Source organism: Leucopleurus acutus (genome assembly GCF_964270905.1).
Source record: "Leucopleurus acutus genome assembly, chromosome: 5".
Classification (NCBI taxonomy): Eukaryota; Metazoa; Chordata; class Mammalia; order Artiodactyla; family Delphinidae; genus Leucopleurus; species Leucopleurus acutus.
Window position 1 is genome coordinate 71,830,237 of NC_139147.1, and position 72,089 is coordinate 71,902,325.

At 39.8% G+C, this 72,089-nt stretch overlaps 1 protein-coding gene across 1 annotated transcript; it reads right to left on the minus strand.

Moving 5' to 3' along the window:
* Window positions 1-22,771: 22,771 nt before the first annotated feature.
* On the minus strand, window positions 22,772-49,244 carry TFRC (transferrin receptor). Its single transcript, XM_082839179.1, has 19 exons — window positions 49,132-49,244; window positions 43,253-43,311; window positions 42,489-42,699; window positions 41,765-41,975; window positions 40,460-40,609; window positions 40,176-40,287; window positions 38,328-38,441; window positions 36,607-36,705; window positions 36,092-36,231; window positions 34,442-34,599; window positions 33,599-33,718; window positions 32,361-32,446; window positions 32,071-32,134; window positions 30,819-30,886; window positions 30,049-30,107; window positions 29,771-29,852; window positions 27,562-27,783; window positions 26,435-26,575; window positions 22,772-25,816 (listed from the first exon to the last, which is right to left on the minus strand). Exons 2-19 carry the CDS (start codon window positions 43,286-43,288, stop codon window positions 25,574-25,576), a joined length of 2,316 nt encoding a protein of 771 aa, XP_082695305.1. The 5' UTR covers window positions 43,289-43,311; window positions 49,132-49,244; the 3' UTR covers window positions 22,772-25,573.
* Window positions 49,245-72,089: the final 22,845 nt, after the last annotated feature.

The window sequence follows — 72,089 nt, forward strand, 5'->3', positions numbered from 1 at the left end:
GCAGGAAGTTGAATGCACCCCACCTGGGCCGAGACAGGGTCTAGGGCAGGCAATACTCCACAGGTGATAGAACTGAGGCGCTACACGATTAAGTAACAGCTGGTAGTAGTGAAGCCAGAATTCAAATCCACTTTTCTGACTCCCAAGTCTGCTCTGAACCAATAAGGGACAACGAAGCAACACCATACCCAGGAGCTTTGGGAAGCATCAGGTTTTAAAGTAGTAGATGGGCCCCTGGGCTGGACAGCTGGTGATTGTCAAGTGGAGCAAAACTGAAGTTTTGTCCTTAGCCAGACAAGAATGACGCCCATTTCCCTTCCTCCATTAATATGGACGGAATGAACTAGCACTGGGGAATTTGTTGTAACAAAAATAGAAATGAAGTTTTTCCTCTCCTGAGAACAAGGAAAGTAAAGGGAACAGTGAACAGGCTAGAGAAGAAACAAATGGGATGGAAAGGGTTAATCACTCCAAGCTTTATTTTAACTGTTGCTAATCTGTAGTGTCTGTAACTAGATTTGTCCTTCACAAAGCTAACCTATTACTCCCTGATGCTATGTGAATTACATCCTGCATGGTAATACCCCCTAACTCTATGTAAATTACATCATGCCCTACTACCCTGCACTCCCTTATAACAAATCACCCCTTGTAGCCTTTTGCATTTCAGAAAAAAAGATAAACCAGAGACAAACAGGCTCAAGTACTGGGCTGCTGGACCCAGTTACCCAGCTGCCTGACACCAGCTGTGACTGTTTTGAAATAATGCAAGAAGAATGCAAGACCTTCACAATTTTGATCCTTATCATATACCCTGGACTGTGAGCCCCACCTATAAGATCTTGTCTGATTCCCCGGGAAGGGGGGGGTACAGTTCTTGAGGTGCTAGCCTGCTGTGTTTTCCCCTTTGCCAGACAAAGATTAAAGCCATTTTTCTTGTTCCTCCAAAACTCTGTATTTCTGTTTGGCATTGGTGCACAGAGAGCCGAGATTTTTGGCATCAGTCTGACCAGATTTGGGGGATCAATAGATGCAAACAGCTGATTTGGAGCAAGTTTCTCTGCTGGTAAATCAAGCTCTAAATCAAACAAGGCAAAGGGTCAAAGCACCTACATGCTGGATTGTTCTGCTGGGTGATTCTCTTAGGGAAGCCCAGCTCCCCATTCTCCCATCTCCCTTCCAGTTGCTCTGAAGAGCCAGACCCATGCCTCCAACCTCCCTAGTGCAGGGTTATCTGGAGCTTTAGGCTCCCAGAAAAGAGGTCTCCTGCTCCCTTCCCCCATCCTGCCATCTCAGCTCCTGGACTGTCCCCACCACCACATTGAGCACTGGGGCTGTGATGGAAGTTGTCTTGGAGCATGTCTCCTTCTCTTCATTGTGTTTGACTCTGGTACTGGTAGCTGAGGAGACTGCTCTCTCCCAGGGGGACTGACAGCACAATGGAGGAAATGAGACACAGGCTAGAAACACAAGGCTTAGGAGATTTAGGAGGCTGGGGGGATAACCCCAACCCTCCAATGTGCCTGTGCCAGTCTCTTCCCAGATCTGAAACTTGAAAAGAGCTGCCCACAGGAGAGTGATTCTGCAGGGAGAAGGGCTTGTCAGGTCTAGTTCTAAGCAGAGGCAGCCCAAGCTGCTTGAGGGAGGCTTGTGGCAGTGCCTTGAAGAATCTCCACTGTGAAATGGTTGCATGTTTGGGGTAAGCAGGAGGGCAAGGAAGGCCGCAGCGGGTGATGAAGGCACCTGTAAGCAGGTGCTCGGCCAAGAGTGTTGATGCTGCGGAGTGGTTGGGCTGAAGGTTTTTTGGGTTCTGTTTTGTTTTTTAAAATAGAGCAATGTTTTTTAAACTACTCTTGCAAACTATTAGCTGGAGGTGCACTGAATTTAGTGAGTTTTAACTGGCTTTTTTTTTTGCTGTGTTGGGTCTTCATTGCTGCATGCGGGCTTTCTCTAGTTGCAGTGAATGGGCTTCTCTTTGCGGTGGCTTCTCTTGTTGCAGAGCATGGCCTCTAGGCACGTGGGCTTCAGTAGTTGTGGCACATGGGCTCAGTAGTTGTGGCTTGTGGGCTCTAGAGCACAGGCTCAGTAGTTGTGGCACATGGGCTTAGTTGCTCCACGGCATGTGGGATCTTCCCAGACTGGGCTTTAACCCATGTCCCCTGCATTAGCAGGTGGATTCTTTATCACTGCGCCACCAGGGAAGTCCCTTAACTGGCTTTTTTTTTTTTTTTTTTTTTTTTGTGGTACACGGGCCTGTCACTGCTGTGGCCCCTTCCACTGCGGAGCACAGGCTCCGGACGCGCAGGCTCAGCGGCCATGGCTCACGGGCCTAGCCACTCCGCGGCATGTGGGATCTTCCCAGACCGGGGCACGAACCCATGTCCCCTGCATTGGCAGGCGGACTCTCAGCTACTGCGCCACCAGGGAAGCCCTGGCTTTTTTTTTTTAATGAAAGAGGACAGTAATAGAAAATATCAGAATATAATTTTCTGAACTTTTCATTGAAGTATAACATGCATCCAGAGAAGTGCAAAGACTTGGGCATTTTACAAAGTGAATACACCCAGCACCGAGATCAAGAAACACCATAATCAGGAACCGGAAGTCCCCCCAAATGTAAGTTGTAAAAGAAACTATAATCTTCAAGCATGTCCTTCATATTTATGATTTACTTTTAACTTTCTGACAATCCTCCCTGGCCTCCGCCCACCAACATAAATTCCACAATAACAGGAAGTTTTGTCTGGGGATAAGACTGGCACAGGCACCTAGAACAATGCTAAGTATATAGTAGGTGCCAGCAATATCTATTGAATGGGTGAGATTGCATCACAGATAGTGTAACCAAGCAGGACCCTATGGGGCCTTCCCAGGACAGACCCTACCCCCCACCAAGTCCTCTGCCTCCCTCTTGTCTGTAGAAAAACTTTAGCCTCCTAGGCCTTCCCCAACTTCAAAGAATAAATTTAATCAGAGAAGTAAGAAAATGCAGAAAGAAAGGAAAACAGCCAAGCAAGACAGAATAATAATAGTTTAGTCATTAAACAAAGTCAAGGACTGTTAGTTCCTCCTCAAGGGCTATAGATAATATACTGGATCATATCCTTTGAGCTGTTTGACAGCTACTAAAACCCCCACGAAGTGGAAGAAGTTAACTGCATGCTGCCCACAAGCACGTAGACCCCAGACCAGTTGGAATCAGGAGGTTGATGATGTTGATTCCCAATTACTCACCAACAACCAATCAGAAGAATGTCCACGAGCTGATCATCCACCCTTTTCTCTCACCCTGTCTTTAAAAACCTTTCCCTGAAAGCCATCAGGGAGTTGGGTCTTTGGAGCACTAGCAGCCTGGACTCCTTGCTTGGTGCCCTGCAATAAACGCTGCACTTTCCTTCACCACAATCCGGTGTCAGCAGATTGGCTTTACTGTGCCCGAGTGAATGGACTGAAGTTTGGTTTGGTAACAATAGTAAAGGTATGGTTTCATGATATATACACAGGGGTGCTCTACATCTTGATATAAAATGTGTTTCTTTCTGCAGATCAGAGGCAAAGACTTCTGAAGGCCAGTGCTCCAACTTGAGAAAGCTGTGGAGGCTGTGGTTCAGGTCCGGGGAATGAGCGTGGACGAAGTAGAATAGTGTGCTGACTAGACCAGTGCTTCTCAAACTGCAGTGTGCCACTGAATGACCCAGGCATCTGGTTGAAAGGCAGGTTCTGATTCAGCAAGCTGGGAAGGGGATGCTGCGATGCTACATTCCTGTCAAGCTCCTACACTTGGTTAGCAAGGCCTTGAACCCAGAGATTCTCAATAATGCTGTACATAAGAATCACATGGGAGGCTTTTCAAAACACTGCTGCCCAGGTCCCACCCCAGAACAATTCAGTTGGAATCTCTGGGGTGGGGCTCAAAATACATAGGTTTTAAAAGCTCCCCTGGTGATTCCAGTGTGCAACCAGAAACAGTGGGTGCTGGTTCCCTGGAGTACCCCCAGTGCCTGAGCTGAGGTGGGAGGGAAGTGAGGTGTGGGGTCAGGTCTGGTGTCTGAGCAAACGATCCAGTATGACAAAGGGCAAGAGATTTCTTAGTCAGCAATGGACCATTTGCCCCTTAGTGGAGGTGAAGGGAGGGATTTCTGAAGGAATTCTTTGGCGTGGGGCTACCTGCTAACCCAGGTCACATCCTCCCAGGACCAAGAACAGACCTGTGCCTTCACCTTATCAAGCAAGTCAGAGCTCCCCAGAGCTGCTCCAGGGGCTGGGCTCACATGCCCCCAGGCAGTTCAAACATTTTCAAAACCTTACTAGGGCAGTGGGAGGAGGTGCTGCCAGCTGCTCCCACACCCTGCCCCCTCTGCCCTGCTAGAGAAAGAGCCAGATGAGTCCAGAGATTACAAGCCCTGGATCAACATGGGCTATTCAGGATGAAACGCCATAGTCCTGGGTTCTGACGCCCTCTGGTGGACACCTAGAGTTGAAGTTGGTAACCAACAGACTACCGTGTCCAGGTACTCTTTTATTTATTTATTTTTTAAACTTTTAATACAGTTTTTAAAGGTTACTTTCCATTTACAGTCATTACAAAATATTGGTTGTATTCCCCATGTTGTACAATACACCGTTGAACCTATCTTACAGCCAGTAGTTTGTACCTCCCATTCCCCCACCCCTACACCCTCCCCCTCACTGGTATTAGTTTGTTCTCTATATCTGCAAGTCTGCTTTTTTGTTTTAGTCATTCGTTTTTTGTATTTTTTAGATTCCACATATAAGTGATAGCATACAGTATTTGTCTTTCTCTGTCTGATTTATTCCACTTAGCATAATGCCCTCCAAGTCCATCCGTGTTGCTGCACATGGCAAAATTTTGTTCTCTTTTATGGCTGAGTAGTATTCCATTGCGCGTGTGTGTGTGTGTGTGTGTGTGTGTGTGTGTGTGTGTGTGTGTGTGTGTGTATTACAGCTTCTTTATCCATTCATCGGGGTTCTTTTGGTTGTTTTTGCCTCAAAAAATTTATTTCTTTAGATTGAAGTTTAGTTGATTTACAATGCTGTGTTAGTTTCTGGTATACAGCAAAGTGATTCAGCTATACATATATATATTCTTTTTCATATTCTTTTCCATTATAGTTTATTACAAGATATTGAATATAGTTCCTTTGGCTATACAGTAGGTCCTTGTTGTTTATGTATTTTATATATAGTAGTTTGTATCTGCTAGTTCCAAACTCCTAATTTATCCCTCCCCCCCCCCTTTCCCCTTTGGTAACCATAAGTTGGCTTTCTACATCTATGAGTCTGTTTCTGTTTGGTAAATAAGTTCATTTGTATCATTTTCTTTAGATTCCACATATAAGTGATATCATATGGTATTTGTCTTTCTCTGTCTGACTTACCCCACTTAGTATGATGATCTCCAGGTCCATCCATGTTGCTGCAAATGGCATTATTTCATTCTTTTTAATGGCTGAGTAATATTCCATTGTATATACACACCACATCTTCTTTATCCATTCATCTGTCAATAGACATTTAGGTTGCTTCCATGTCTTGGCTATTGTAAATAGTGCTGCTATGAACATTGGGGTGCAAGTATCTTATCGAATTAGAGTTTCTGTCTTTTCTGGATATATGCCCAGGAGTGGGATTGCTGGATAATACGGTAGTTCTTTTTTCAGTTTTTTAAGGAAAACTAAAACTGTTTAGTTTCCTTTTTTAAGGAAAACTAAACTCGACACTGTTCTCCATAGTGGCTGCACCAATTTACATTCCCACCAAAAGTGTAGGAGGGTTCCCTTTTCTCCACACCCTCTCCAGCATTTATTTATTGTTTGTAGACTTTTTAATGATGGCCATTCTGACTGGTGTAAAGTGATAGCTCATTGTAGTTTTGATTTGCATTTCTCTGATAATTAGCAATGTCAAGCCTCTTTTCATGTGCCTTTTGGCCATCTGTAGTCTTCTTTGGATAAATGTCTGTTTAGGTCTTCTGCCCATTTTTTGTTTGGGTTGTTTGGTTTTTTGTTATTGAGTTGTATGAGCTGTTTGTATATTTTGGAAATTAAGCCCTTGTTGGTTGCATCATTTGTAAGTATTTTCTCACATTCTGTAGGTTGTCTTTTCATTTTGTTCATGGTTTCCTTTGCTGTGCAAAAGCTTATAAGTTTGGTTAGGTCCCATTTGTTTATTTTTCCTTTTATTTCTATTGCTTTGAGAGATTGACCTAAGAAAACATTGCTACGATTTATGTCAGAGAATGTATTGCCTATGTTCTCTTCTAGGAGTTTTATGGTATCATGTCTTATACTTAAGTCTTTAAGCCATTTTGAGTTTATTTTTGTGTATGGTATGAGGGAGTGTTCTAATTTCACTGATTTATATATGGCTGTCCAGCATTCCCAGCAACACTTGAAGACCGTCTTTTCTCCATTGTATATTCTTTCCTCCTTTGTTGAAGATTAGTTGACCATAGGTGTGTTTATTTCTGGGCTCTCTATTCTGTTCCATTGGTCCATATGTCTGTTTTTGTGTCAAAACCATGCCATTTTGATTACTGTAGCTTTGTAGTATTGTCTGAAGTCTGGGAGGATCATGCCTCCTGCTTTATTGCTTTGACAATTCTAGGTCTTCCATGGTTTCATATAAATTTTAGGATTATTTGTTCTAGTTCTGTGAAAAATGTCATAGGTAATTTGATAGGGATCACATTAAATCTGTAGATTGCTTTGGGCAGTATGGCCATTTTAACAATATTAATTCTTTATCTCCCTTTCTGATGGAATGTAGTCTTGATCTGTCACGTACCCAAGCCAATGTCAGGCACAATCAAAGAAGACATGATCCATATGCGTAATCAAGAAACTGCTGGTTGGGGGAAGCAAGACTAAACAAAGAAAGGACTGGCTCCTTTTATTCTTCACCTACTCCTTCTTTACGTCCCCCAGATCTGGCTTTCCTTGGAACTCACTGTGCTAAGTTTAGAAATGAGGAACACTCAGGGCTACTGAGGTATTTTTTCACTTTTGGACCTCCCTGCTGTTCCTCTCTCCATCTTTGTTTAAATCTCCCCATTGGTAGTGTAGATACAGCACAATCCTTAGCTGACTGTTCTTCCTCTTTCTGCTCCAGTGATGACCATCCCAGGGAAGCTCATACCTGCTGCTTTTTTGGCCACCTCTGCAGCTTGGTCAGCTAATTTCCACTCATTGCCACCCCCACCTGCAAACACACACACATCTGAGCTAATTAGGCCCACAGGATAGAGCTCCCTGCATCTGTGGCTGCCCTCTTGAACCACGATGTTCATTGGTGACTACCAGACACTTCCTTTTGGTCATGCCAATCTGAGGAAGTGGCAACAGAACCCAAACTCTCAAATCCAGCCCTCTCTCCTCGACTCCCCTGGCTCTCTCATTTGCCCAGGAACCAGACTCAGGTCCTTGGCCGCCTCTTTCCACATCCCCTCCTTCGGCACTCTTGTGCAGACCCCAGACACTGCAGGGCTCCAGCCTGCCTCCTCCTCCCCAGACTCACTTCCTCTCAGCTACCACCTTAGTGCCGTTAGGGAGAACGTGGGTCCAAGACACCTCAATATCAACAGCCCCAAAGGAGGTGATCAGGTGGTTAAACCAATGGGAAACACTAGTTGGGGAGATCCAGGGCACCTGCATAAGTGCCTGAAGAATGTCTACAAGATAAGGACAGATTAACAATCTCATCGGTAGCACATCTGAGCTATTGGGATGGGTAAGAAAGGATTGTAAAGGTACCCTAAGAGGATAGAATCAAATCTGGGTTTGAGGGAGGAAACATACATTCCCAGTGGGAGAGGGATTTTTTGTTTGAGCTAGAAAGGATCTTAGAGAACAGCAGGCCTAACCCCCTCATTTAGAAGTGAGGAAACGGAGGTCTTGAGATGTACAGCAGATTACCCAAGGACGTCCCGCAATTTAAGGATGGTGATTGAATTGGATTAGAATCTCCATGACCCAGATACAAATTCAGGGCTCCTACTCTACTAATTCTTTTTCCCAACTTTCCCTCTAGCAAATGCATATATACCATGCCAAAGCTGAGCTGCAAAAACAGAAGGGAGTAAGAATATCTTAGTGAGTTCTGATGATTTACGTATAGAAATTATATATGGGCCAGTCTCTATATGCTTGGTTGGGGGTGATGAGAAAGCACCTTATGGAATTAGTTGAGGGGAATAGCTGGATATCAAGGAAGGCTGGGGCTGAGTTCTAGCATGGGAACAGGTTAGGCCATCAGGCCTCCTTACCTTCCAGTTCATACATGCATGAATGCACTCGCACATAGTTTTTTCCTAAACACTGGTAGCCTGCGTGGATAATAGTCAGACACACTTTGAGCTGATGAGGTTCCTGGTCCTTGGTGTGAGCACTTACATAGGATAGACATTTTCAGCAGGGAGAGGAGCAGGAAACAGGGCAAAAAATACAGAAAAGAGAAGGGGCCACAGGAATGATGCTACATCAGAAAGGTGTTATAGGATCTCTTTAGGCATTAAGGAAGCCTTTTATGTATGGAGAAAACATTTTTTATTAGTTTGTCAATTATCTTATGATTTGGTTTATGCTATGTTTTTTTTTTTGCAATGCTACAATTTGTATGAAATCAGTGTATCAATCTTTTCCCACATGGCACTTGGGTTTCTTTTAATTTAATTTTTATTTTATATTAGAGTATAGTTGATTTACAATGTGCTAATTTCAGGTGTACAGCAAAGTGATTCAGTTATACATATACATATATCCATTCTTTTTCAGATTCTTTTCTCATATAGGTTATTACAGACTATTGAATAGAGTTTCCTGTGCTGTGCAGTAGGTCCTTGTTGATTATTTTATATATAGTAGTGTGTATGTGTTAATCCCAAACTCCCGATTTATCTCTTCTCCTCACTTTTTGTTTTTGAAGTCTGTAAGTCTGTTTCTGTTTTGTAAATAAGTTCATTTGTATCAAATTTTTTTAGATTCCACATATGATTGATATCACATGATATTTGTCTTTCTCTGTCTGACTTACTTCACTTGGTATGATGATCTCCAGGTCCATCCATGTCGCTGCAGATGACATTATTTCTTTCTTTTTTAATGGCTGAGTAATAGTCCATTATATACATGTACCACATCTTCCTTATCCATTCCTCTGTCAATGGACATTTAGGTTGTTTCCATGTCTTGGCAGTTGTAAATAGTGCTGGTATGAACATTGGGGTGCATGTATCTTTTCGAATTATGGTTTTCTCTGGATTTATGCCCAGGAGAGGAATTGCTGGATCATATGGTACTTCTATTTTTAGTTTTTTCAGGAACCTCCATACTGTTCTCTGTAATGGTTGTACCAGTTTACAGTCCCATGAACAGTGTAGGAGGGTTCCTTTTTCTTCACACCCTCTCCAGCATTTATTGTTTGTAGACATTTTGATGATGGCTATTCTGACCAGTGTGAGGTGATACCTCAATGAACTGTTTTAAAATTTTTATTTTATTTATTTATTTTTGGCTACGTTGGGTCTTTGTTGCTGCACACGGGCTTTCTCTAGTTGCAGAGGCTACTCTTTGTTGTGGCGCGCGGGTTTCTCATTGCAGTGGCTTCTCTTGTTGCACATCACGGGCTCTAGGTGCATGGGCTTCAGTAATTGTGGCGCATGGGCTTAGTTGCTCCATGGCATGTGGGATCTTCCCAGACCAGGGATTGAACCCGTGTCCCCTGCCTTGGCAGGCAGATTCTTAACCTTTGCACCACCAGGGAAGTCCCCTCATTGTACTTTTCATTTGCGTTTCTCTAATAATTAGTGACGTTGAACATCTTTTCATGTGCCTCTTGGCCATCTATATATCTTCTTTGGAGAAATGTCTATTTAGATCGTCCCATTTTTTGATTGGGTTGTTTGTATTTTTTGATATTGAACTGCATGAGCTGTTTGTATATTTTGGAGATTAATCCCTCGTTGATTGCTTCATTTGCAAATATTTTCTCCTATTCTATGGGTTGTCTTTTCATTTTGTTTATGGTTTCCTTTGCTGTGCAAAAGCTTTTAAGTTTAATTAGGTCCCATTTATTTTTGTTTTTATTTTCATTACTCTAGGAGGTGGATCCAAAAAGATATTGCTGCAGTATGTCAGAGAGTGTTCTGCCTATGCTGTCCTCTAAGAGTTTTATAGTATCCAGTCTTACATTTAGGTCTTTAGTCCATTTTGAGTTTACTTGTGTGTATGGTGTTAGAGAATGTTCTAGTTTTATTCTTTTACATGTAGCTGTCCAGTTTTCCCAGCACCACTTATTGAAGAGACTGTCTTTTCTCCATTGTATATTCTTGCCTCCTTTGTCATAGCTTAGGTGAACATAGGTGCATGGGTTTATCTCTGGAATTCCCATCCTGTTCCGTTGATCTATATTTCTGTTTTTGTGCCAGTACCATACTGTTTTGATTACTGTAGCTTTGTAGTATAGTCTGAAGGCTGGGAACCTGATTCCTCCAGCTCCCTTTTTCTTTCTCAAGATTGCTTTGGTTATTTGGGGTCTTTTGTGTTGCCATACAAATTGTAAAATTTTTTGTTCTAATTCTGTGAAAAATGCTATTGGTAATTTGATAGGGATTGCATTGAGTCTGTAAATTACTTTGGTAGTATAGTCATCTGACAATACTGATTCTTCCAATCCAGAAACATGGTATATCTTTCCATCTGTTTGTGTCATCTTTGATTTCTTTCATTAGCATCTTATAGTTTTTCAGAGAACAGGTCTTTTGTCTCCTTAGGTAGGTTTATTCCTAGGTATTTTAGTCTTTCTGATGTGGTGGTAAATGGGATTGTTTCCTATAATTTCCCTTTCTGATCCCTTGTTATAAGTGTATAGAAATGCAACAGATTTCTGTATATTAATTTTGTATCCTACAACTTTACTGAATTCATTGAGCTCTGGTTGTTTTCTGGTAGCATCTTTAGGATTTTATATGTAGAGCATCATGTCATCTGCAAACGGTGACAGTTTTACTTCTTTTCCAATTTGGATCCCTTTTATTTCTTTTTCTTCTCAAATTGCTGTGGCTAGAACTTCCAAGACTATGTTGAATAAAAGTGGCAAGAGTGGACATCCTTGTCTTGTTCCTGATCTTAGAAGAATTGTTCACCATTGAGTATGATGTTAGCTGTGGGTTTGTCATATATGACTTTTATTATGTTGAGGTATGTTTCCTCTCTGCCCACTTTCTGAAGAGTTTTTATCATAAATGGAAGTTGAATTCTATCAGAAGTTTTTCTGCATTGATTAAAATGATCATTTGGTTTTTATTCTTCAGTTTGCTGTGTGGTATCACACTGATTGATTTGTGGGTATTGAAGAATCCTTACAAACCTGGGTTAAATCCCACTTGATCATGGTGTATGATCCTTTTCATGTATTGTTTGATTCAGTTTGCTAGTATTTTGTCAAGGATTTTTGCGTCTATGTTCATCTGTGTTATTGGCCTGTAACTTTCTATTTTTGTGGTATCCTTGTTGGGTTTTGGTATCAGGGTGATGGTGGCCTCAGAATGAGTTTGGGAGTGTTCTTTCTTCTGCAATTTTTTGGAATAATTTCAGAAGGATAGGTGTTAACTCTTCTCTAAATGTTTGATAGATTTTACCTGTGAAGCTGTCTGGTCCTGGACTTTTGTATGTTGGGAAGTTTTTTAATCACAAATTCAATTCCAGGACTTGTGATTAATCTGTTCATTTTTGTATTTCTTCCTGGTTCAATCTTGGAAGATTGCACCTTTCTAAGAAGTTGTCCATTTCTTTTAGGTTGTCCGTTTTATTGGCATGTAGTTGCCTGTAGTAGGGTCTTATGGTGCTTTGTATTTCTGTGGCATCAGTTGTAACTTCTTTCTCATTTCTAATTTTATTGATTTGGGCCCTCTCTGTATTTTTCTTGATGAGTCTGGCTAAAGGTTTATCAATTTTATCTTTTCTTTTTTTTTTGGCAGCACTGCATGGCTTGTGGGATCTTAGCTCCCCGACCAGGGACTGAACCCAGGCCTCGGCAGTGAAAGCGCCCAGTCCTGACCACTGGACAAGCAGGGAATTCCCAATTTTGTTTATTTTTTCAAAGACCCAACTTTTAGTTTCATTGATTTTTTCTATAGTTTTCTTCATCTCTATTTCACTTATTTCTGCTCCGATCTTTATGATTTCTTTCCCTCTACTAAGTTTGTGTTTTGTTTGTTCTTCTTTTTTAGTTGCTTTAGGTGTAAGGTTAGGTTGTTTATTTGAGATTTTTCTTGTTTCCTGAGGTAAGCTTGTATCACTATAAACTTACCTCTTAGAACTGCTTTTGCTGTGTCCCAAAGGCTTTGGATTGTCATGTTTTCATTTTCATTTGTCTCTAGGCATATTTTGCTTTCCTCTTTGATTTCTTCAGTGATCTGTTGGCTGTTTAGTAACATATTGTTTAGCCTTTACAGTTTTTTTCTTGTAGTTGATTTCTAATCTCATAGCATGGTCAGAAGTGGTGCTTGATATGATTTCAATTTTCTTAAATTTACTGAGGCTTGCCTTATGGCCCAGCATGCGATCTATCCTGGAGAATGTTCCATGTGCACTTGAAAAGAATGTGTATTCTGCTTTCAGATGGAATGTTCTATAAATATCAATGAAATCCCTTTTGGTCTAATGTCTTATTTAAGCCTGTGTTTCTTTACTGATTTTTCTGTCTGGACGATCTATTCATTGATGTAAGTGGGCTGTTAAAGTCCCCTACTATATTGAGTTAACATTTGCCTTATATATTGAGGTGCTCCTATGTTGGGGGCATATATATTTACAATTGTTATATCTTCTTGGATTGATCTCTTGATCATTATGTAGTGTCCTTCTTTGTCTCCTGTAACAGTCTTTATTTTAAAGTCTACTTTGTCTGGTATAAGTATTGCTACTCCAGCTTTCTTTTGATTTCCATTTGCATTGAATACCTTTTTTTCATCCCCTCACTTTCAGTCTGTATGTGTCTCTAGTTCTGAAGTGAGTCTCTTGTAGGCAACATATACATGGGTCTTGTTTTTGTATCCATTCAGCCAGTTTATGTCTTTTGGCTGGAGCATTTAGTCTGTTTACATTTAAAGTAATTATTGATATGTGTGTTCCTGTTGACATTTTGTTAATTGTTTTGGATTTGTTTTTGTAGATCTTTTTTCCCCTTTCTTCTTTTGTTCTCTTCTTTTGTGATTTGATGGCTATCTTTAGCTTTGTGTTTAGATTCCTTTTTCTTTTTTTGTGTATATCTGTTATAGATTTTTGATTTGTGGTTACTGTGAGATTTTTATATAGCAATATATATATATATGTGTGTGTGTGTGTGTATACACACACACACACACATATATACACATACTTGTTTTAAGTTGTTGATCCCTTAATTTCAAATACATTTTAGATACCTTCCATTTGTACTCTCTCCTCTCACAATTACTGTTTTTGATGTCATGTTTTACATCTAATTGTTTTGTTTAACCCTTAACTACTTAGGGCAGATACAGATGATTTTGCTACTTTTGTTTTTAACCTCCGTACTAGCTTTGTGTGTGGATTCATTCTTGTCTTTACTGTATGTTTTCTCTTACTGATGAGCTCTTTCATTTCATAATTTTCTTGTTTCTAGTTGTGGCCTTTTCTTTTTCACCTAGAGAAGTTCCTTTATCATTTATTGTAATGCTGGTTTGGAATTCTTTTAGCTTTTGCTTGTCTGTAAAGCTTTTGATTTCTCCATCAAATCTGAATGAGAGCCTCCCTGGGTAGAGGATTCTTGGTTGTAGTTTCTTCCTTTTCATCACTTTAAACATATTGTGCCACTTCCTTCTGGTCTGCAGAATTTCTGCAGAAAAATCAGCTGATAGCCTTATGGGAGTTCCCTTGTATGTTATTTGTTGCTTTTCCCTTGCTGCTTTTAATATTCTCTATCTTTAATTTTTATCATTTTTATTACAACATGTCTTTTGGTTAATCCTGTATGGGACTCTATGCACTTCCTGGACTTGGGTGACTGCTTCCTTTACCATGTTAAGGAAGTTTTCATCTATTATCTCTTCAAATATTATATTTCCTCAGCCCTCAGGCTTTCTTCTCCTGGGATTCCTATAATACGAATACTAGTGCATTTGATGTTGTTCCAGAAGTCTCAAGCTGTCCTCATTTTTTAAATTCTTTTTTCTTTTTTCTGTTCAGCAGCAGTGATTTCCACTACTCTGTCTTCCAGCTCACTGATCTGTTCCTCTGTATCATTTAATCTACTATTGATTCCTCCTTGTGTATTTTTCATTTCAGTTTTTGTATTCTTCATCTTTGTTTGGTTTTTCTTTATATTTTCTAACTCTTTGTTAAAAACATAACTTCTCACTCTGTGCATCCCTTCTTCTCCTCAATGCTTTGATCATCTTTACAATCATTGCTCTGAACTGTTTCTCAGGGAGATTGCCTATCTCTACTTCACTTAGTTCTTCTTGGGTTTTATTTTGTTCCTTCATCTGGAACATACTCCTCTGCCACCTCATTTTGTCTAAGTTGCTATCTGTATTTTTATGTATGTGGTATGTTAGTTAAATTTCTCGACCTTGGAAAAGTGACCTTCGTATGCAAGTGACGTCGTATGCATCCCAGCGGTGCACTCCCCTCTCATCACCTAAGCTATATGCTTTAGGGAGTCCCCCCTAAGAGGTCTGCAGGGGTTCTTCTGCTGTGCTGGGCTGACTCTGGGGCCGTGTGGTAGGCTTTTTGGCCCCTAGTCTCGTTGGTTGCCTGACCCTTCCGTGTGTGGATGCTGCTGGCTGCTGCTGTTTAGCAGGGCTTGGTCACAAGGTGGCTATTGGTAGAAGCCTAGGGGGCGCCAGGGCTAGTGGTAGCTCACTGGTGGGCAGTGTCAGGGTCCTGAAGACGCTGGGTCTGTTGCCCACCCACTGGCAGGTGAAGCCAGGTCCTGGGGTTAATGCTGTGCTACTGGCAGGCAGAGCTGGTTCCTGGAGTCTGGCAGCAGGGCCCAGGGATCCCAGAGCTTGTTTCAGATCATTTGGGGCAGATGGGTTCTTGACACTGTTGGGTATGGGGGCCAGGGTGTCCCACAGGTTACATTGGCCTGCTAGTGGGCAGGGCCACGGCCCAGCTGGTCCCAGGGTAGGGTCTGACCTGCTGGTGGTGGTCTGCAGGGTACAGGATCATAGTTTTCTTGCTTCTGGCCTGCCCACTGGTGGGTGGAGCTGGGTCTTGGCACTCTGGTGCACAGGGCCATGTCTAGAGGCGTATCTAGAGGTGGCTGTGGGCTCAGGAAGTCTTTAGGAATTCTGTTTGCTGATGGGTGGGGCTGTCTCCCTGCCCAGTTAGTTGTTTGGCCTGAGGTGTCCTAACACTGGCACCTACAGGCTGTTGGGTGGGGCCAGCAGCCACCAGTAGCAGTGCTCATGCAGCTGAATGCCCCCCAAAATGTCTGCATGCAGCCAGTGTCCATGTCCCCAGGGTGAGTTTCAGCCATCTCCCCCCAACCCCCGCCACCTCTCCAGGAGGCTCTCTAAGACCAGCAGGTAAGTCTGGCCCAGGCTCCTATCAAATTCCTCTTTTTGCCATGTGTCCTGGTGCACATGAGATTTTATGTGTGCCCTTTAAGAGTGAAGTCTCTATTTTCCCCAGTCTGATGGGGTTCCTGTAATTAACCCTGCTGGCCTTAAAGCCAAGTGCTCTGGGGGCTTGTCTTCTCTGTGCTGGACCCCTGGGCTGGGGAGCCTGATGTGGAGGTCAGAACTCTCACTCCTGTGGGAGGACCTCTGCAGTATATTTATTTTCTAATTTGTGGGCCACCCACCTGGGGCATATGAAATTTGATTATATTGCAAGTCTGCTCTTTCTACCCATCTCATTGTGGTTGCTTCTTTATGTCTTTAGTTGTAGAAGGTCTTTTCTTGTAGTTTCCAGTCTTTCTCACTGATGGTTGTTCTGCAGATAGTTGTGATTTTGGTGTGCTTGTGAGAGGAGGTGAGCCTCAGATCTTTCTGCTTTCCCATCTTGGCTGCTCTCCTCTTCATTCTTTTTTCTTTCTGCTCTTCAGACTGGATAATTCCAATTGCTTTATCTTTAAGTTCACTAAACTTTCTTCTGTCTACTCAAATTTGCTTTTGAATAACTCTAGTGAGTTTCTCATTTCTGTTATTTTACTTTTAAGCTCCAACATTTATTTGGTCCTTTTTATAATTTCTGTTTTTACTGATATTTTCATTTGTTCTACATAGTTTTCCTGATTTCCTTTACTTCCTTGCCCATGGCTTCCTTTAGCTCCTTGAGCATGTTAAGTCAACTGTCTTAAATATCTTTAATAATTCCAGTGTCTGGGCTTCCTCAGGGATGGTTTCTGTCGAAATCTTTTTTCCCCTGTGATTGGGCTATACTTTCCTGTTTCTGTTTCCTGTAACTCTTTTATTGAGAACCAGATATATTGAGCATTATGTTGTTTTAACTCTGAAATCTAATTCTCCCTCTCCCCAGGAATTGGTAAATCTTATTGGTAAACTATTTTTGCAAAGTGTGTATTCCTTGTTTTGTGTGGTCACTGAAGTTTCTGTTTGATATCTCTACAGTCAGCCAGTAAGGTGACAAATATTTCCTCAAATGTCTGGCTCCCAAAGGGAAATACTGTCTCTAATCCCCTGTAAACCACTTTAGTTCATGGGGGTTGAAACAATGGCCAACCTTTGTGCTGGCCCCTCAGTGATCAAAAGCAGCAATTATCAATCAAAACACACAATCCTAATATTTGGAGGACAAGTTTCTTATTGTCCAGGAAGCTGCACCAGGAATATGGGCCACCACCTCTCCTTTCTGCTCCCTGCTTCAGAGGATGGTAGTGGAGGAATGGTAGCCACTATGTGAAAGACCAACATTCCCAAGAATTTACTGATTTACCAGTCTCTTCATCAAGCTCTACCCTGAACATTGCAAGTATTTAACTAGACTCCAGAATTCCAAAATAGTTGCTTTGGACAGTTCTTGCCAGCTCAGTAGTTGTTTAGGTGGAGAAATGGCTTCCTTCCCTGACATCATTCCATTTCTTTTTATTGCCAAATAATATCACATTGTAGGCTTATACCACATTTTGTTTATTCATTCATCAGGTAATGGACATTTGGGTTGTTTTCAATTTTTAACTATTATGAATAATGCTTCTATGAACAATCACTTATAAATTTTTGTGTGGACTTGTGTTTTTATTTCTCTTGGGTGTATACATAGGCATGAAATACCTGGGTGTAATGATTACTATTATTAACAATTATTACTATTATTAACCTTGCATTCCTAGAATAAACCCTACATGGTCATAATATATTATCCTTTTATATATTGTTGGATTCAATTTGCTAGTCTTTTGTTAAGAGTTTTTGCATCTACATTCATGATAATATTGGTCTGTAAATTTTGTTTTTGTAATGTCTTTGTCAGGTTTTGGTATGTTATACTGACATCAATAGTTTCCTCTGCCTCTATTTTCTGAAAAAGTTTGTGTAAGGTTAGTGATAGTCCTTCCTTGAATGTCTGATAGACTTCACCAGTGAAACTGAGTCTAGAGTTTTCTTTATGGAAAGTTATGATAAATTCTGTTTATTTGATAGAGGGCCATTCAGATTTCCTGATTTTTTCTTGTATTAATTTTGATAATTAAATTTGTTGGTACATTTGTCTACTTCATGTAAGTGGTCTAATTTGTTGGCATAAAATTGTTTGTGATATATATACCTTTACTATCCTTTAATGTCATAGGATCTGTAGTGATAACCTTTTTCATTCTTGATACTGGTAATTGTTTTCCATCATTTTTTTTCCTTCATTGCTCTAGCTAGGGGTTTTTCTATTTCATTTTTCATTCCAAAGAATCAGATTTTGGCTTTGTTAATTTTATCTATTGTATGATTTTCATGTCATTGATTTTTGTTCTTAATTGTATTTCCTTTCTTCTATTTCATGTGAGCTTACTTTGCTTTTCTTTCTCTAACTTATTAAGATGGAAACTTAGGTCATTGATTTTAGATGTTTTTCTAATATAATTATTTAAAACTATAAGCTTCCCTCTAAGCCATGACTATTCAATAGCACTTTCTGCAGTGATGGAAGTATTCTGTTTTCTGCTGTCCAGTACAGTAGCCACTAGCCATATGTAACTATTGAGCACTTGATATGTGGCCAGTGTGTCTGAAGAATTGAACTTTTGTATTAATTTAAATTTAGTCACATGTATCCAGTGGCTTCTGTAATGAGCAGTGCATCTCCAAGCACTGCTTTACCTGCATCCACAATTTTATGTTGTAATTATCATTAAATTTAAAATATTTTCTAATTTCCCTTGTGACTTCATCTTTTTGATGAATAAATTATTTACAACTGTGCTGTTTAATTTCCTGAGGTTTTGGGGGTTTCTGGATATGTTGTTACTGATTTTAAATTTTTAATTTAATTCCTTTGTGATCAGAGAACACACCAGGTATAATTTCAATACTTTTTAATCTGAGCCTTGTAGAGCCCAGCATATGGTCTATCTTGAATTTACCATGCATACCTCAAAAAAAAATAGTATTTTGCACTTGTTGGATGTAGTGTCCTATAAACATCAGTTAGATTGAGGTGGCTGATAAAGTGGTTCAGATCTTTGTCCTGATTTGTCTAATTGTTCTAATGACTTCTAAGAAGTGGGTGTTAAATCTACTATGGCAGAATTATGTTTCTCCCCACAATGCTATAAACTTTTAATTCATGTATTTAAGGCTATCAGGCATCCTACATACATATTTATAATTGTACTATCTTCCCAATGAATTGTCCTGTTTATCATGAAACGTTCCTATTTTTATCTACGATAATCTTTGTCTTAAAGTCTATTTTTATCTGGTGTTTATATAGCCATTCTAGTCTTATTATGCTAATTTACATGTTCTTTGTTTTCCATCCTTTAACTTTCAACTTATCTGTGTTTTTAAAGTGTTTCTTGTAGGCAGCATTTAAATGAACTTTTTGATTAGAATGTTAATGTGTCACTGATGTAATTATTGATATAGTTGGACCTTGGCATATTTTATTAGTTTTTTGTTTGTCCTCTCTTTTTGTCCTTACCAACTCACGTTTTTTTTTTAAGGTCACTTCTCCCAGCTTTACTCCCATCCACAGTCTGTTTGCCTGTGTTTACTTTTTAAGTCGTCAGGTGGGTTTCTTTTCCTTTCTTTTTTTTCTATTTTACTCAGAGTTTATCATCGTAAGCAGTGGAGGGATGGGTTATAGGGGCTTACATTGTGATACTGGAACCAAAACTCCTTTCATGAAGGTTTCACGGCTACTCTCACTTATGCATAGACTACTTTGAAAGCAGACGCAAGAAATTGGTGATTGTGGATATTTAGAGGGAGAAATTGTGGAGGCCAAGAGGAAAAACTTTTCAATACAGACCCTTCTGCACTTTGACCATTAGTATGTAAACATTTTTCAAAAAAGGCATTAACAACTAGTCAAAATAATCAATCTGGGATGGATTAAACATTAGGTAGTTTGAAGGACAGATGTAGCCAACTACAAAGGCTTTAACTCAAGCACCTAAGAAGGTAAGCCCATTGATAGCTACAAGGAAGATAATGGTATTTGATGTGTTCAATTCCAAGTGAAGGTATATGTTGCAGATAACCAACCATATGTCTCTTCAAATACTTGTTTAGGGCTGCCTCCTGGCCCATCACCTTTCACAAGGCACATTTTCCTTAGAATACAGTCATCTATTGTCTTGATTTTTTTCCAGGCTGTGCACGTGGCTACTAATTCTGACAGGGGAAAGCTTGGACATAGGTGAGGCAATTAAAAGGCTTCCCAATTCTAGTGGCTGCAATTCCTGCAAGCGTACTGAAGAATTCTGGCTGGCACTTGTAGCTACGAGATTCAGTTGTATCATGGTTTTTTTGTTAATTGCTTAGTAGAAAGCCTGTAAAATAAAACCCTTACCAATTATGCCTTTTACTATAGAGCAGCAGTGTCCACTAAACCATTAGCTATTGAGCACTCGAAATAGGGGTAGCCCAAATTGTGATGTGATAAGCACAATGGATTTTGAAGACTCAGTATGGAAAAAGGAATATAAAATGTCTTGGCAATAATTTTTAATGTGTACCTGTTAAAATAATAGCATTTTGAATATACTGATTTCAAATATACTAAAATTTCATGTTTCTTTTTAGGTTTTTAATGTGGCTAAAAATTAAAATTAGATAGGTAACTCACCTATTTTGGAGGGGGAGGGGAGACAAAATAGGTCCTGCTAGAGTTTTCTTTTTTTTTTAATTGAAGAATAGTTGATTTACAATGTTGTTAGCTTCAGGTGTACAGCAGTGATTCAGTTTTATATATATATTCTTTTTCAGATTCTTTTTCCTTATAAGTTATTATAAAATATTGAGCATAGTTCCCTGTGCTATACAGTAGGTCCTTGTTGGTTATCTATTTTATACATAGTATTGTGTTTATGTTAATCCCAAACTCCTAATTTATCCTTTTCCCTCCCCCCTTTCCCCTTTGTTAACCATAAGTTTGTTTTCCATGTCTGTGGGTCTGTTTATGTTTCGTACATAGGCTCATTTGTATCTTTTGTTTTTTGGGTTTTTTTAGATTCCACATGTAAGTGATAGATATTTGTCTTTCTCTGTCTAGCTTACTTCACTTACCATGATAATCTCTAGGTCCATCCATGTTGCTGCAAATGGCGTTATTTCATTCTTTTGTATGACTGAGTAGTATTCCACTGTATATATATACCACATCTTCTTTATCCATTCATCTGTCCATGGGCATTTAGGTTGCTTCTGTCTCAGCTATTGTAGATAGTGCTGGCTATGAACATTGGGGTACACATATCTTTTCGAATTATGGTTTCCTCCAGATATATGCCCAGGAGTGGGATTGCTGGGTCATGTGGTAGCTCTATTTTTAGTTTTCTAATGAACCTCCATACTGTTTTCCATAGTAGCTGCACCAATTTACATTCCCACCAACAGTGTAGGAGGATTCCCTTTTCTCCACACCCTCTCCAGCATTTATTGTTTATAGATTTTTTTGATGGCCATTCTGACTGGTGTGAGGTGGTACCTCATTGTCATTTTGATTGGCATTTCTCTAATAATTAGTGATGTTGAGCATCTTTTCATGTGCCTTTTGGCCATCTGAATGTCTTCTTTGGAGAAACATCTATTTAGATCTTCTGCCCATTTCTTTATTGGGTTGTTTTTTTGATACTGAGCTGTATGAGCTGTTTGTATATTTTGGAAATTAATCCAAAACAAAAAGACAACCTACAGAATGGGAGAAAATATTTGCAAATGATGTGACCTGCTAGAGTATTCTTACTGAAAACCAATGACCAATTGGACAACCACATGCAAAAAAAATGAACCATATACCCTTTAGAAAAATTACCTGAAAATAGCTCAGACCTAAATGTTAAATGGAAAACTAAAACTCCTAGAAGATGACACAGGGAAAAACCTAGATGGGTTTGGTGATCCATGAAAGAAATAAGTGATAAGCTGGACTTCTTTAAAATTAAAAAATTCTGCTCTGCAAAAGACACTTTCAAGAGAATGAGAAGACAAACCACAAACTGGGGAAAAATACTTGTAAAACACATATCTAATAAAGGACTGTTATCTAAAATATACAAAAAAATTCTTAAAACTCAACAATAAGAAAACAAACAACTGCTTAAAATAGGAGCAAAAGATCTGAACAGACACTTCACCAAAGATATACACTTGGTAAATAAGAATATAAAACATCTTGTCATTAGGGAAACGCAAATTAAAATGAGATACCACTACACACCTACTAGAATGGCCAAAATCCAAAACACCGACTCCACCAAACGCTGACAAGGACGTGGAGCAACAGGAACTCTCATTCACTGCTGGTGGGAATGCGAAATGGTATAGTTACCTTGGAAGACAGTTTGGAAGTTTCTTACAAAACTAAAGATACTCTTCCCATATAATCCAGCAATTGCACTCCTTGGTATTTACCCAAATGAACTAAAACTTATGTCCGCAAAAAACCTGTACACGTTTATGGTAGCTTTACTCGTAATTGCCAAAATTTGGAAGCAACAAAGATGTTCTTTGGTAGGTGAATGGAGAAATAAACTGTTACATCCAGACAATGGAATATTATCCAGCACTAAAAAGAAATGACCTATCAAGCCATGAAAAGACACAGAGGAATCTTAAACGCATATTACTAAGCGAAAAAAGCCAATCTGAATAAGCTAGATTGAATGAATTATATGATTCTAACTACATGACATTCTGGAAAAGGCAAAACTATGGAGACAGTAAAAATATCAAGGGTTGCCAGGGGTTCCTGGGAAGGGAAGATGAAGAGGCAGAGCACAGAGGATTTTCAGGGCAGTAAAAGTATTCTGTGTCATACCATAATAGTAAAAATGTCATTATACATTTGTCCAAACCCATAGGATGTACATACACCACCAATAGTGAATCGTAATGTCAACTATGGACGATAATGATGTGTCAAGTGAGGTTCATTGATTGTGACAAAGGTACTTCTTGGGGGTGGGGCTCTCAGGATGTCAATAGTGGGGGAAACTGGGGTGGGAGCAGTGTGCAGGCAGGGAGTATATGGGACCTCTCTACTTTCTGCTCAGTTTTCCTGGGAACCTAAAACTGATCTAAAAAGTCTATTAAAAATGACAACAGTGTTCAAGCATTTTATTAAATCAGATAAGGAATCTCCACATTGTTGCACGTACCAGATTGTATACAATTATAAGGGCATATCACTTGTTTACGAAGACACAGCTGAGCAGTAAGTTGACAAGTCTAATAAACCATGTTTAGCCAACTAAAATTTCAAGAACATTCAAAAGGAAACACAATAAAGGTCATGCAAGTTCTAGAATAGTGAATCATGACAAAGCTCATTCATTATATGCTTTACCTTCAATATGCACATGACATCTAAAACAAAAAAAATCTGAAGACCAGTTGTTTGTCACTAGTCAGATACACATTTCATTCAGGAATATTAAGCCCCTTACCACTACTGACTTGTTTGATTGTAAATAACTTAGTCCTAACTACAGAAAAGTTTTCTGAAGAGATTTACTGTTGTAAAATATATGCCCATTGTTCATAATATGCCTTGAAGCCACTGAACTTTCATTAAAATACGATAAAGAATGATACTCAAACCAGGAATCCCAGCTATGACCTTTTCACTTACCACTAAATATCAGTTCAAGATAAAACACCGTAAAGACTAAAATAGACTGTGAATGGTCAAATCAGTGAGACCGTATTAATCTACATCTATTTTAACTTACATAAAGGACACTAAGTTTAAGAACCTGAAGAGACCCTATGGAGTTTTTCTTAGGCGACAGTATTGAACTGCCTTAGAACAAACAGCTGATTATCAGGTTTATAATGATGGCTGAGTAGAAGAGAAAGTCCTAACTGATGTAGCCTCAAACTTATTTGTTCAAATCTATGTTTAACTTATAACCACCAAATCCTAATGGTTGGGGAGACATGATCAAATACCTTTCTGCAAGCTTCATCTCCCCACACCCTCCACTCCTCCCTCCCCCCCAAACTCCTATATAAGTTTCCCCTGCTTTAAGCTAGAAGGTCAATTCTGGATTCAAACTTGTATGAACTAAGTTTATAGGAGATAACATGCAAATAAGGGGATAAAGTTAAATTCATTTGACAACAGCAAACATTATAAATGTATGCCACTATCCCGCTAAACAGAAGACCTGGGGAAACCACAAATATAACAAAACACAACGTTAGGTTTAAAAACAAAGACTCTTGAAGGAAGTAATTTTATTTTACAGTGGTTGAAGTTATCCACCAAATGCTTAATGACCTCCATGTTTCTGCAACTAAAACTAAAAGAGAATTATAGGGAGCTGGGAATACATGTTAGATACTAACGATCTTCAAGCTTTGAAGACGTCATTGCATGAAGAAAATTATGGGAAACACTGTTCCCGATAATTACGTACACCCTTAGTGTAACATATGGAGATCACTGTCTCCGATATAGACACTGTGGTAGGCAAAAACTACCTTGTTCTTTATACATTATGGAAGACACTGCTCCCGATAATGTGAGTTAGGTTTGTGACAAAGGTACTGGAAATTTTGCAAAATTCGAATTAAAGTTACACCTTGGATAAATTGAGCTGTAAAATTTTGCATGTATGAGTACGATCACAGCTTTTAAGTGACATTAATTTATAACTTGGTCACAATTCACTGCATTCAGGGGAACTGCTGTTTTTATCTGATTAGCTAAATAGAAATTTAACTTGATTAGCAACCACTAATTAAATTTAATTCTTCTCCAAGACTTAGCTTTATAATTTTATTTGGCTTGCGGTTGTTTTCTAACACCCGTAAGTGTCGACCACAAATGCAAAACTTCCAGTATCTGTTGGGTTTTATTAGCAGATGCTGCTATTATTTAAAAAAAAAACGACAGTATAACTGTCATAATTATGGAAGGCACTGCTTCCGATAATTATCTTCTATAAAAAAAACACCATTTATAGTGAACTCTGTCACTGATAAATAAACAATAAATATCTCAGTGCCAAAATGACAGGAAGCTTTTCCAAAAAATTAACACTTTGGCCAAAATTTGGCAGTGTGTTCTTTAAAGTCTGACGAACTGAGTTTGAAATTAAACACCTAAAACTTGGTTCTCTTTCAAAATACCTCGGAAAAAACGAAAACAAAAAACTAACAAAGGTTTATGGGACAAGGGACAGAGGAAGAGAAAATATACTAGGTCTTTGGCTTCTGGTCTCCTCTTTTCATACATAATCTTGAGGTTAACACATTAAGGCCTTACTCCTGTGATAAACAGTTGAGCCTCCTTTTATGCAGCTGAAGGACCTCTATTTCAGACCTCACTGGCAAGAAAACAAGTCCCATCTCTTCTGAAAGTGAACTGTTTCACTTTCAGATGTGGAAACGAGCTAAATCCTTAAAGAAGGCAGAGATCTCATGTGGAGAGTAAAGCCTTACAGCCTGGGATCTCCTATATAGCATCCAGTGAAGGTGGAGAATCACATTAAGCTACCACTTTCCACCTTCAGCTGATATCACTTTCCTCCTCCAATTCAAAAGATACCAGTTCACGTACTTAGGATTTAGAGCAATAGTTCACATAAATGGTTCTGACTTTTTCATAACTGTAACAGGAAAGAGGCAGTTACCATTACAAAGCACTTAAAACCCTAGAGATAATCAGAGAAAATATTCTATCGTGAACATTTTTTTAAGTGGTTAGTCACTTTAACTTGAAGTGCAGGTACCTACCCTGTATTAAAAGCTGCTGCCTAAAGACATCTATTAGTACCAAGATTGGGTAGAATTTTAACAATATTAGGTTTTGTAGCCCTACTGAAAATTTAGCACAACCAACACAAGTCTAGGAACCACACTACCCTGATGTTCTTATATAAGTTATAGGTATCACATTTAAAATTCATTGTCAATGTCCCAGATGTCACCAGAGAGGGCATTTGCAGCTCCCTGAATAGTCCAAGTTGCTAGAGCCAACTGGTTTTTCAACAGTGTTTCATTAAAAGCACCGTTATTTTTCTGCCGCAGCTTTAAGTGCTCTAGTAAAGCTGACAGAGTGTGAGAGCCAGAGCCCCAGAAGATATGTCGGAAAGGAGACTCTCTTGGAGATACGTAGGGTGACAGGAAGTGATATTCCACCTACGAAAACAAAACATACAAGGGAGCTTACACAGAGCTGTGACTTTTGTTGTGAGGGAAGGACCTGATAGCGTAAAACAACTGTCATTCTCTCACTTCAAATGTTAAAATTTCCCTGAACTTAAGAATGTTGAGAACAGGCTACTAATCTTCTAATGTTAAAATTGTAAAGCAACTTGTCAATTCCTTTGTAAACTCTAACTGCATTGGGTATTTTTTTTTTTTTTTTTTGGTCAGAGCCTATATAGGGAAGGTTTACAAGTTTCCACTGTAATGCAGTCTTCTGCTTCTTACAAGCAGACTAGGCTAAAAGCAGCTAAGGGCTAAATTAAACAGAAATACAGAGAAAATGACAGCTAAAAACCATTAATGATCCCTTCTTTAAAATGTTTTTAAAGCCTAAAAAAGTTAATATGACGTCAAATGTCTTTTGTATTTCCAGTTTAGATATGTTGGCTTTATACCTTGCTAATAAGTAAAAGTTAAAATTTGTGCTGAATTCTAAAGCAGCAAAGGATTTTAGGCTCCTGGAATTATTACTCTACTTGTTAGAAACACAAGATTTACCAATTAAAAATGCACATACTTGAATTCCTCCTTTTCTAAGGGTTTACGTACTTTCATGATACGGTCATTGATCTCCCTCATGACAAATCTGTTTGTCCTCTCAGCATTCTTATAATCTGTTGTTAGTCTAGACGTAGCACGGAAGAAGTCTCCACGAGCAGAATACAACCACTGTAGATTCAGACCCATCTCCTGAAGCAGAAAGACATTAAACTCACTATTTATTAGACGTTATATTTCTAAGGATGTTATTCTATATACCTTTCTAAATTTAGGTGTACTAACTGAAATGATTCTGATAGAAGGGGGTGAGACTCACAGACAGGCTCAAGCCAGCAAAAGCTAGACTTAACCATCTTGTACAGGAGGTTCCAAGCTTTATAAACTCGTAACACACTCATATTTCAGCTCAGCAGATAGTACAGTTATCCATTCTTAGTCTCATAAGAAAACCATCCTCATCAAGAAATGTAACATAATGTACTTAGTAAAAGTATATAATCCTGTGTAGTATATTCTTTCCGGTTCAATTTCCCTTTGGTGGCAAACTTCAAACATTTTGGTTCAGTGAACTTCAAAATCTAGTTATTTCCATCTGGTAAGTCCCAGTTTCTGATCAGTTACAATTAGTTTCAAGTAAGCCAATCCTAATAATTAGGATTCGGTTATCAATGATTTACTTCATTTAAGGGATCTGTTAAATTGCCTTCTAGTACCATAAAAGCCACTTATTAATTAATTTGGTTTTATCAAATGTTTGAATATTAGACACAAAGGATCAACACTAAATAACACTTGAACCACTGGCTATGTTCTCTCTCCATCCATGTCATCTCTGCAAGGCACATGTGGACCAAACTCATAGGTTCAGAGTCATAGTTGAGATCTTTATATTCTCTAGGCCCAACTTCTTTATGGGTTGCTTGGAATACATGAATGAGAGAAAGCTTAACACCATTTTAGATTCTGAAAGACTTGCTGTGGTCTATCCTATATCTATAACCTTCATCCTGCCAACTTCCCTTTCAAATGAGTTATGGATTCTAAGCAAAATTATACTTCAGTTCACTTTAAAACATACTTTGGCTACCAATCATGCTGCCCAGGAACAGCTAAACATTGTTCTTCAAACTGCTTGATACTTCAGCAGTAAGAACCTGATTTTAGTTACTGCTCACCTTTATGTCTGCTCTGAACTGGTTCATTTCTCTCACAAACCAAAGTATTTTGTCATTATACATCTCATAGTTCAGGTTCAATTCAACATCATGGGTAAGTTTAATCACAAGCAGACCGGCTACTTCTGCTGCTGCACGTGCCATTTTGTTCAACTGAGGAACATTCTGATTCAGTACCTCATAGGTATCCATGGGAGTACCCAAATAAGGGTAATCTGTGTCCTGGAAGACAAAGGTAGGTTAATGTACTCAGGTGGGTTGTAAGACTAGGAACCTCACGTTCTAGTTTCCCCATCAAAGTAATAGGAACTGTAATTCTTCCTTTGCTTCTAATATATTCCTACTCCAACTTTGTCTCATATCCACTACTTTAAGAAGATACGGCTTTTGCTAGTTCTTCTGAACCTAGCCTACTCCTGGAATGATTAGTTTCTTCTAGGTTCCACAGAATCCCTGTTCTATCACATCACAGACCCTAAACAGATTTCTAGCCAAATTCCTTGAGGCTATATCCTTATTCCCTTCTCTCTGGGAAGTTTGGCCCATATTAATGAGGAAAGAGGAGAGCACACGTGAAATGTACTTTCAATATAAAGTGTTACTTTTAGACAAAAATTTACCTCCTTCTTCATGCAGCATTCATCCATTCATACATGTTACCTTTCTAACAAGACCGTTTGATGCTCACAAGAACTCCTCTCCACTTTCACTGGACAACTTTAGTAGCTCTTTTTTTTTTTTTTTTTTGCGGTACGCAGGCCTCTCACTGTTGTGGCCTCTCCCGTTGCAGAGCACAGGCTCCGGACGTGCAGGCTCAGCGGCCATGGGTCACGGGCCCAGCCGCTCCGCGGCATGTGGGATCTTCCCGGACTGGGGCACGAACCCGTGTCCCCTGCACCGGCAGGCAGACTCTCAACCACTGCGCCACCAGGGAAGCCCCTAGTAGCTATTTCTTCAACTCTATTCCCTACCACTGTCCCCGGTGATAATCTCATTGCCAAACCTTTGGTTTGACCTCAATTCTTTACTTTCAGACTGTATATATCTGTATTACCTATACCTCTGAACCAGCACTGCTAGGAATCATTAAGAAGTTTTTTAAAAAAAACATGACTTCTGAAGGTCAACAGAAATCATCCATAAGTTTTCTCAACCCTAGGACCTGACACTCAGTTCTTCCTAAAGTACATAATGACCAGATATTTCAATACCATTCATACTGTTGCTCTAGCAGAAAGTCAGGGGAATTCCAGCTATGTTAATCTCCAAATCCAGATCTTTCATCACTCCCTCACTTCACACCTTTCCGTCCTAGTTCCAGGCTAAAACACCCAGTGGTAAGAAGTCTATTAAGGACCTGGCCTCTACTGCATCATCAATTTGATGCTGAAGTCAACAGCTTCCACCCTGACCCCTTAGACTAACTCTGGGATCTCTTCACACCTCCGAAGAGCCTGCTACGGAGCTGGTTTTCCAACTCTAGCCTTCAGCACAGAAGCCTTCATCATGCTTTTTACTCTGCCTGGTTTTTAGTGCCTTCTAACTGGCTCTTGTACCAAGTCAATTTTGTTTTCCAACTTGGTCAGTTCAAAGTTCTGTCTCTTAAAAATCTTACCTCTGTTTGGTTTTTCTGCTTTTATCTATAATCCCTGCTTAAGAGACTAACATTTCAGGATGAACATCTACAACCATATTTCAACAGGCATCAAGAACAGTATTATCCTGTAGAACTTTGTTTGAAGGAAATATTCTATACTGCACTGTTCAATACACGGCCTTATTATTAAAACTCATCATGGGGCTTCCCTGGTGGCGCAGTGGTTGAGAGCCCGCCTGCCGATGCAGGGGACACGGGTTCGTGCCCAGGTCCGGGAAGATCCCACGTGCCGTGGAGAGGCTAGGCCCGTGAGCCATGGCCGCTGAGCCTGTGCGTCCGGAGCCTGTGCTCCGCAATGGGAGAGGCCACAACAGTGAGAGGCCCGCACCACAAAACAAAAACAAAAACAAAAAAGCTCATCATGCATAACTGAAGAAGTTTAGCAAATAAACTCAAATGCTAACTAAGCTGAGATTAAAATTCTGTCTTAAGACTGATAATAAGGGACATTACAATAACTGCACGTATCTAACTTCTCAAAACATACTAAGCACTCTAGGAAACTTGGCCTCAAAACTGACGATATAATGCCGTAGCGTTTTTCAGACTTACCTCACAAAAACAGAAAGAGACTGCTGGGATTCCAGAATATGCAAGGAAAGGGAAAGCAGCATTATCAAAAGAAAGTTTCTCGCTGCAAGAAAAGCAGGAATGTGTTTTTAGAAAGTTATCTAAAGAAAAAGACTGTGCTACACGCAACCCTACCCTACCCCCAAGTAAATTTTAACTCACTGCAAGGTTATGTTTAAACCTCTAACTAACACAGTAGGCGCTACTTACTGAGTGACTCTGCTTTTCTATTAGCTATTCATTCACTTATCTCAACTTACACTTTGTTGATCCAGTTGCTGTCCCGATATAGAGAGAGCCCAGTAACTGGATGTTTCACCTGTAAAATAAGGCATTATTTTATCATTACAGTGAACCTTTCTGGACTTATTCATTCAGGCTAGTCACTAACATTTTTCTCTATAAACATTTATTAAAAATATTAAATTTTTTATTATATCTTCTTGAAAAAAATTGAAGACAGTTAAAACAATCCCAAATTTCTGAAGTTACTTCTACTAGGCTCGTGCTGTTAGTTCCTCTAGTTATGGTGGGAAAAAAAAAGTTTTCCTTCTTAACATTTTAAAGGTGACTTCCCCACAGTTTTAAAAGCCCTCTCTAGTCTTTATGATCTGCCTCTCTTCTTTCTGGTTTCTTCCTTCCAGCACATTTTATACTACTGCCAGCCTAACCTGCAAGCACATTACTGCCCTGTTGGAGACCCTATAGCAATCCCTAGTTTCCCATGGGATCAAGGTCAAGTTCCCTGACCCTTATTTCTCTCCAGCTTCAGTCACTCCAATATATTGTCTCTAATCCCATCAGGGAAACTTTGTTCCTCACTCATTCACATGTCTGTTTTTATTCAATGACTATCTCATCTGGCCTTCTTATTTAAGTCTCAGGTATGGTTCAAGTTCATTTAAACCTTCCTTAACATTCTGACTCTATAGATAACCTCTGTGGGCACCTACAGTTTAAATATCAGTGTTTTTCAACTTAATTTTTTGTCTAATTTATATTACACTTTCATAAGTAGGTATACACTCACATCTTGCATCATCTTCTCAATAAGCGAATACAACAGTGGGCTGGAAGAAACTTTGAACTTGCTGGTACCTGCAAAGAGATTATTTTAACATTGCTCTTTCTTTAGTCAAGCAATTTGCACAGTGCTACTTCTATAAAACTACTTGGCAAACAGGAAGACAATAACCTAGATCAGTGGCATATACAACAACTATCCTCTTAATGAAGTAGATAAAAAAAAATGGTTGGGTCAAGCTCTTTCGTGACTGATAACCCTAATTTCACTCAACTGAAGCTCTTACTCCTTGAGTTTGCATATTTAATGTTAATGACTTGTTTTTCTGGTATCTTTTTGGTTCACCCACGTTAGGGTAGGCATCTATTAGCTACAGTAAGCTTGCTATATTCAGTACATTCTGCTGCAAAGGTAAAATGGCAATAATGACTAACCTAATAAATTTTAGTTTAATTGTAACGCCTTTTTATTCCCAAAGTAGACATTTCATTACTCTCCAGTTCATCCACTAGCTACATCTGTACGTTAAATAACACCGAACTCTTTCAGAAGTTTGATTACCTTGTATTTCTATCCATGATGCCACAATCTAGCAAGTTGTGAATTAGTCTCTAGAAATAATACCATTCTATTGATATGGTTTAGTTCCTTCTGGTCCAAAGTAGAGAACTAGTGGTTCTCAAACTTTAGTGCAACTGAATCACCTAAAGCACTTGTTAGAACACAGTTTGCTGGACACTATGCTCCAGATTCTGATTCAAAAGGTCTGGAGTAGGGCCTGAAATTTTGCATTTCTAACAGCTCCCAGGTGATCCTGATGCTGCTGATCTGGGACCACATTAAGACCATTGCTCTAGACAAGGCAGTCTGTACCCATTCTATAACTTAATCCACTATTTAAAAGGAAGCTAGGGCTTCCCAGGTGGCACAGTGGTTGAGTCCGCCTGTTGATGCAGGGGACACGGGTTCGTGCCCCAGTCCAGGAAGATCCCACATGCCGCGGAGCGGCTGGGCCCGTGAGCCATGGCCGCTGAGCCTGCGCGTCCAGAGCCTGTGCTCCAAAACGGGAGAGGCCACAACAGTGAGAGGCCCGCGTACCGCAAAAAAAAAAAAAAAAAAAGGAAACTAAGTTAATCTTTTGATCTGGTTATATCCAATGTAAATTGTAAAAAATAACAAGTGCTGCTTTAGAAAGCTTTCTTCTACTATTCTGTAAGTAGTTTATAAATTTATAAACAGCTAATGAAAGGATACTTGCCAAGAACAGCTTTATCCAGGTTAATGTAAGTGAAAGCCTTTAAATGCAAGGAGGCAAGGTATCCCTAGAAGAGAAGGAAAAATACAAATGTACTAATATGTATTAACTTAATTATCACAGACAGTAGCTATTATTAGGGATTTCTGTTTAGGTTTGGATTCTATTGAAACTAAATATACAAAGGTAAAAGTGATATAATCACATTTAAAAGAGCATGGTTTCTGGAGGACGGCTTAAGCCAATACAAGTTCGAGTGCCCATTCTGGGTATGGATGATATATAGATAATACCTCTAGCCATTCAGTGGCACCAATAGCTCCAAAGTCTCCACCACTCCAGCTGGCAAAGACAATGCTCCTGCTGGGTTTAAACTGACCTAAAAGACAACAGAAAGTTAGTTTTGTCTTGGTAAAGGTTATAGGTAGGTAACTGACTTAAGATGAAATCAGAAACTTCTAATTCAAGCCTGCAGATTCAGAAATATTTCTTTTCCTTTTGAGGCCCCAGGTGAAAGAACCAAAAAAAGAAATAGAAATAAAATTTTAAAGTAATATAGCAAAGAACAGGATAGGAGATCATTTGAAAATAAGATCTTAAGTACATAGTAGGGACCAGCTTCCTAGACCTCACTCTTTTACCCTCCATTCTTTGAGTCCCTTATAACTTCCAGACCAAGAGATATTTGAAATCACAGCCAAAGTATCTTCTTTGAAAACAATTTGCCTAGAGGTAAGTCACTTAAAACACTAGATTACTTTAAAAACAACTGTTTGAAATAAAATTAAAACTCACAAATTCAAGTTTAGGAAAAGAGTGAGTTTTCAGAAAAATTACATTAATGACAGCTCTTTTGGGGGTTTTATGTGCCACTACCCTCCATCCCTCCCCCTCTCCTGGGTATATACTTTTCTGCATTAATGTACTTTTGTATTCAAGTTAAGCACTGCAACTTACCCTATGACGCAAAGATTCATGAATGTGGTGGGGGTCTGCATGTGGGTGGGTACAAAAGAGTGGCAAGTACTATGGGAGAAAGGCTTGAAAGGAAGCCTTTCTTACATAAACAAATTATATACTATATAATATTATATATTTATAAATCAAATATATAAATACATATTCTATGTTGTATTTATAAATATTTAAGTTATATATTATCATTTTATAACAAAACTATAGAACATTAGTGCAAAGGTATGACACTGCTTGCTTTCAAATAGATTCCTTAGGGACCATGTTAGATTTTGCCGTATCATTCTGGATATGTCAAACTAAGAATTTAGGGCCCAATATAATGCTTTCCAGCATCTCAAAGAAACTCGTGATTCCCAGTACAATGAAGGCACTGCACAGAAAGCTGTTTCAAAGTCAAAGGCAGATACAACAAAAGGCAACCTGCTTTGTACTTAAGAATTCAGGGTCTAACACAAGTGAACCATAAGAGTATAGGCAAAAGTGAGCAAAGCATATTATAACATTAAGGAATACAGTACATAGATGTTCAAGTTCTCAAAAATTTGTACTCTACCTTTTAAGACCATATCGGAAAGTATCTGGGCAAGTTTCAATAGGAGACTTGTTCCTACACTGGACTTTGCAGCTCCAGGACCCCAGGCATCCCTCTGGGCCCCTACTATAACATAGCGATCTTAATTAAAAAAAAAAAAAAAAAAAAGATAAATTATACAATCAGCTTTTAAATTGTTTTCTAATATTGAAGTCTAGAGTAAGCACATTAGTGGAAGGGTAACAATGTAGTATACGTATTAAGGGTAAGAGAGCCTTCCTTCAGATCTGACTTAGGACTCTAGGGATTAAAAAATTCACATGACAATACTGATCTCTTTTCCCTTATTCATACTGCTACTCTTTTTTCTACATTACCAATAAGGTTACTCACTGACTACTTATTTGTGCTAGTTGTCTAATAAGCACTGAAGTCCAAGGGCTTTCCTTACCAAATATTATTATTTGATGGCATTCAGATACATTGGCAGACTACAGCCTGCATGCCCATATTGTCCATGGCTATTTTTATGCTACAATGGCAGAGTTGAAGAGTTGCAGTGGAGACTGTATGGCCTGCAACATGTTTATTATTTGCCCCCTTAAGAAGAAATTTGCTTACCTCTGGTCTATTTAATAACTTACAAGAGATTTTCTAGTCATAATGGTCAGTTTTTGACAAGTTAATTTCCTAGGGCCTTATTACCTCCCACTAAAACTGACACCTGAACAGTTCCTTTAGGACAGATAAGATTTAGCATTTCAGGAAACCAAGCCAAGTCAGCCTTCCTGCACTCCCTCCCTCTGGCCACATCCTTAAGAGTAAGGAAAACAAAACAAACGAAAACCCCCCAAGGATCTTTACCTGGTTCTTCAAAGCCCTTAATAACTCCAAAGATGTTAAAAATTCTTATCTCTTTCAGCACATTGTTCACAGTGAGCTTCACATTCTTGTTCTGTGAGGATACCAGCTTACATGAAGAGTCTAATCCCCAAATAGGAGGACAGTCTCCTTCCATATGTCTAGAAGTAGAAAACAGAGATCAGAGTTCTGAGTTATTGTTAACCTCCCCCCAGTTTACAAAGTCAGTCCTTCCTACTGTCCAGTAAAGTTCTAGGTTAAGAGGACATATAAACAGAACATACAAAATTATTCACTAGTGGCCAAACATTTGTGTTTTTACTCTGATCTGTAGGCGGTCATTTGAAAATCATGAGTTACTTCCTAATTTAACCAATGTTTTCTAAAAGTATTACCTATCCCATCTGATGTGTGCCTTTCTGCCAGAGACATAGCTACAATTTACATTTGAAATAGATTCCAAGATGGACTCGGAAGGAAGTTCTTATACATAAAAGTCCATTAATACATTCTCCTGTTTCCTAACTCTCCACTAACAAGGGTAGTATACATTCTTATTTCAGTTAAGAAAGAATACTCTCATGCTGCTGGTAGTTAGGTTAGATATCTTCCCCTACCTGATTCCTCCTGTGTTATTCAAACACTGACTACTCTAAAACGGCTTACTTACATAAATATGTCAAAACATCATTACTCCCCACTACACAAGAAGATAAGGGGCTGGCTTCATAGGTTAGGAAAGACTTGTAGATGGTAGGAAGAATTAACTGATTCTCAGTTTGATTTTAGTCAAAAAGAATCATCCATTACAAAAACCTCTTAAACAGCATTATTAATAGCCATATAGGATATTTGAAAGTCCTTATATGTAGATGGCTCTTCATTTGATACCAGTAACCCTGCTAAGTAGAATATACTTTATAGCTATCCGATTAAGTCAAAGAAACATGATCAATGGGGTTAAGAGTGACTTGTTCTATGTCACATAGCAAATAAATGCTCACATGAGTTTTGAAACTAGACTGACATCCCATGCCAATACCAGGTGGGGAATATATCCAGATCAAGATAAAAATTAATGACATGTACTCTAATCAGACTGAGTTCTATTTCTAAAGAGGGTACTAATACACTAGGGAGATATCCAGAAGGACTAATCATGACTATAAAGCATCTGGAAACTGTCATGAGAACTGAGGATATTCAATCTATAGACAAAGAAACTTGAATCATTCTGTTGCTTCAAAAGAAAATCCAGAACTAATGAGTGTTCCAGGGAATACGATTTCAGCTCAATACAAATTCTTATAGATCTCCAATAATTGGACGGGTTGCCATAGGTAACAAAATGCTTTACCACAGGAAGTACTTAAGCAGAAGCTATGCCAGGAATATTACACAAGAAATTCACTGGGTGGATTGAACAAGGACTCCTTGAGTTTATAAATCCAATGTCTATTATTAAGATCACTTTATGGAGGAAAAATTTCATTTTTATCTACACCAAGTTAACAGCTAACCATCCTCAAAATGTCCAAAATGTGGAAAATTATAGCCAATTGTTTTAAGATTTTATCAAATCAACAAATTATTATTATTTCTCCCTAATCATAAAACCTGACCCTGCATTACAGTTTTCAAATGAGAACTTACTGAAATAGCTTTTCTGCACCAGCTCTGGAAATTGTTTGGACAGGGATGTTAGGCAATCCTGATGACTGAGATGGTGGAAACTGAGTGTGATTGAAAGAAGGGAATCCAGGTGTGTAAGGGTCACCTGTTCCCAGATGAGCCTAGTAAAACAAAAGAATAATTAGCTCAGGCATTTATTCAAGAAATCCCTATAAGATTCAAATTCAGTATGGGGCTATAACCTGAGTTTGGTTTAGCACCTTGAAGTTTGAAAGTCTGAGTGGTTCTATAATATGTGACTCTTATATGGCATATGTCAAATTCTCAATTCAAGATACGACTGATAAAGTACTTTTAGCAATAAGTAATAATTAGGTCTCAAAGTCATGTAATTCATCTTCTCACTTACTGCTAAAACTCTCCAAGGGAAAAAGAGTATTTAAGGATGGCACAGTTCTCTTTCTATTAATGTAGATGGAATCCAGCAACAATTTGGAGAACCCAGTAACTCATTTACTCAAGAAATAAAAACTCACATGTCCAAAAACTGGAAGATCTGCATTAACAATGGGAAATTTAGTCTGGTCCATGTATATCAAGACGCCGATTGCATTTAAACTTTCAGCATTTGCAGCCTAAAGAAAAACAGGTAAAGCTCAGAAAATGAAGATCTAATCAACCAAAATTAGAAGAATACATACTGAACTTATACTGAAAGACAAAGGGTTACAGCAGACTACACCAGTACTCCCAATGTTTCAAATAGCTTATATGTTTAGAAAAAAATACTTGCCTTAAAATTTAACTCTTTTTTAAAAAATTTAACTGAAATTTTTAATGAGATAATTGTAGATTCATTTGCAGTTTTAAGAAGTAATAGAGATCCATTGTAAACTTTGCCCAGTTTCTTTGCAAAACTATAATGTAAGAGCCTGAATATTAACATTGATACAATACAATCCACTAATATTATTCAGATTTCCCCAGTTTTACTTGTACTCATTTATGTGTTTGTGTGTATTAAGTTCTAAACAATCAAAATATTGAACAATTAGTTTTAATACCACAAAGATCCTTCCCATTGCCATTTGATATCCACACCCACTTCCTTTCCACCCTCAACTCCTGGCAACCACTAACCTAACCTCTCCTCCATTTCTAAAATGTTGTCATTTCAAAAATATTATATACTCAAAAAGCTAAACAGAGTTACCATATGACCCAGCAATCCCACTCCTAGGTAGATACACAAGAGAATTAGAAATATCTATTCACATAGAAACACGTAAATGAATGTTTATTGTAACATTATTAATAAAGCCAGAAAGTGGACACAGCCCGAATGTCCATCAATTGACAAGTAGCCAAGCAAAATGTGGTATATCCGCACAGTAGAATTCTATTCAGCAAAAAAAAGAAATGAAGTACTGATTAATGCTACAACATGGATGAACCTTGAAAACATTATTATGCTAAGTGAAAAGAAGCCAGTCAAAAGACGCAAAATATTGTATGAGTCCCTTCATATAAAATGTCCAGAAGAGGCAAATCCATAGAAACAGAGAGTAGATTAGTGATTGCCAGGGACTAGGAGCGGGGAATGGGGAGTGACTGCTGCTGGTATGGGGTTTTTTTAGGGGACGATAAAAATATTCTGGAATTAGATCATGGTGATTGTTGCACAACCTGTGAATATACTAAAAACTGAACTATACACTTTAAAGAGTGAATTTTATGGTATGTGGATTAAACTCAATTTAAAAAGTAAAAAAGAAACAATTCAATGTGGCTGCACAACAAAGTTTAACTAACTCTTAAGGAGTGTTCAGAAGATAAGAGAAATAATAAAAACCCATCCAAAACAGCCACTGTCTTTCCATTCTAAGCCCTGTGTAGGTGACTTTTAATTTTCCTTTTTAGAAAACATAGTTATAACTGAATCTTATATATATAATATATTTTATATATAACTCAGTTACATAGACACAATTTAAACTTCTTTCACTTAAGCATTTCTGATTATTGCATTTTTATTGAAAGACAACTACTGCAAAATACTCCAAGTGGATATGCCAGTTTTGGAAGTATCCTATAACTTTAGATAACTGGAACTTATTTGATTTGTAGAGTACTTTAATAAATTATATTATCAGGTATGAGAGTGTAAGACAGATGGTTTTCAGAATGTAAGAAAATTAACAATACCATTTAGCTGAAGAATGTTATGATACCAATGTATTTAATAACTCATACTCACCTTTTCAGCAAAAGTAATTTTCCCTGCTCTAACAATCACTAAAGATCCATTCACAGGCATATTTAAATCCTCAAAGTCTTTTTTAGTGCCAAAATTAGCATGGACCAGTTTACCCTAGAATAAAGACATTAGATTCAATGAGCATTATGGTATTAGAATAGCGACAGAGTCTGCCACCAAATATTTTACAGGTCAAACCCAAGAGAGAAAACCAAGAGAGAAAAAAAAGAAGGCCGAGGCCAGGAAAGAATATATGAGAGTTCTAAAGTCGAAACTGGTCAGGGTTAACAGGAGTGAAGTCAAGATTTCTGGTCTCTAGGGAGGGTGAGAGGGAGGGAGACGCAAGAGGGAAGACATATGGGAACATATGTTTATGTATGACTGATTCACTTTGTTATAAAGCAGAAACTAACACACCATTGTAAAGCAATTATACCCCAATAAAGATGTTAAAAAAAAAATTAAAAAAAAAAAGATTTCTGGTCTCCTATATTCATGCCATTTATTATCTTATGATGCCTTTAATTAACATTGATTATTTACATCAATTAATTTACATTGCTTCAGATATCTGGGGGGAAGAGAAAGGATAATAAGATATCCTTAAGCAAAGAGACATCTATCAATATAAATATGGTAGGCTAGCCAAGGCAGTACCAATTACATAATGTTCCCACACTTGAACTCCAGACAATTGAGGACATAAGAAGTAACTAAAAGTTCTGATAATAAATCTGTCTGAAAATTGTTTTATAATAAAATGACTTGCATAGATCAACTTTTAGATGTTTTTATAAGCTGTTATCATAATGCTCCTAGTTCAGACATACAGCTATAAACTGACATTAACAACCAAATATCTAAATATAGAAAGCTCACAGGTGAACCAAAACTCTCCACGTTCTTTAACAGAACAATCTACCCGCCTCCAAACCACTGGCTTGTGGGAAAGTAATACAGCACAGGTAAAGCAGGAAGGCAGAGAACAACCCTAAAACTTCATTTGGCTCAGAAGGCAGTTTTTAGATAGACCCCAGCATATAAATATGTGGTTTTTAACCTAAAAAACCTAGATAGATCTATCTAGCTGTTTTTTAATTTCTATAGTAGTTTGGCCATATTTGCCTAAATTTTAAAAGATCAAGCATTAAAGAACCAAACTAAGATTAGACTCCAGCTGAGACGGTTATTTATATCTGTCCCCACATAAGGGGGTACCTGATACATGAATTCATTTAGTAAATACTACCATGTGTCAGGCACTGTCCAAGACTCTGGGACATAGCAGAACATGAAACCAACCCCTAGCCCTTCATGTAGTTTACATTCTAGTGTGGAAACAAGTAAATAAAGTCAGGTGCTATAAGTACCAGGAAGAAAAATAAAGCAGGATAAGGAGAAGTGATTAGAGGAAGGACATTTTTGATCAGATAATCAAGGAAGACTTCCCTAGGGAGGTAATGCTGGGAAGAGACGTGCACAGAGTGAGGGAAGAAGCCATGCTAATATTTAAGGGAAGAGTGGGTCAGGCAAAGGGAAAGGCGATTTCTATAAAGGCCGTGAGGTGGGAGCATGCTTGAGTTTGAGGGTTTGAGGAACAGCAGGGAGGTTAGAGTGGCCACAGCAGAGTGAGCAAAGAGGGGAGCAGGAGAATTACTGAGGGCCTTGCTAACCAAGATGAGGACTTGGGATTTTATTTTAACTGTGGCTTAGGAGGGTTGAGAACAAAAAATATCCCAAGGTCAGTTACATTTTGTAAGTAAATTTATACTAAGGACAGTAAAGACAATGAGTTTTTGAGCTATTCAACAGGGAAAAATGTCTCACGCACGGTTTTGCCTTACTCACAGTAACTGTCGTAGCCTTACTATACGCCACATAACCCTCGGGATTCTCCACCAGGTACACCGTACTGCTGCTGCCGCTCTCACTCACTATGGTCACCGAGTTGTGAGCATTGCTAAAAAAAGATTAAGTTAAAATGAAGCTAAGGCATTCCTGAGAAACAAATTAAATGGATTTAATACATTTAGCGTTTGACTTGCATTATTTATTTTGAAGGTCTTCGCTATAATTAGCACACCTGAGAATAGCTACTTCTTATAAAATAAGGTTACCATCTTTCAACATACCTGCCTTTGACCTGAATCTTAACAAAATGTTCATCATGCCAGGCTTTGCTGAGTTTAAGTTCACGGAACTGATTTTCAATGTAAAAAGCAAGGCTTTCATCTTTTTGAGATCCAGCCTCACGAGGGACATAAGAATTTCCATTCAGCATCCTGGAGGAAAAAACGTCACTGTTAAATGAACTAAAGTTTAACCTAAAATAAACATTGAACTCAAGTATCAAGCAAATCGTTTTAAAAGCGTAAGTCAAAAAAATAAATTAACTGTGACCCAAAATCCTGGATTAACCAGATAAGAGACAAGCTTAGAAGAAAAAAACTGTGTGCCTATATTTTAGGGAATTTGTGACTTCAAACTTGTTAAAACCTCTTTATCTGATGTATCTGCTTAGGGTAATTTTAGGGGAAATGAGTAGCTTCCAGAAGATCTGCTGTAAGCAAAATGAAAGATAGTATTGCTAGTGGTGAACTCAAGATTTACAGCTTCAACTTTCACTCTTTTGAAGCATTCTGAATACCCCGGAAGCAAAACTCCTCTTCGTTCCGCTTTCTTTCCCATGACTCTTTGTAAGTATCCACATCATATTAGTTATATGATCTTTTTTTTGATAGACCTTATCCTCACTTTATCCATAATGCCTAATATACAGTATCCACAGAAGTATTCACCAGATGAAGTAAAAAATGCCAAGATTTCTAATTTAAGACAAAAAGAATTACTGTACCATTGAAATTATAGGGGGCTAACAAAAGGTAAAAGTTGATTTGTTCTTTATACGGAGTTAGATATGTGTCCAAAGAAGACCTTAAAAATCTAAGGACAGGAGCCTTAAGGACACTTCTTAGGGTATAGATTGAGTGAGAACCAGAAGAAATCAAGAAATACTAGAGACATATCAAGCTGGGCAGTCAAGTTAGTTCTGAACTAGAGGATGAAAAAGGCTACCGATGCCCTTATGGATAGTAGCAGGGCTCAGCATGACTTACAAGGGGTTGAGACGGAAAATCGGAGCAGAAGAAAGTCTGACAGCAAGCAACAGGCTACAAAGAACCAGACGACAAAAAGATCAAGAGCCTGTGAATTTTCTTAAAAAAAAAGGAGAGTTCCCACAGAAATTCTAACATTTTTTCCTAACAACATAGTTTGAGTTCTTTACTGACTCTTTACGCTCTAACTGAACATGGGAAGTCTCGCCTATTGTATAAAGCGTTTCCTCCAGGCTATCACCTTTGTTTTGTTCCACTGCACCTAATAATCAATATTTGTGTAGGCACTGAGGTTGAACTTGTAAAGCAGCTCAAGCTTACTTGATGGCACCGGTGAAGTCTATGGTATCCAGTCTCTTGGACAACATTGATTTGAGGTCTGCCCAAAATATGCGACGTGTTTCGGGGAGCTGCTCTTCTGTTTCGAAAGGTTCTGTCTCCTCTGTGCACGAAGGCTCTCTTCCTGCCGGTCTCTCACAATCGGCTTTTGGTTCTACACGTTTACAATAGCCCAAGTAGCCAATCATAAATCCTAAGGATAAAAAGTTTCAGAGCTGAACTCATAGAATTTCATTTATAATCTATTCCTATAAGAATTGTTAATATTTTCAGCTAACCCTTGAAAATACTGGTTTTAATCAAATTGTAAGCCATTTGAAAGTAAGTAATGCATCTCCATTTTGTCTATTTTAAACCAATCTATTGTATAATAATTTTACTTTAAACAGTTACCTTTTCAAAGCAAAGGTACCTTTTCTTCCCCCGAAGCCTTCCTTGAATCCTCAGGTCCAGGGTCTATGCTACAAATATCCTGTGCATATTTCTAGTATAACATTTGCACATTACACTGAAATGATTCATGTGTCTCTCTTCTCCCACCAGGTTAACCTCAAAGGCAGGTACAGAGTCTTAGCCATCATTGTATTCCTAGTGCCTTGCACAATGGCACATAAAAAGGTACGAAATAAATGTTTGCTGAGCTGGATGGACAGAATTCCTAGAGTTGGTGACAAGGAACATTTAAGTTTTGAATGGCCATTCTTACCAATCAAGAAAAAGACGATTACAGCAATAGTCCCATAGCAGATATATCCATTTAACCTTTTTGGTTTTGTGACATTGGTGTGGTTACCCCTCATGTTATTGTCAACATTTTCTTCTTCATCTACAGCTAGTTTCATCTCCACATGACTGTTATCGCCATCTACTTGCCGAGCCAGACTAAACCGGGTATATGACAATGGTTCTCCACCAAACTGAGATTTAAAAAAGAAAAAAGGACAGAGAGAAAGCATTATGAGAGAAGAAAGGGAATAGGGACAGTTAAAGTTTGGTGAGGTGTTCTACATATTATTGGGCCATTACTATGACTTGCTATACATTCTCAAAGAAAAAGAAGTTCCCCCTTCAAATCAGCATTCTCCTCTGTGCCCAGTTCTGTCAACGGCAGATGAGGGCTGGATCACACACTGGCCTTCATCTCATTCAGACTTTTCATTCAGGGTTTCTGTTATGCATGTCTACTGGTATACAATTTGACCAGTGCTTTCTTTACTTCATCTTATCTACTTGATTGTCTCTCTGCCCTGAAACTTCTTACAAGATTTTCCATAATTAGCTCTACTCAAGACTGAATATACCCTTCCTTTGTGAGATCAGTTACGCCTCAAGACCACCACTTCGAATATAAATGAATACCTGATGACAGCTTTGGGTATTATCTCCTGCTTACTGGGTGAAAGCCATCCTTGTATACTTCGTATTCTTGCAAACTGGTGACAGAGAAATCTTTCTTACCGAAAATCTTACCAAGTTAGAGAATGCTGATCTTGCTTGATCCATCATTGCGAGCTGCCACACAGAAGAGCCTAGTAGTAAAATAGAGAATTAATATAATGAGATACATACCACTGTATCAGACTGGTGAGGACTTTTCATTACCACACTAGATTATTGTATATCAAATATCCTTTTAAATATATTATCACCTTTCTAGAAACGGTCTTTAACCAAAATATTTAGTTTACATGACAACTAAATTTAGTGTGATCCTTGATTAGATCCTAAATTGGGGCGGGGGGGGGGCAGCTTGAAGGACATTATTGGAAGAAACAAGAAATTTGAATATAGACTGTATCCTAGATAACAGGATTGTATCAATATTAGATTTAGGAGTGTGATAATGGTATTGCGTTTTTTGGAGGAGAACGCCCTTGTTCTTAGGAGATTAATGCCAAAGAATTTAAGGATGGAATATTGTGATGTCTGTCACTTAATTCCAAAGAGTTCAGTTTAAAAAGCATGTAAGAAATAAAGGAAATGTGGTTAACGATCAGTGAATCCAGGTAATGGATATACATCGTAATATTATTTCAGCTTTTCCTGTAGGTTTGAAATTTTTTTTAATTAAAAATGTGAGGAGGGGGCTTCCCTGGTGGCACAGTGGTTGAGAGTCTGCCTGCCGATGCAGGGGACACGGGTTCGTGCCCCGGTCCGGGAAGATCCCACATGCCGCGGAGCGGCTGGGCCCGTGAGCCACGTCCGCTGAGCCTGCGCGTCCGGAGCCTGTGCTCCGCAACGGGAGAGGCCACAACAGTAAGAGGCCCGCGTACCGCAAAAAAAAAAAAAAAAAAGTGAGGAAAACTGGGACTTCCCTTGTGGTGCAGTGGTTAAGAATCCGCCTGCCAGGACAAGGGACATGGGTTCGAGCCCTGGTCCGGGATGATCCCACATGCCGCGGAGCAACTAAGCCCATGCGCCACAACTACTGAGCCCGTGTGCCACAACTACCGATGCCCGTGCGCCTAGAGCCCGTGCTCCTCAACAAGAGAAGCACCGCAATGAGAAGCCCACGCACCGCAACGAAGAGCAGCCCCCATTTGCTGCAACTGGAGAAAGCCCGTGCGCAGCAACAAAGACCCAATGCAGCCAAAAAATTTATTTAAAAAAGAAAAAAATGTGAGGAAAACTAGTTAGAATGTTATCCATGGTAAGTAGATTTAAGTAATTGAATTTAGTAGTCAAAGAAAAGGGACAAATAAAAAAGAAAATAGACTAGCACCTGGGAAAAAAGAAAAAACCTAACAAAAGTAAAATTAAGTCAAGACTGGTTATGCTACACAAATCCGTAACAAATCACCGCCAATAGAAAAGGAGAGAGAACCTGATCTTTCTGATTAAATGAACAGTTCCTAACAAATGATTTGATAGATCTTCGATGCAAAAAGAATAGGTAAAAGAAAAACAGAGTATGCTATTTTACAGATGAAAAGGCCAGTTATTTGAGACGTTAAGTGACTTGCTCGAGGCTGAAAACTGATAATCTAAAAATGAAGTCCAATGGGTTTCTATAAAACTGGTTTTATAGAAAGTGCGTTCTCATCTCCAGACATTTAAGAAATTAATTTCAACTTTTTTCAAAGCAAACTACACCTCTGTAACCAAGAGAGAGTCTTAAGTTAAAGCGTAGGTATTAACTGAAATCTAGATTTTTTAATTAATTTGGTTTGAGTCCATCTAGATGCTTGAAAGTGATAGTATGTTGAGATGTATAAAATGGACATTTATTTCATACTATTTTAAAGCTTTTCCTCCACTACAAGTACACTCATAGCACATTTAACACCCACATTGCACAAAGCAACCTATGATATACATGCAGATTGTAAAACAAAGAAATTATAAAAACTGGCATTAGAAAAGTCTATCAAAACCTATTAACAAAAAAACAATTTTTAATCCCCAAGCTTTAAATACCGGAGCCAATAAGCAATAGGTCATATTCTTAGAAGCACAATCTCTTGCCCCATGTGGTACAAAAAGCTTATCACTATCACTGCACCAGAACCGTACAGACCCAATCACTAGAGCCAGAACTAGAAGGCCCCACCCTGAACCAACTTTAATCACCCTTTTCTAGGAAAAAACAGCTTACCAGTTTAATATTCATCTGACCCAGCCATTCCTCAAGGCTTCTAGTTTTAAAGACTAAAGTGACAACATATTTAAATAAATGATCTACATAAAAGATTTAAATAAACAATGAGATTGAGGATTGCAAGTCTGAAAAAACATTAATAGCACATGCCATGATTTTGTATAATTAAAAGTATATTTTTTACTGAGAAAACAGATACACTATTTCTATTTTCAATCCCCAGACACAACATTAAGACTATAACATAAAAGAAATCAAGTCAGAGGAAAAAAAGTGTGACCTAGGTAATTTCCATTTTAACTCCATCATTTAACCCCACATCTGTGAAGAACACAATTAATTCTATGATATCCAGAAAAGTTATTCCTGAAGTTTTTACACATAACAAAATTGAGTTATTCTTTCAAAATAATCTCACACATAGTAAAGCTATTTCAAAGAACCCTTAATGAATTTTCTTCTAACTGAAATAACTCTAATTTACATGTTCTAAAAGCATGGGAGAGAAACTTTTCATACCAGTTATATACCAGTCTATAAACAAGTAGTTCTCTTAAAAGACTATGTATAAAAGGCAAACAACCATTATTTGGCTTCTTTCAAGATGTCACCACCAGTGCTAACAATCTATTACAAGAGACAAACCAAACATCACCTTGATTTTTATTCATATTAGCATCTTGTATATCTTTGGTGTTCTCAGTGATAACTGGGAAAACTATTCAGTTTCTCACAATAATGAAAATTAAGGTAAGCAAAACCAGAGCCCCACATGTTTTGAACATGAAATGGAAGGAAGATCTGAAATGTTTTTTAATTGAGCCATGGGATGGAAGAGAGGAGGCAAGCAAAGGTACTCGCTAGACTACAGCCCCAAACTTCTTTCAAATTCAAATCATCTTATTCCTACTTTCTTGAAATGTGGCATTTCTATTTAATTTTTTTTAAAATACAGTAATTATCTTATGGTCTTAAGCTACTTCGGGATGTCTTAAAACAATAGTTCTGTACAAAATATGTACAGCTAAAGGGCTGTGGGGATCAGGTACCAAAATATACTTTCACCTATATATAAAACATACCCAAAGCTGCTACTCCACTTTACCTGAAATAAAAATAAGACACTTATTTGTTATTATTGACAAGCCCATTTCAATTTAGAAAACAAGCCACAGTTTCAAGTCCTTGGAGATCACATAAAATGAAGTTCCTCTGCCTGCTTTTGAGGCTCTGTTCTGGAGACCTACACTACCTAATTACTTCGCCGCCCTCTATCTTCTCCAAAATGAAACAGAATCCAGCCCCTGCCTGTACCCACTAACATTCTTCCTCTATTCTTAAAGTCCTACTCATTTCTTCCAGGATCTGCTCAAGGGCCATCTCTATGAAGCCTTCTCTGACTGATATCCCTATCCTATAATACTTGATATGCAATTATATCATAATCAACAAAGACTAAAGATATTTTATTTGTTAACGTACGGGGCCATGCTTAATGTATATGAAGTTCACTTTTCATATCATTTGGAAATTATATGAAAGAGAATATGATGAAAACCTTGGACGTGGGATCTTCCCATCCTTGCTACTATTTTGGTTTATCCTGAAATCACTGGGTAAAGCTTGGGTAGTAGGGACACTTTAAAAAGTAGAAAAACTGTAAAGAAACGGTTGGTCAAGGTCTTTACTAGCTTCCAGAGTTAACTTTCCGGGCCTAAAATGAAAAGGCAGTGGAGGAAATCAAAAAAAAAAACAAGCAAAATCTTCATTCCTATTTAGCTTTCTGAAAAAAAGATTGCTCAACTTGAAGGTCAGGACCACCTGAAGTCCCTGCGGTCTATTTGTGTAGTGCTCTTCTGCGAGAGCAGACAGAAGGCACACCCACAGAAGAGTTCCAAACGGCCTCAGAGAATCATTTTTAGGAGCTTTCAGTTGTTGTCTGATTCAAGTTTAGCTGGGAGCCTTCTCCATTACAGATAACTACATTATCAGAGGCAAATAAATGTCACCCCTTAGGGCAGAGTTAGCTGAGTTGTTTGCTATCCAACAATCTTCAGCACAGGCTAGGTTCACAGCCACCACTACAATGTTCTTGTCAGAACATTCCATCAAAGAAAAGTTAAAGGATGCTATGCTATATATAGACTTTTGGAAAATATTTCATATCAATGACAAAATTTTTTAAATTCTGGATTTTCTTGTGAAGCATATTGAGTTTATTATAATCCAAAATTGAGGGGGGGGGAACAGCAGGGCAAACAAGTATACTTTAGATAGCCTAACCTTAATTTTCAAAGCAGAAAATCAGGGACCTCCCTGGCAGTCCAGTGGTAAAGACTCCGAGCTTCCACTGCAGGGGATGTGGGTTCGATCCCCGGTCGGGGAAATAAGATACCACCAAAAAAAAAAAAAAAAAAAAGGTAGAAAACCACTTCTGGAAATCACCTTAAATGTCTTTGTCAGTAAGGTCAAACTCCCTAGCTCAGAGACCACAGAATCAGCATCTAGTATTCCAAAGTCCTATCGAAACCTAGAATAAAGGTATCCAAATATTTGTAACAGGGCAACTATTTCCTACTTCAATCTTCTCCGAAAAAAGCAGCAGCAATCAATTTCCTTGGTATACCCAAAGTCGCCACAAGCAGTAGGCAGAGGGAGGACGTTAACACGAGTCAAGTCACAACTTACCCACTCTCCCCACTACGAGCTTAGAAAGCTGTCCACCCGAAACAGTGACACAATGGGTCTCTAAGCCCATTTATACCATACGGCACAGCCTTTTTATACCATATCCCTAATTTCCTGAAGGCAAAAGCCGATTCCAATCCAAATAGCTTTTATTTAGTCTCTAGACCATAGCTTTCACAAAGTATAAGTCTTATTCCTACAGTCTCCCATCTGTTAGTGAGGAGGGCCTAGCAATCCGAATATTCTTAATATCAACACCTGCGGTTTTCAGTCAGCTTCTGCCTTGGGAAAACTGAGAACCCACACACAAGGCCAACGGGCAGCGCTGAAAGATCAGGTTGTACTAGAGTTCAAATATACAGCTTATAGAAACCCCCGCCTAAATGCCCAGGACACAGTAATCTAGTCGAGGACAGCGATGAGACCAGGGCCCGGGAGGGCCCCGAGGAATCCAAAGGCTACGAGCTCAAGGTCACCCACGCATCGCGACAGCCATTCCCTGGGAACTCTTCCTAGAGCGGCCACGTGCTCCCCGCACAGCGGCTCTGCGCTGCGGCAGCGTGGCTCACGCCTCGCTCCCGAGCCCTCAGGCTAGGGCTGTCCCACGAGGGCCTGCATCTTTTAAGGGCAAGCTACTGAGGACAAGGGATCCGGGTGGCCTGAGGAGCCGGAAGAAGAATGGCGGAGCGCACAGCGACAGTGGGGCACCCCTCATCTCGCCCTCAGGGCCCTAACAGAATCCATTCGCCGGTCGGGGGCCGAGAGGAGGAGGGCACCAAGAGGAAGAGAAAGGTAGGGCAGCCCCTCTCTGCAGCGCGGCTCTACCCTGCTTGCACTTGCAGGCTACTCCGCTCTCCGCCGCAACCCCTTCCCCGCCGCCACGCGGCGCGCACCCCCTCCCGCCCCACCCGGAGGCGCTGCAGCCTTCCCGCGCCCCCGGCGACTCCCCGAGGCTGCTGGACTGCACGCCGGCGGGCCGCACCCGAGACTGCTCGGAGCAGCCCCGCAGGCTGAAGGGAGGGCAGGAGGGTCAGCGGGATTCTAGCAGCAGCGTGTCACTCACACAGGCGCCTCCCGGGTCCGCCGCTCCACTACCCGTCACCGGCCGATGCTGACGCCCTCTGATGGGTTGGTTGCCTGCAGTCTGCCGTTTATAGTCTCCCGCCCTCTCCAGATCCTCGGAGACCCTTTGCGTCACTTCCTGCCTCACGTACACCTTAGGAGGCGCTCTGGAAACAGACAGCCCGGGGCTAGGGGTGGGCACGCAGCCGGATTGGGGGCCCTTCGCTGGAGCGCGGGACCCGAGGAAGCGAGGTCGGAGGGAAAAGGCGCCAGACTGCAGGTGCCGGAAGGGGTCGAGGGGGTGGCGCACCAAGCTTCCTCCTCGCGTCCTCGGCTGGCCGGCTGGCGCGCGGGCGGCAGCCCTTCCTCCCGGAGCCCTCCGTCTAACCTTGACCGGTCTTCTGGCCCTGCAGTGCAAGGTCAAAGGGTGTTAGCGTTTACTCGTAAATGCTGGATACTTACACTGAAATAACACTTTAAAGTGTATGTCGTTGATGGAATATTAGGTAGTCACTAAAGCCATGTTGTGAATATTTTTGCAGCATCAGAAATACTTAGGATAAGTAAAAAGGAAAAATAAAAGCAAAATGCAACTGAATAGCACAGGGAACTATAGTCAATATCTTGTAATAAACTATAATGGAAAAGAGTCAAAAAAATATAGATATGTACATATATATGTATAACCAATCAGTTTGCTGTGCACCTGAAACTAACACAATATTGTTAATCAACTATAATTTTTTTAAAAAAACAATGCAAATTTGCATTTAGGATGTGTAAAAGTTTCCCGTGAATCCCTAAGGCTGGCACAGAGCTTTGCAGAATGTTTTAATGCACGAGGAAATGGAAGATAAAATAGAAACAAGCGATTTATTAGGCTGATAGAATTGTAGAAGAACTTTCATGTACACTGTCATTGTTATTATAGGATTGTGCAGTGCATAATAAATAAATAAAATGGGATTGTTATCACTTTCTAAACTCTTACAAACATTCTCACCCTCTCCCTCCCTTTGGTCGGCAACGTACAGTCCTGTGAGCGAGATTAGACAAGTTTACAAATAGCCAGGAAGCGAGAATACGTCTGGGGCCATAAAAGGGTTACAGATAAAGCGCTTTCCAGGTCAGAGCCCAGAGGGAGGCACAATAGCCCTTTGAAATCCAAATCCGTTTCCCGGCCTCGGGCTTCTGCGCTTCCACTTATTACGCGCCGAAATGAGGAAGTACAGAGGGGTGTGCCCGCCGCCCTAAAATCTCTCCCCAAGGAGAAATATTTTAAAATCTTATAAGTAGGAATATCGCTGCACCTTAGTGGCTCTACACAGGAAAAAGTTAAAGCAGGGAATGGGATGGATTCGCTGTGATGGGGCCAACTTGAAATTCTGACAGTAGGTCCTGAGTCCCTTCTCTTTCCCAGACTGGTGGGACCTTAAAAAAAAAAGGAAAGAAAAGAAAAGAATGCTAATATCCAGGTGAAAATCTTATAACCACGTGGAGAAAATAGACTTAGGAGACTGGAGGTCAGGATGGAACCTATGAAAATCCAAATTTAAAAGTTTACATTCAGCAAAATGAAACAATAAAGAAGACACTAAAAAGCGTGTCAATTATATGTTTATTTTCATGCTTTTATTAGTAATAACGGATACTGTGCAATTACATTCCCTTCACTATCCCTTTCTCCCTGGAAGCTTTGCAGGATCTCCCTCCTCTGCAATTTCAAGTAGATGAAAATAAATTTGTCTTGCTTTGTTGTAGAATCTTTTTTTTTTTAAATTGGGGTATAGTTGTTTTACAATGTTGTGTTAGTTTCTACTGTACAGCAAAGTGAAGTTCCCTGTGCTATACAGCAGGTTCTCATTAGTTATCTATTTAATACATATTAGTGTATATATGTCAATCCCAATCTCCCAATTCATCCCACCCCTCTTTTCCCCCTTTGATGTCCATATGTTTGTTCTCTACCTCTATGTCTCTATTTCTGCCTTGCAAACCAGTTCATCTGTACCATTTTTCTAGATTCCACATATATGTGTTAATATATGATATTTGTTTTTCTCGTTCTGACTTACTTCACTCTGTATGACAGTCTCTAGGTCCATCCATGTCTCTACAAATGACCCAATTTCGTTCCTTTTTATGGCTGAGTAATATTCCATTGTATATATGTACCACATCTTCTTTATCCATTTGTCTGTCGATGGGTACTTAGGTTGCTTCCATGACCTGGCTATTGGAAATAGTGCTGCAATGAACATTGGGGTGCATGTGTCTTTTTGAATTATGGTTTTCTCTGGGTATATGCCCAGCAGTGGGATTGCTGCGTCATATGGTAGTTCTATTTTTAGTTTTTTAAGGACCCTCCATACTGTTCTCCATAGTGGCTGTATCAATTTACATTCCCACCAACAGTGCAAGAGGGTTCCCTTTTCTCCACACCCTCTCCAGCATTTATTGTTTGTAGTATCTATACATACTGAGAGGCAATTTTGCTTTGTCTCGTATTCCATACATATGATCAAAGATTTTATTTTTTAAATCTGATTTTCATTGTTGTTGTTGCCATTATTACATAGCATTGGCTCCCACTTCTGGAGACCCAGTAACTTGGTTGCTTGCAATGAAATAAATTTTTGGTAACTTTATTTAAACTATCCAGCATAACTGAAATGGACATTATTCAATTTCCAACTTTCCACAGGCTGTTACACAAGACTTACCTTACAGTGGACCTAAAATTCTTGCGGTTCTTCCAAAAGGTACACAAAAATTTTTTTAAATCATGTATGCTAGAATTTTGCATAAAGGAAACTGGAGGTTGGAGAGGAATGTACGATGTGCTTAAATAATAAACAAGCAAGTAAATAAATAAAAGCCCTGGAGATCTGGGAAAAGAGCACAAAACCTGGACTTGAGGAACTGGAGTTTTCAACTTTCTTGAGCCTGGGTTTTATCAGCTCTTAAATGGGAATAAAAATACTTGCCTCACAGATTTTCGGTGGGTTTAAGTGAGATAAGGCAGGTGCAGTCCCCTAAAAACACACAGTAATAGTGGTGAGAGTGGGCAACCTTGTCTTGTTCCTGATCTTAGTGGAACTGGTTTCAGTTTTTCACCATTGAGGACGATGTTGGCTGTGAGTTTGTCATATATGGCCTTTATGATGTTGAGGAAAGTTCCCTCTATGCCTACTTTCTGCAGGGTTTTGGCACATATATACAATGGAATATTAGCCATAAAAAGAAACGAAATTGAGTTATTTGTAGTGAGGTGGATGGACCTAGAGTCTGTCATACAGAGTGAAGTAAGTCAGAGAAAAACAAATACCATATGCTAACACATATATATGGAATCTAAGAAAAAAAAAAAAAGGTCATGAAGAACCTAGGGGTAAGACGGGAATAAAGACACAGACCTACTAGAGAATGGACTTGAAGATATGGGGAGGGGGAAGGGTAAGCTGTGACAAAGTGAGAGAGTGGCATGGACATATATACACTACCAAACGTAAAATAGATAGCTAGTGGGAAGCAGCCGCATAGCACAGGGAGATCAGCTCAGTGCTCTGTGTCCACCTAGAGGAGTGGGATAGGGAGGGTGGGAGGGAGGGAGATGCAAGAGGGAAGAGATATGGGAACATATGTATATGTATAACTGATTCACTTTGTTCTGAAGCAGAAACTAACACACCATTGTAAAGCAATTATACTCCGATAAAGATGTTAAAAAAAAACAACAAAAAACACACAGTAAACTGGCACAGAGTAGCCTCTTCACTGAGTCAGTCTGGGTGGGATGGAGCAGGATCAGGCAGGAAAGTAACATGGAAGATGTCTTCAGGCCAGACTTGGATTGATGAGGAAGAAATAAGGTATTTAGCCAGAGGAGACCGGCTTGCCTGTGGTGTGTATTAGAAATCCTACTCTATGTAAATACCTCAGGGAAATCACTGGTGGAAAAGAGTTATAGAAATCATCAGCTGCACAATTCTCCCTCCCTCTCTTTTTTCTTCACCTTGAGATGAAAGCAGGAATCTTCCAATTTAGTGAGGGAGGAATAGGAGGGAAAAACAAAGCAGAGAAGCCACTGATGTAGTGAAAAGAGCCCCACCCTCGAAGTCAGCAACTAGTCCAGAGCTGTCACCAACTGTGCTGCAGAACCATGGGCTTAATGGCTCTATGCCTCAGTTTCCCCACTGGCCACATGAAGATAACATCCCTTTATGTCCTTCACCAGTGAATTAAAAAGCAGTAAAGCTCCCTTTAACTACACAGTTATACAAATACAAGGTGCAGCTAGTTCAGAGCCCAAGCCAAGTGAGTAAATGTTGCCTGAGGGGGAAGAGCCTGGAAACTGAGAAATTCTAAGCAACTAGCAATGAGGTTATTGCTCCAGAAAAGGAAAAGTTGTCTTCAATGGCATTTGACTGCCTGATTCCAGTAAAAATGACTCAGTTATTGATAATGGCTGAGAAGAAAAAGTAATCAATTATCATTTACTGCATTTATACAATTACATTTATTGAATAGTATTGTGTGTCTGGCAAAGACACGTAAATAGATAGGAAAGGAATCTGTACCCCTGAAAAGGCAAACAATGTAGCTGGGGAAACAATTTATACTTAAAGGACAAAAAACAAGGATGCAAATATGAAACATAAGCAAAAATAAAAGTGAGTCAGGGTCTGTGACAGACAACTGCCCAGATCTGAAAAGGAAGGTAAGACTGGTATGCTCACCAAGGCACACTGTAGTTCTCTAAATCTTGTTCCAAATTACATGCCTATTTAGATTCTAGTTAATTACCTGCTTTTTAACAATCTATTTTGTAATGTAAGAGTACAATTGAATGTAAACACACTCTCCTCTCTAACTCAGTCACAGGTACAAGAGGGGACTTTTGCTACTTGCCCCATAAGATCAAAATCAAAACATACACCTGTTCCGGGAGATACAGACCAGGAACCTAGTCCTGGTCCTAGTCCTAGGAGGAAAAACAAGGGGGATGGGAGAAGGGGGACAGCATTGTAAACTCAAACCTTTAAGATGATACAAGTTGGGGGTGGGAGGTTTTTAGTTTTTAGACAAAGGCATTTAGTGCTTTTTCCCTTACATTTTAAAACGTTAGTCTGTTTATGTTATGTATATTTTATCACAATTTATAAAAATACATTAATCTGTCAACTCAGTAATAGAGGATCCAAAATCATTTGCTTTTTCTGGGGTCCTCTCTGTGGCCCAAATGCTAAATAGGTTCTCTTAGGTCAGCATTTGTCAAACATTTTTGACTGTGCTCCATGGTAAAATGTTCACTTTACAGCACAATCCAGTATACACATGTGTGTATGTGCCTGTGCATGTGTGTGTGTGTGTGTGTGTGTGTGTGTGTGTGTATGGGTATGTGTGTGTATTCACATGAAATAAGCAAAAGTTTCATTAAATAATACCCTTGCTGTGTGCAAAGCAGTCTGGAATTTTCTATTTAATTTTTTAAATTAAATAGAAATTTTCTATTTCTATTTTTTTTTTTTTTTTTTTTTTTGCGGTACGCGGGCCTCTCACCGTTGCGGCCTCTCCCGCCGCGGAGCACAGGCTCTGGACACGCAGGCCCAGCGGCCATGGCTCACGGGCCCAGCCCCTCCGCGGCACATGGGATCCTCCCGGACCGGGACACGAACCTGTGTCCCCTGCATCGGCAGGCGGACTCTCAACCACTGCGCCACCAGGGAAGCCCCTCTATTTAATTTTTTTAAATGCTGATTTCAACTTATTAAATTGATTTCTCAGTGGGCTACGACCTGTGTTTGAAAACCACAGTCTTAATTCATCTCCTTTCTCAGAGCATAAGTCTTTCTAGTGAACAGGACAAATGACTCGCTCAAAGTTAAATATCAACTTGCAAGTTTTCTCCCTGTTACTTTGCCCACTGTTTCGACTTTCTACCACCCTGCACTTGAGCAAATATTGATTGAGGTTTTATGAATTGGTAGGCAGTGTTAGAAAACAAAACATAGATAAAGCCTGTTCAAATGCTTTCAAACATGCTTTGGTCAGTCATGGCCGTACTCTGCTGGTCACATAGTAGGTCCTCCCAGCAACCACTACAGACGCCACTCCAACCTACATTCAGCTCTGACCACAGCTCCTATTTGACAAGCTGTATCCACTTTCTTTACTTTGGAACCCTAAGCTCAGGGCAATCTGGGCAATTCTGGCTTTAGGGCCAGAATCATAAAATAAAAATATGGAGCTCTGCACACTGGAACAGGATGTGTTCCAGAGAATGAAGGTGAATTGTCAGCTCATATATTTGAGGTTGATATTTGAGGTTGGTACTATTTTCCATTTTATTTTGCATTTTTTTCCCTTTAAAATGTACTTGGAAACCTTCAGTTTCCTGTCCTAATACTGCTGACTAAATTATTCTTTGTTTCCCCTGTGCTAAAAGGAAGCTTACATGGGAGAACATGGAACAGGAGCAATCCAGGTTAATATGGTGGAATTTGCCCCTACTTTATTGCAAGTGGCAAAAGTTACTCAGGTAAGGGAAAGAAGAATATATAATTAATTTTAAAATTAATTACAAGAATATTTATGCCAATGAGTATAGTGGTCAAAGTCAGAGTTTTGAGCAGGGTATAAGGTCCTATTTAGTTAGCCCTTCTAGTTTCATAATAGAATTTCAAGTTTGGCAGGAACTTTGACTCATGTACCATACATGGCCTGTAACAGATGTCCACTAAATATATGTTGAATTCATTTGACAAAATTCCTCTACTTTACCCCATCAAGTGGTTGTCTAGCTTCTCCTCAATCTTTCCAATGAGAGCAAATTTATCACTTCCCAAACCAAAGAGCCTTGGTTCAGACAGTTAGAACGTTTTCACCTAGGGAATTCCCTCGGTGGCCCAGTGGTAGGACTCTGAGCTTTCACTGCCAACGGCCCGGGTTCAATCCCTGGTCAGGGAAGACCCTGCAAGACACACGGTGTGGGCAAAAAAGAAAGAAGTTTTTTTTGTTTGTTTGTTTGTTTTTTGCGGTACGCGGGCCTCTCACTGTTGGGGCCCCTCCCGTTGCGGAGCACAGCCTCCGGACGTGCAGGCCCAGTGGCCATGGCTCACGGGCCCAGCCGCTCCACGGCATGTGGGATCTTCCCAGACCGGGGCACGAACCCGCGTCCCCTGCATCGGCAGGCGGACTCTCCACCACTGCGCCACCAGGGAAGCCCAGAAAGAAGTTTTTCACCTATGTTATACTGAATTCTCTTTCCCTCTATTTTTGATAAATTGGTTATTGTTTGAAGACTGCTCTCATGTCCACAGCTGTCTTCTCTCCTTCAGGCAAAATAGCTTAATCCCTCCTAAGGGCCACCACAGGACGCGATTCCATGTCTTCCCACCCACTAGTCACTTTTGGAAGCATGGTTGGACCGATTCAGATGGTCAAGCAGAGGACTGGAGCAGGGCTACCACCATTCCTCTGTTCCAGAGGCTTCTGCCTGTACACATCCCATTTGTCTACCACCACATTCACTGCATTAACAACCACTGCACGTTGTCAGCTCATGCTGAGCTCTTGGCAACAGGGTTCAAAAAGAACAAATTGGCCTTTGGAGCAGAGAGACCTGGGTTCAAAATCGAGTTTTGCCATGTACTAGCTGATTGTGCTACTATTCCGTATTTCTCTCTTTTCCGTGGATAATGTGATATCCACATATTGTTGCAGTCTGATACACTATGCATAGACTATCTTCCCCAGTTTATTGCCACTCTAGTTAGTGAATGATGGGGAAGAATCTAGTCTCTTTAGCTGGGAACATCCTTGAATATAGAGCTGAATGACAGACAACAGCTAAGATTTACTGATCATCTACTGTGTGCTGGTAACAATTCTAATCCCTTTATAGTATTAGTTCATGCACTCCTCATAACAATCCTTAAAAATAAGAATAAATATTATCTCCATTTTCCAGGTGTGGAGACTGGCGTTATACAGAGGGAACTTGCCCCAGGTCACGTGGCTAATTAGTGGTGACAACGAGAATTCAAATCTAGGCAATCTAGCTTCTGAACCCAGCCCCAAACGACACCACTGTACTGCCTCATTATAAATCTAACCGTGACACAGACTGACTGCAAGGCAGAATTTTTATTAAAGAGGTTCAGGGAACATCCAAGTGGGATTTGAAAAATTTGAATATTTGGGGGGGATCCATTTATTTTTCATTTCAGATTTAATTTTATTTCAAAATTTGGATTCAGATTCATGTTGAGGGGGAAATCTCAAATAATTCTAAAAATAAGACTTTGGAGAGTGACTGATGCTCCAGAAATCTAAGTACAGGTTTAACAGAATTGCGATGCATTCATTTTATCTTTACAAGACAAGCTGATTTATTAAATTCTCAATATGTGTACTTATCTTTGCTAAGGAGAGTTATTGAATTAAAATAATTATATTTGTTCCTAAAATATCAATGAATCAGTTTCATCTTCCTCTTTTTGACATCTGTAGCTTACAACTCTTTCACTTATGTCTTAGTTTCCCTTCCTCTATGGTGTAAATCTGGCATCTTAATAATACGTCTGATAAACTCTGTGCAGTATGGCCAAACTTAGTATAAGTTGAGGTCTTAAAAAAAGGGGGGGCTAAAAAAAGAGGCTTTTGAATGTGAAGTGCTGGCTGGCTGCTGATGTAAAAGGGGAACATGAACAAATGTGTAAAGAAAATACTTGCAAACCTAATTAAATCTAAATCCTAAATCAGCAAATCCAGGGTTTGGAAAATATCTTATCATCTGAAACTTTTTGGTTTCTTCAGCTTAATATGTGCAAGTAGACAAATGTTCCCTTGGTTTGGAAAATTATCCTGTGGTCAAGCAGGCGACTGTTTGGTGGTTACATCCATGAGGGCTGGCCTGCCTTCCCTGCTTTATCGCACACAGTCTCCTGAATGGTAGGGAAGCTGTGTCCTACGGCTAAGATTCCCAGGTGTCAGTCTATTAATATTCACTGAGCCCCTACCCAGTTTGGGTAATGGGCTGAGTGCTTATACTGGGTCAATTTTAGCCTGCCAACAATTCTGTCAAGTAGGTACCATATCCGTTTTATAGACGAATATGTGGGAGTGAAAAGAACACAAAGTAATTGATTCCAAGTGGAACAGCTTAGCTTCAGATCTTTGAGATCTTCTATCTTAAAGCCACCTTTCGCACATCTCAGGTATTGAGACATTGAAATACTATCCAGCAGGCAGATGGCTGAAGCTCTGTGCCCAGAATAGAGTGACTTACTGCCAGGCTCCAGCCTGGACCTTGTAACCATAGCCATCTTAGGAAGGTTTGAGTCCAGTTTATATTTGAATTTGATGCCACAGGCATGAAATAAAAGACCCTAAAATATAAAGACAAGGTCACTAAGTGCAGTGTTCCTGGGATAACCATCCCCCAGAATGTTTCCTAGAAATAACCTGTGCTAAAGTGAGATTTGAAATTTGCTTAACTGATGACATGAAAGTCCACAGCCCCCTACCAGGTGATCAGAAAGCAGCTAACCTAAAATATTATCATTGTAAACCATCTCTAAACGTCATAAGATTACTGCTTCTGAGACTGGATTCAGACAGTGAAGCATTTGAAGAGACCCACTGACTTCCACAACAAAGTCCACGCCAGGACTCAAAAGTAGGCAATGGCTGCAGAGAGTTGAGAGAGAAAGAGAATCCAGGAACAGGAGGCAGCCCTGCTGAGCCCAGTGCCCTCCCCGTTGCCAGCGGGGGATCCCGGGTCCAGCCTTGAGGGACCCTGTGGACAGGAAGGGTTCCCTGCGGGTGTTGAGATGAATCAAGCTGATGTGGATTTTGAGATCCACATGGAGCCTAGACTCTAGCCCAGGGCTTCTTTTTTTTTTTTTTTAAACATCTTTATTGGAGTATAATTGCTTTACAATGGTGTGTTAGTTTCTGCTTTATAACAAAGGGAATCCGCTATACATATACATATATCCCCATATCCCCTCCCTCTGTGTCTCCCTCCCACCCTCCCTATCCCACCCCTCTAGGTGGTCACAAAGCACTGAGCTGATCTCCCTGTGCTATGCGGCTGCTTCCCACTAGCTATCTGTTTTACATTTGGTAGTGTATATATGTCAATGCTACTCTCTCACTTCGTCCCAGCTTCCCCTTCCCCTTCCCCGTGTCCTCAAGTCCATTCCTACATCTGCATCTTTATTCCTGTTCTGCCCCTAGGTTCTTCATAACCTTTTTTTGTTTTTTTTAGATTCCATATATGTGTGTTAGCATACGGTATTTGTTTTTCTCTTTCTGACTTACTTCATTCTGTATGACAGACTCTAGGTCCATCCACCTCACTACAAATAACTCAATTTCATTTCTTTTTATTAGCCCAGGGCTTCTTAAACTATAAAGAGCATGGGTGTCCTGGGAGTCTGTTAAAGTGCAGATTCTGACCCCAGGTGGGGGCCTGTGACTCTGAATTTCTAAGAAGATCCCTGGTGATGCCCAGGCAGCTGGTCTTCAGAGCACACTTGAGTAGGTTTTAGAGCAAGAAGTTTTTACTAGCAGTTTCTCCAGTACTCCCACAGAGAGGACACACTGTGTGGCCAGCTGGCATGAAAGTGCTTTCTGCATGGCAGCTATCTTTATGTGGCTAAAGGCAATTACTGGGGCTATCACAGCTTAAGTAAACAACCTTCAGCTTCTTTGCTGGGAATCCACAGTTTCCAAACAACCCACTCATCCTGATTTGAGAGCATCCCCCCGCCCCCCCAGAAGCCCCTAGACCCTGATGTGAAGATTTGGCCTAGAGGACAGTTCTCTTGCTCCATACAAGTTAATAAACAGGCCTTATGAATCAGTGTTTGTGCCTCTGGGTAGCAGATTACCTGATGACCCGGGGTGAACTGATAAAATTGAGTCTCCGAAACAAAGGAATGACCTAGAACTGTTGTGAACTTCACCAAGGACTCTGGGCTGAGAAAACCAGTCCCTGCACACTCTGCTCTGGAACCTCTCCTGAGACAGGGGCTGGGCTGGAACGAGGGTAGATATTTTCAAAAACAAGCACCACCCCCCATTTTCCCCACCCCCACCCCAAACAAACAAACCAACAAAAATTCTTACTGGAAAACTAAAGGGAAACAAATACTAAATCACTATCCTGCCTCCTTCCCCAACCCACTCACACATTCATAGGATATGAAACAGATCACAGACTGCACATCTGGAAGCCTAGTTTGGGAGCCTAGGTAAAGGTCGGCTTGAGTAGGCCCTCGCCTTGACCGTTTTCCTTTTCTTCGCCTGAGTTGGTAGAGGGAGTGGCTTCTGGGCAAGGATACTCATACTTGGAGCTGGGGAGGGCTGGTGCTGGCACAGTGTGGGTGGCACAGCTGGCTCTTGCCTGGGAATGCAGTCAACGTTATCCTTTCCTCCCCCCATCCCACAGGGATTGCCCTGACCTGAAGCATCCCTGGCCACCCAGGCCCTCCACTAGAAGCTGAGCCTCAGGTGAGCCCCTGATCCCTCCCCCAAGGCCCTGCCCCTCTGCACAGTGCCCACAGACGCCACTCCACCCTGTCTGGAAAGCTCTGTGTCATTAGCTCCTGGAAGGCCAGGCCTTGCCTAGACTCGTTTCTTTCGGTCACTAGGCTCAGTCATGAATGGCCCTAAACCAGCATCCTGCCTGAGTGGCATGGGGCACCCACCCTGTGCTTGTCTGCATGGCGTCAGCTCCCTCTGCCAGAGACACTGCATTACCTCATCCTGTTTCTAAGCCTGAGCTTGCTTTGGGACTATCTGTCAAGTCCCCTCTCCCTGTCTGAGGGATAACTCTGATTTTCCACGTGTTCAGAGAATAGAGAAACTCTGTTCCCATTCTTCTCACCTTATTAACAGTGTATTGGATGAACATTTGTGGAGGATCCACTGTGTGTCAGGCACTGTGTTGAGCCCTGGTGATAAAGAGCTGCCTCAGAATGCTTCCCTTGGGTTCTCTCTGATGACTTACCCGTCTTCCAGAAGCCCACCATTCCACTTCTATAGTATCAAAAGCCTTTGAAACATTAAGAGAAGCTTCCTTGTTTCATATTTAGGTATCACTTAAAACAAAATGACCAGCACAGAGGGCCCATAGAAGTGCTTCACTGTTACCCACTTCCAAGAATTTTTGTAAAAACAAGCTAGGCAACAGATGTGCAAATGCCATGAGTTATCAGAAAGAAGGTAAGTGATGAGTTGAAGGTCAGGTACCCACATGCTCCCGTCTTCACCTCTACAGTGGAATTCATTCTGCTCACTATACACACACCAATTTGTGTCCTCTCTAAGTGCCTATTCTCAGGTGCCTGCTGGATGCCCCCACCTGGATGACCCACTCAAGTTCAACCTGTCCCGAAGAGAACCCAACACCTTCCGCCCCAAACCTGGTGCCCCTGCCTCCTGTCTTCCCTGCTCCATGACACTGTGCTTTACAGATTCTGGGGACAGTCCTGACAGTCCTGGGGACTCTCCCACAGTCACCTGTTGGTGCTCAAAAATGTTTATTGAATGGAGCTCCTAAAACAAACTGCATTTACAAAAGTACATCGGTGGGTACCTGAGGGCACAGAACGTAGTCGAAAGGGAGACACCCCAGACTAACAGGTAATTATAAGGGAAACTGAGTGTGGGAGATACACGGGAACTCTGTACTATCTCTACAATGTTTCTGTAAACCTAAAAGGGTTCTAAAAATTAAAGTCTATTTAAAGGGAAACAAAAAAAGAGTAGGAAAAAAATGAAAAGGTAAGTTGTTAAAAGTTCAGGAATTGCAATATAAATGCAAAAGTTGAAACTCAAGGTGAGATGTGCTTGTTGAGGAATCATTAGACAAGGGTATCTGGGAGTTCAGAGGAGCGAAGACTGTGACCAGGGATCTTGGGGAGGATCCTGGAAGAAACAGACCTGGGAGTCCTGAAGGTACCGTCTGCACAGGCTGTGAGCACTTTGATACCCCACCTTTAGATGTTCAGAGTTGCTCACAGACACAAAGAAGGCAGCTCTGAACCAAACAAGCCTAGGTGTTTGAACTCTCAACTTAAGCTCTCTGAGTATCTTAGAGATGTTCGTCTCTAAGTATCTTAAACTCTCTAAATCTCCATGACCTCTAATCTATAAAATGGGAATAATAATTCTCACCTCACAGGTTTAAGTGAGATAATGCATGCTAAGTGCTTAGTACAGTATGGGCACCTTAGAAGGACTCAAAACGTGTTAACTGTTGCTGATACCGTGTCAAAACTTCAGGTCAAATACTGTATGACATCACTTACATGTGGAATCCAAAAAATACAACAAACTAGTGAATATAATAAATAAATAAAAAAAAGCAGATTCACAGATACAGAGAACAAACTAGTGGTTACCAGAGGGGAGCAGGGAGGCAATCTCGGGGTAGGGGAGTAAGAAGTATAAACTACTAGGTATAAAATAAGCTACAAGGATATATTGTACAATACAGGGAATATAGCCAATATTTTATAATAAGTATAAATGGAATATAACCTTTAAAAATTGTGAATCACTATATTATACACATGTAACATATAATATTGTACAGCAACTATACTTCAATTTTTTTTAAGTATATGAAAATTTGCCATTTTTGGAATCCACAATAAAAAATACTTCAGTTTTGGAAAAACAAACAAACAAAAATACTTCAGGTCAGAGTGACTCCTAAACTAACTGTCCTCCCAGTTTCTTCTCCCCACGTCTCTCACTCTCAGCTCCCATTCAGGTCAGACTGCATTTGCCCCCATATCCTGACTTTCTAGGCTGACTTTTTGCATCTTTCTTTCTCTTCACCTCCTCCATTCAGGCCCATGGTGTTCTCTGCCATGGACCCCTTTCCTCTTCCACAAATAGGTTCTTATTCTTGTTGTCTCTCCCCATCACTGACTATGGCTTCCTGACTCCATTTCTCCACACTTGTCCTAATACCTGCCAGTTCCTCTGGGTCTTGTTGTAGCCAGCACCCCCAATGCCATATTTATTTGCCCCATCATAGCTATATCCTAAGATTCATCTTTAGTTGGAATTCAAAATTAATAACAAAGGGACCACCTTATCCTATAACACTTCAACCCAAATGTATACTTTTTCTACTAGAAAAGAAAGGGATAGTTAAAGCAGTTTCTGAGAAGTATAACATCTGTAGTACCCTATGGCATGGTACATCTGGTTTATTGGGAAGGGGTGCAAAATAGACATGGCCTGAGGGAAATATCAAGTGAGAGGTTGAGATTATCAGTTTAGTGAGGAAAGAACCCTTTCTCTCTGTAGCAATAGCCCTTTACTATTAGCAGAATGAGATGTCCTTGGACATCTGGTGTTCATAAGGTTAGCCATTGACCAGGAGACTGATAAAATTAATCAAAGGGTCCATATCTCCCTCCTAGGCACACCCTTACTTTCCTGCAGTTTCCCACGGCCTTAGATCCATCAGAGCAGTAAAGAGCAAGATTAGCATAGGGCCATAAATTTAGATCCTGGGTCATTTTAGCTGAAAAGCCCTCTAGCACAGTGTATAAGAACCCTCATTCATTGCTGGTAAGTATGCAAAATGGTACAGCCACTCTGGAAGAGAGGTTGGCAGTTTCTAATAAAGTTAAACACAGTTTTACAGAACAATCCAACAATCGCACACCTAGGCATTTACTCAACTGATTTGAAAACTTAGGTGCACACAAAAATCTTCACATGAATGTTTAGAGCAGCTTATTCATAATCTCCAAAACCTGGAAGCAACCAAGATAGTTGCTTCACCAATAGGTGAATGGATAAATAAATTTTGGTGTATGCATACAATGAAATACTATTCAGCAATAAAAAGGAATGAGCTATCAATTCATGCAAGAACATGGAAAATATTGCTAAGTGAAATGCATACTGTTAAGTGAAAGTAGTCAGTCTTAAAAGACTACGTACTATATGCTTCCATTTATACGACATTCTGGAAAAGGCAAAATTATAGAGACTGAAAATACATCAGTGGTTGCCAGGGGTTTGGGGAGTGGGGAGGGCTTAATAAATGAACTATATTTTAGAGCAGTAAAACTATTCTTTGTGATACATGAGACTATGCATTTGTCAAAACCCATAGAACTTGGGCTTCCCTGGTGGCGCAGTGGTTGAGAGTCCGCCTGCCGATACAGGGGACACGGGTTCATGCCCCGGTCTGGGAAGATCCCACATGCCACGGAGTAGCTGGGCCCTTGAGCCATGGCCGCTGAGCCTGCGCATCCGGAGCCTGTGCTTCGCAACGGGAGAGGCCACAACAGTGAGAGGCCTGTGTACCGCAAAAAAAAACAAAACAACAAAAAAAACCCCATAGAACTTTATAGCACAAAGACTCAACCTTAATGTATGCAAATTAAAAAAATAAATTAGTAGGTCAGGGGAATCCCGGAGTGGAATACAGACTGTGATAAAAGAATATTATTAAAATGTACTATATAACCTTACTGAAGAGAATGGAGGGTAAGTGCTGACATAAGTGACTTTGGAAATGAGTGGAGGCTGTAAGACTAAAGACTAAAGGAACTGTACATAAGCACTGTACTCTAATTGATGAAGTTGTTTCCCATGGGGGCATGGGTTAACAATTCTGAAACCACTATACATGTATACTGGGATTGAACAAATAAATAAATGAATGGCAGATAGTGGGAGGCAGATTTCTCACTCTTGGAGTGTGAAGTTACAGATAAGCAAGAGGGGAGTCTAGAATGAATCATGTGATACTAGATAGTTGCAGACATCACTATGAATCTGTGTTTAGCTTAATGTGGATACAGATAGATATAACAGTAACAATTATGGATGTGTGTATATACACAGATTAGTATATACATATAAAGAAAGAGAGAAAGTCAACAAAACCAAAGTTGGTCCTTTGAAAAGATCAAGAAAATTGACAAACCTTTAGGTAAACTGACCAAATTTAGAAAGAGAAAAGAAATCCACTCAAAACATGACAATCAAGAATGAAAAAGAGGACATCATTACCAAACCTACAGAAATTTTAAAAGACTATAAGGCAATACTATGAACAACTGTATGCCAACAAATTAGATAACTTACAATGAAATTGACAAATTCCTAGAAAGACACAAACTGCTAAAACTGACTCAAGAAGAAATAGAAAATCTAAATAAGCCTATAGTAAGTAAAGGGATTGGATTAGTAATTTTTAAATTTCCCACAATTTAAAGCCCAAGCTCAGATGACTTCACAGGTGACTTTTAACAAATGTTTAAAGAGGAATGAATAAAAATTCTTCAAAAACTCTTCCAAAAAATTAAAGTGGAAGGAACAATTTCCAGCTCAGCCTATGAGGTTAGTATTACCCTGATGCCAAAACCAAAGACTTTACCAAAAAAAAAAAAGAAAGAAAGAAAAGAAAAAATACAGCAATATCTCTTATGAATATAGATTGGAAAATCCTCAACAAAATACTTGCAAACTGAAATCAATAACATATAAAAAGGATTATACACAATGACCAAGAAGGATTTATCCCAGAAATGCAAGGTTGGTTTAACATCTAAATATCAATTAACATAATATACCACATCAATAGAATAAAGGACCAAAACCACATGATCATCTCAGTAGACAGCAGAAAAAGCATTTGACAAACTCCAATACCCTTTCATATAAAAACACTCAACAACTAGAAAGGAACTACCTCAACATGATAAAGAGCATTTACAAAAAACCCACAGCTAATATCATCCTTAGTAGTAAAACACAGAATGCTTTGCCCTAAAATCAGGAAAATGACAAAGATGTCTACTCTCATCACTTCTATTCAACATTGTGCTGGAGGTTCCAGCCAAAGCAATAAAGCAAGAAAAAAAGTATCCAGATAGAAAGAAAGAAGTGAAACTATCTCTATTTTGTAGGTAATATGATTTTACCTATAGAAAATCTTAATATATCTATTAAAAACCTATTAGTATATACATGTAAATATATTTCCTAGCTCTGCCAAAGAGAGGACCTAGAAGCAAAAACATTCAGGTACAATGCGCACATCCAGTGCCAGATCTTGGTTTTTAATACCATTCTCCAATAAAAATAAACCAGGCTACCTGGAGAAATGGCTGGGGCAGGGAATATCCAAGATGAATCTAGAGCATCTTCTGGTGCCAAAAATAAGGAACTTCTCAAGGGACAAAATGATGGAGATATGTCTATAGCACAGGAGCCAACTGAAGGAGCTCCCTGTGGCCAGAGCTGGAACAATTAGAGCAACAAAGTAAATAGCAAAATACTAGATTATTATCCAAAGCATAAAATAAATATTGATGATATCAATATAAATATAAATAAATCAATATAAATAAATGATTGACTAAATAAATAAATGGGAAAGATAGACAAATCTTCTGTACAGAAGAATTCCTATACAAATAATATATGTAGATACTGTTCCATTAAAAAGGTGGAACCTAACTCCCTACCCCTAGAGTGTGGACTGTGCATAGTGACTTCTTTCCAAAGAGTACAGTATGAAAAGGGGAGAAAAAAGAAAACTTACAAATAGTAGTACCTCAACTAGGTAATCAAAGTCAACATCAACAGAGATAAGCAAAGTTGATAGGACCCTTGATATAATGTGAAGAAAATGGCACTTTTCTTCTGTGGTTTTCCTCCCCCAAACCCGTAACTCCAATGCAATCAGAGGGAAATATTAGACAAACCACAATTGAAGGACATCCTACAAAATATTTGACCAGTACACCTTAAAACTGTGAAGTTCACCAAAAGAAAAGAGAAAAGCCTGAGAAACTTTTACTTTCTAGAGGAGACTAAGGAGACACAACTACATGTAGTATGGTATCCTGGATGAAATCCTAGAACAGATATGGAACATTAGGTAAAAACAAAGAAATCCATGTTAACTATGGACTTTAGTTAAGAATATGCATCAATTTTGGTTCATAAGTTGTGGTAAATGTACCTCAGTAATGTACGATAACAGTAGGAGAAAGTGGGTGTGGAGTGTATGGGAACTCTCTGTATTATCCTTGTAACTTTTCTGTAAATCAAAAATATTTTAAAGTAAAAACTTTATTTAAAAAATATACATGGGTGAAGGAGGTCAAAAGCTACAAACTTCCACTTATAAAGTCATAAATGTCATGGGGATGTAATGTACAGCATGGTGACTATAGTTAATAATACTGTATTACATATTTGAAAGTTGCTTAAAAATACACACACATTATACAACACATACACCTAGTTATAGAAAAGGAATAGAAGAAAAATAACAAAAAGTTAATAGCAAACAATTAAAATTTTTTTCTTTTTCATTAAATGTTCCTTAAAGAATGTATATTACTTTGAACATAAAAAAATTTTTTAAATAAAATAAACCACTTTATTGGGAACTCCCTGGCAGTCCAGTGGTTAGGACTTGGCTCTTTCACTGCCAAGGGGCCGGGTTCAATCCCTGGTCAGGGAACTAAGATCCCACAAGCCCTGCAAAAAACAAAACAAAACAAAAACAACAAAAACAACTTTGTTGTTGTTCTTTCCAGCTTTATTGAAGTATGGCTGACAATTTAATCTTGCATATATATATATATATATATTTTTTTTTGTCTGCATTGGGTCTTCATTGCTGTGTGCGGGCTTTCTCTAGTTGTGGAGAGCAGGGGCTACTCTTTGTTGTGGTGTGTGGGCTTCTCATTGCGGTGGCTTCTCTTGTGGAGCACAGGCTCTAGGCTTGTGAGCTTCAGTAGTTGTGGCACACAGGCTCAGTAGTTGTGGCTCACGGGCTTAGTTGCTCCGTGGCATGTGGGATCTTCCCGGACAAGGGCTCGAACCCGTGTCCCCTGCATTGGCAGGCAGATTCTTAACCACTGCACCACCAGGCAAGCCCTAAACTTGTATATATTTAAAGTGTACAACTTGATATACACAGACATCATGAAACATTTACCACAATCAAGCTACTTAACATATCTATCAGCTCACATAGTTACCACATTCTTTTCTTTTTGTGGTGAGAACACTTAAGATCTATTCTCTTAGCAAATTTCAAATATACAATACAATGTTATTAACTATAGTCATATTGTTAATAACATTAGACCTCCAGAACTTATTCATTGTGCATAATTGATATTTTGTACACCTTGACCCAAAATTTTTCTTTCCCACAACTTTTTTTTAAAACCATGGAAAGAGAAAATGAGTATTTGTTTAAAAACGAACCCTGGCTTCTCACTTCTACTATTTTATATCTACTTCTATTATATAATAGGAGGCACATCTTTCTCTTCTGCTGAACATGGTACAGATAATAGATTTGTGTAGGTAGCTAACTCCTTCTGAGCACATAAAATGTGCATTTATGCGTCGATCAATTTTCATAACAATCCAGTGAGGTGGGTACTAATGTAATCGTCATACCCATTTTCCAGCTGAGAAAACTTAGAGTGGTTAGGAACTTGCCCAACTAATAAGGGGTAGAGGCAGAATTTGAATCTACGTCAACTGACTCCAGAGCCCATGCTGGCCTGTGCTCCCATGAATCCTGCAGCCTGCAGGCTGGCTGATGTTGGTTAATACCCAGGGTTCAGAGTGATGGCAGAAGAGTAGGTAGGCAGGTCCTGAGCATCTCTGCCTGGCAGACACCTAGGCCACAGTCCCCTTAGGGCTTCCTGGTTCCCCCCCAGACCCCAACCACTATAGAGCCATGGGGATGGGGTGAAGTCTGTCCTTCCCTCCTCCGCAGTAAGCCCCCTTCTTCCCAGGAGACGGTGAGGGGAAACAAGGCCATTGCTGACAGGGTCACTGCATGGCACAACATCCACGTTTGTGAGTGGTGCTCCCTGGAGCTGCAACTCAGAGGTACGATGGCTGGTGGCATAGTCTGTGAGATAAGAGAGGGGCCATCCCAAGTGAGGGAGCAGAGCAGGCCACAGTCTTGGGTAACCTGGGCTTGGGCAGAACAGGTGAACCCAGGTTTCCCAGCCACTGAATCACCCTGTGCCCCAGTACGTGTGCACCAAAAGCTTCCCTGTGACAACAGGTCTAAGCCAGAGACACAGGGCCACCTTGGAGACAGAGGTTCCTCTCCAGAACCCTCATTAGTACCGTGAATGCCAATTTAACAATAATGAGAAAGAGAACACAGAGCTCTGACTTGGGACCACACTGTTGACATCTGAAGTCTACACTAAATTCTTCTTTAGCATAATGCTATCTGCCTTCATTGAGGGACTTTATAATGAAAAGTCATAGGAAACTCATGATTGAACTTATTGTAGGAGCCATTAAGGAGGATGGCCATCAGTCTCTCTTGTGAGGTTCTAGGAATTTTTCTAGGGTTTCAGTACCAAAAAAGGCTGAGCTTCTCCTGATCAACTGCAGAAACATTGCTGTGAATCTTGCTCCCGATCGTGTTTCTTTCTCTGCTGTAGCCCAAGGAAGTCAGAATCCATTCTAGGGCCCTATTCCAACAATTGTGCAAGACTTCAGGATGTGTGTTTTTTAGACAGAGGCCCAACCCACCTTGCTTCATCGTATTTTCCTGTCATTCTCAGTAGGAGAATGGCTGAAACAACAGACTTGGAGTCAGTCCAACCTTCTGCATTGCCATTTACCAACTGTGTGACTTTAGACAAGATACTTCACCTCTTTGAGTCTGTGTCCTTATCTGTAAGATAATAGTACCTACCTCACAGGGTTGTTCTGAGAATTAATAAAATTATCTGTGTAAAATAATTAGCCCAGTACACAGCCTATACTAATGCTCAATAAATGATAGCTAATGTAATAATTTTTAAGTTGTATTTATTCTCCATTGCCACCTCAAATCCTCTTTTGGAATGATATAGGGGTAAAAACAAGTACAAAGATGAAACTCTTAGGTAGACCAGACTTTCCCCATGTGCCTATGTGGGACATTCTTTCCCTATTAGACGAACACAGAAGAAACCAAAATGTAATCAGAAGAGTGGTAGGTAGAATGGAATTAGGGTAAGGGAAGTCTTTCTCTGGAGATTACCTGAGGCTGAAGAGACCTGCCTCTCCAAGGTCATACCTTCCCCATGGAAAGGGTTGTACCAGCTCCAGAGCTTCCTGTTGTAGGATCAGTTGAGGCCTTGGTCACACCTGCAACCCAAGGCGACCTCTCCCAATCCTGCTGCACGCCCCTCTCTGCAGATGTTAATCTGAGGGCATCTTTAATAAACTTCCTGTGTGCAAAGCTCCCTCTTGGTCTGTTTCCCAGACACCCTACCTGTGACAGTTGTAAGGTTTGATTATCAAATGGCCCCATCTCCTACAGTCTAATGCGTTTGTCTCCATGATGGGCACGTACCCTCCTAGTTCCCCTGACAGGGCACTGTCCCCTCAGGGATGCCTCCAGATCTGTTAACCTATAGAAGCTGATCAAAATTAGAGACTGGGAGAAAATGCAGAAATCCTAATGTTTCCCACATAAAAGAAAAGGAAATTTTAATAATCCCATGAACGACTAAAGAGGAACAATCCAAACCATACTTCTCAGAAGTACTTTGTATTGAAGTTGCTTCACTCTAAAAGGCTCTTGAGTAACAACTGAGTTTTTGGCTCCCTCCCCCAACACCCCAGCTCAAGTTAAGCAAAAAGGGAAAACCCACTGTTTGCTCTGGGTAAGAAACTGTACAAAAATTTTAGACGCTAATCAAGAGTTTAAATTTTAATAGCAATAATGAGTTCCTTGAAGGAGCTCTCACTGCCTGGATTTGAGCAGAGAGGGAACATACACAGAGGTGTCAAATTGCAGCTTGCAAGATGAGGCTTAACCCCTGAAAACACTATATGAACTAAAGCCTGTTCTCCTAGGTACCTTGCAGGTCACTGATTCAATTAGATATATTAAAAATAGTGCATCTGGGGACTTGCTTGGTGGTCCAGTGGCTAAGACTCCACGCTCCCAATGCAGGGGGCCCGGGTTTGATCCCTGGTCAGGGAACTAGATCCCACACGCTGCAACTAAAGATCCCACGTGCCACAACTAAGATCTGGCGCAGCCAAATAAATAAATATATTTTTAAAATGCATCTGTAGTGATTTGGTCGAGAGGGGTGAGGTCGCAGTAAACCTTATGGAACTCAGGGGCAACTATTCTAAATTTCCAAAGAGAGTCCTTAGAGATCCTGTTTATAATTGTGCACACATGAAGTGTGAACATGTTTTTGAATATGTATTTTACCAGTTTTTTGGGCCATAGTCATAATAATAATTATTTACCTGGGCAAAATTTTCTCCAGGATATCACTGGGGTGCAGAGTGGGTGCTGGCAAGTGGGTGAGCAGCTGAGAGAAGCTGTCTTCTCAGAGGAAACGGCTCATTGTCCTCTGGTCCACACTGCCAGGTTTAGCTTTATCTCTTTTTTGAGGAACCTGGTCTTGGGTCTGTTGACCAAGCTCACCATGATAACCTATTATCAGATGAGATACAATCTGGATTTCCAACGGACACAACGTATGATAGACACTGAGCTTCACACATAAAATTTTAGTTATCAAGATCATATTGGCTTTATTTTGATATAACTTGATTTTATTATTTGCTTTGGCTCACACCAGCATCGCATATTCGTTCACTTTTTAACAATAGGCTCTAGAATGTGCTTACGACTTAAATAGGATATCATGTTAGCCATTTCTCTGCATTATATATCTTATTAAATATCAAAGTAGCCTTTCTTTTTCAAGGATTTATTGGTCTGTAGTGCCTCTACCTCAGTTCCTTTTTGTTGGTTATTTAAAAAAATATTTTAAAATGTATGCCCATAGTGACCTTTATTTGCCCATTTAGGTCCCTTGAGCATCAGAGGCTTGGAGAAAAGACCCTCAGTGGCCATCTCATCCCTCCCCATAGTGCACAGATGCAGGA

Excerpts from the sequence above, each read along its gene's own strand:
- TFRC (XM_082839179.1), bottom strand. The coding sequence starts at position 43,288 with ATGATGGATCAAGCAAGATCAGCATTCTCTAACTTG. Across the intron at positions 40,610-41,764 it reads GACTTCACCGGTGCCATCAA|GATGCTGAATGGAAATTCTT; the intron begins GTAAGCTTGAGC and ends TTTTTCCTCCAG. Across the intron at positions 25,817-26,434 it reads TCAATGACCGTATCATGAAA|GTGGAATATCACTTCCTGTC; the intron begins GTACGTAAACCC and ends TTGTTTTCGTAG.